Source organism: Schistocerca nitens, chromosome 2, assembly GCF_023898315.1.
Source record: "Schistocerca nitens isolate TAMUIC-IGC-003100 chromosome 2, iqSchNite1.1, whole genome shotgun sequence".
Classification (NCBI taxonomy): Eukaryota; Metazoa; Arthropoda; class Insecta; order Orthoptera; family Acrididae; genus Schistocerca; species Schistocerca nitens.
In genome coordinates, this window is record NC_064615.1 from 165,804,330 (window position 1) to 165,876,418 (window position 72,089).

Below are 72,089 nucleotides of genomic sequence, written 5' to 3' on the forward strand. Positions count from 1 at the left end.
TATCGGTAACACGGTTCCAGACTATAGCGTTTAGAACCGCTCGGCCACTCTGTCCGGCTAAGTCTAGGGGACTGATGACCTCAATGTTAAGTCCTATAGTGCTTAAAGCCACTTCAACAATTTGAAAAACATAGGCACTAAGAAGGTAACTGCAAAGAAACCATGGGCAACAGAAGAAATACTTCAGTTGATCGATGGAAGATGGAAGTACAAAAATGTTCAAGGAAATTCAGGAATACATAAATACATTTCACTGATGAATCAAATATATAGGACGTGCACGGAAGCTAGGACGAAGTGGCTGCATGAAAAATGTGAAGAACTCGAAAAAGAAATGATTGTCGAAAGGACAGATTCAGCATACAGGAAAGTCAGAACAACCTTCGGTGACATTAAAAGCAAGGCTAAGTGGAAAGAGTACAATTTTTATGATATGGTACAAGAAGAAACATGAGTAAATTTAGAGGCGATAGGAGATCCAGTATTAGAATCAGAATGTAAAGGAGCTTAGGATGCCTTAAGATCAAATAAGGCAGAAGGGATCGATAACATTCTATCAGAATTTTTAAAAACATTCGGGGCGTGGCAACGAAACAACTACACTACTGGCCATTAAAATTGCTACACCAAGAAGAAATGCAGATGATAAACGGGTATTCATTGGACAAATATATTATACTAGAACTGACATGTGATTACATTTTCACGCCATTTGGGTGCATAGATCCTGAGAAATCAGTACCGAGAACAACCACCTCTGGCCGTAATCTCGGCCTTGATACGCCTGCGCATTGAGTCAGAGCTTGGATGGCGTGTACAGGTACAGCTGCCCATGCAGTTTCAGCACGATACCACAGTTCATCAAGAGTAGTGACTGGCGTATTGTGACGAGCCAGTTGCTCGGCCACCATTGATCAGATATTTTCAGTTGGTGAGAGGTCTGGAGAATGTGCTGCCCAGGGCAGCAGTCGAACATTTTCTGTATCCAGAAAGGCCCGTACAGGACCTGCAACATGCGGTCGTGCATTATCCTGCTGAAATGTAGGGTTTCGCAGGGATCGAATGAAGGGTAGAGCCACGGGTCGTAACACATCTGAAATGTAGCGTCCACTGCTCAAAGTGTCCTCAATGCGAACAAGAGGTGACCGAGACGTGTAACCTATGGCACCCCATACCATCACGCAGGGTGATACGCCAGTATGGCGATGACGAATACATACTTCCAATGTGCGTTCACCGTGATGTCGCCAAACACGGATGCGACCATCATGATGCTGTAAATAGAACCAGGATTCATCCGAAAAAATGACGTTTCGCCATTCGTGCACCCAGGTTCGTCGTTGAGTACACCATCGCAGGCGCTCCTGTCTGTGATGCAGCGTCAAGGGTAACCGCAGCCATGGTCTCCGAGCTGATAGTCAATGCTCTTACAAACGTCGTCGAACTGTTCGTGCAGATGGTTGTTGTCTTGCAAACATCCCTATCAGTTGACTTAGGGATCGAGACGTGGCTGCACGATCCTTTCCAGCCATGTGCATAAGATGGCTGTCATCTCGACTGCTAGTGATACGAGGCCGTTGGGATCCAGCACGGCGTTCCGTAGTACCCTCATGAACCCACCGATTCCATATTCTGCTAACAGTCATTGGATCTCGACCAACGCGAGCACCAATGTCGCGAAACGATAAAGCGCAATCGTGATAGGCTATGATCCGACCTATATCAATGTCGGAAACTTGATGGTACGCGTTTCTCCTCCTTAGGCGAGCCATCACGACGTTTCATGAGGCAACGCCGGTCAACTGCTGTTTGTGTATGAGAAATCGGTTGGAAACTTTCTTCTGTCAGCACGTTGTAGGTGTCGCCACCGGTGCCAACCTTGTGTGAATGCTCTGATAAGCTAATCATTTGCATACCACAGCATCTTCTCCCTGTCAGCTAAATTTAGCGTCTGTAGCACGTCATCTTCGTGGTGTAGCAATTTTAATGACTAGTAGTGTACTCACGTTGGTGTAGGCTATATGATGTGTAAGTCTGGCGACATACCATCGGACACTGGAAAGATATCTTCAACACATATTTCGAACACTGCAAGAGCTGACAAGTGCGAGAGTTATCGCACAGTCAGCTTAACAGGTCACGCATCCAAGTTGCTGGCAAGAATAATATAAACAAGAATAGAAGATAAAAATGATGTGCTACATGACGCTCAGTTTAGCTGCAGAAAAGGTAGAGGCGCGGGAGTGCTAATTCTGACATTGAGGTTTAAAAAGGAAGCAAGACTAAAGAAAAATCAAGACACGTTCATAGGATATGACGACCTGCGAAAAGCGTTGGACAATGTAAAACGGTGCAAGATGTTCGATATTCTGAGAAAAACTTGGGAGGAGGAGGAGGAGGAGATTAGTGTTTAACGTCCCGTCGACAACGAGGTCATTAGAGACGGAGCGCAAGCTCGGGTGAGGGAAGGATGGGGAAGGAAATCGGCCGTGCCCTTTCAAAGGAACCATCCCGGCATGTGCCTGAAGCGATTTAGGGAAATCACGGAAAACCTAAATCAGGATGGCCGGAGACGGGATTGAACCGTCGTCCTCCCGAATGAAAAACTTGGGTCAGCTATAGGGAGAGACGAGTAATATACAAAATGTATAAGAGATAAGAGGGAATAAAAACAGTGGACAACCAAGAACGAAATGTTCGGACTAAAAAGGGTATAAGGCAGGGCTGTATCCTTTCGCTCCTACTGTTCAATCTGTTCATGGAAGAAGCAGTGATAGAAAAAAAAAGAAAGGTTCAGGAGTGAAATTAAAATTCAAGGTGAACGAACGTCAATGATACGATTCGCTAATGACATCGCTACCTTGAGTGAAAGTGAAGAAGAATTGTATGATCTGTAGAATGGAATGAACAACCGAATGAGTACAGAATATGGATTGGGCGTAAATCGATAAAGACGACAGTAATGAGAACTAGGAGAAATGAGAACAGCGAGAAAATTAACATTAGGATTGATGGTCATGAAGTGAATGAAGTTAACGAATTCTGATACCTAGGTAGTAAAATAACCAGTGAGGGACGGAGCAAGGAGGACCTCAAAAGCAGACTAGCACTGGCAAGAAGGGTATTCCTGGCCAAGAGAAATCTACCGGTATCAAACATATTCCTCAATTTGAGGAAGAAATTTCTGTGAATGTACGCCTGCAGTGCAGAATTATATGGTAGTGAACATGGACTATGGGAAAACCGGAACAGAAGAGAATCGAAGCATTTGAAATGTGGCGCTACTGACGAATGTTGATAATTAGGTGGACTGATAAGGTAAGGAATGAGGAGGTTCTACGCAGAATCGGAGAGGAATGGAATATGTGGAAAACACTGATAAGGAGAAGGGACAGGATGATAGGACATCTGTTAAGATATGAGGGAATGACTGCCATAGTACAAGAGGGAGCTGTAAAGGGCGAAACTGTAGAGGTAGACAGATATAGGAGTGCATCCAAAAAATAATTGAGGACGTATGTTGTAGGCGCTACTCTGAGATGAGGAGGTTGGCACAGTAGAGGAATTAATGGCAGGCTGCATCAAACCAGTCAGAAAACTGATGACCCCCCCACACACAAAAGAAACAAAAACCGTTCCACTGTTGCGCCAGAGCCGTGGGGGACGTAGGTCCGTCCTGCAATGTCATTCGGATGAGCTGTCGATCTCCTTGGGGGTGGTCTGGATGGTGTGACCAGGCCCATCTCGCCGTGTTCTATGGCCTTCAGTGAACCATTCTGCACACATCGGTTGCACTACGGAATATGTCGTTCCACTCGAGCAGTAATTACCCTGATAGATACATCACATTCTCTCATCCCAATAAGGCGCCCTCTTTCATACTCAATGATTTGACGGTAAGATTCGCTCATACGTGTGCGAGGTAACCTACACGTCTGCTCAAGTCACACTTATTCTTTACCTTCGATTTATAAGGACAGACACATTTTACTGGCAGGTTGTGTGTCTCTTCGATACCGATGTTGACCTTGAGCCCGGCGGCCGACATGCTTTAAATGCTATTCATTTGTAATTGGTTGGTTGGTTGGGGAAAATGGACCAAAAACGACGTCATCGGTGCCATTGTATTAGGGAAAGTTTCAAGTGGTTCAAATGACTCTAAGCACTATGGGACTTAACATCTGAGGTCATCAGTCCCCTAGACTTAGAACTACTTAAACCGAACTAAAATAAGGACATCACACACATCCATGCCCGAGGCAGGATTCGAACCTGCGACCGTAGCAGCAGGAAGTAAATCGGCCGTATCGTTTGAAAGAACCATCCCGGCGTTTGCCTAATGCGATTTAGGGAAATCACGAAAAACTTTGATTAGGTTGACTGGGTTTAAACCGTCGTCCTTCCGAGTGCGAGTCCAGTATGCTAACCACTGCGTCACCTCGCTCGGTAATCATTTCTGCAGAACATATTAATGTGAATGTCTTGTTACTATGAAAGTACTATCTCTAGTCGTTCAAGGAATTCTAATCTATTTTCTGAACATGAGTTTACCTTAAATGTTGAAATGAGTATGTATTTCTAAGGGACCAAATTGCTGAGGTCATCGGTACCTAGACTTACACACTAATTAAACTAACTTAAAGTAACTTATTCCAAGAATAACACACAGCCATGCCCAAGGGAGGACTCGAACCTCCGGCGGGAGTAGCCACGCAGTCCGTCACATGGCACGTCTAACCACGCGGCCACTCCGCGCGGCCCTTAAACAAAGAATGTATTTTTTCCATATATTTTAAGAAACTACTATAAAAGACGCTGGATGACGTCAATATTGAATGTCGACAATCTCGTAAAAGTGCGGTAAGGACATTATGAACACGAAGTATGCAGGTAGAGAACACTGAGGCAATCATACAGGGGATTTACTTGACGAAGGAGACAGGTATGTAGCAATATAGCACAGAACGAGAAAAAGAAATCTTGCTTACAGAGTCGCAGCATGAAGCTCAATTTCTAGTCACATGCAGCTTCTGTTATACTAGTCGTAGTATTTTGCTTGTTGTTTGTTGCAGAGTAATTTTAAACAAAATTAATGAGAAATGAGTATAGCTGAAATGCAAATTTACGGTATCACTGAATTCTTTTGGGAGCACTGCGTAACTGATCAGACAGAAGTAAGTTCCTGATGAATAGTATTCCCCCTGGCGATAGGCGGCGATACTGATCATGACATCAAATGATAATGGGTGCCGATCAGTGACAGGCTTGTTAGGTCCTATCTCGTGTAGTACATTTCCAATGAGATTTTAAGCACCAGTCTTTCCTTCCTATGAATTGTGGCTTCTAGGCAGCGGCACAGTGACACGCAGAAGTAGTCCAGTGGTCTCTCGAGAGATTGTTTTGTCATTAATCTCTTCATGTGACTGGGTACAAACGTCTGTTAGTCTCGTGGTTGACGCTACAGTCCGTCTTAATTATACAGGTTTCCTTCGCGGAAATGTCTAAAACCCGCCGACCATATAACTCAATTGTCTGTAAGTAATGCTTTTGTACTACGTTCTCTGTGTTGATACTAACCCAAAACACTTCCATGATATAGACTTTGTGCTGCTGGTGCCTTCTCCTGATAACTTTTAGTTAGAGTATCTATCCCTTCTACATACAGGGTACAAAAAGGTATGCCAAATTTTCAGGAAACATTCCTCACAGATAGAGCAGTATAACGTGCTACATGGACATAGATCCGGACACGCTTTACTTCCATGTTAGATCTAATGTTCTACTTTCCTTCATAATCACATCGACGGTGGAAAGTGCACAGAACGTGCCAGCATTACATGAAACGTTTTCTTACATGAAATGTCCAAAACACTCTCTTATTTACGTTTGGATAGAATGTAGAGTATGATGTAATTGTTAAGTTCACCACCATTCTTTGTTGATCTGTTTTAAGGAAGGTTATTATGACATGCGACTCACTTCACTGCTTGTGTTGACAAGCGGATAACTTCATTGCTCTACACCGTCGTCAAGAACGTTGTTGTTGCTGCGGTCTTCGGTCCTGAGACTGGTTTGATGTAGCTCTCCATGCTACTCTATCCTGTGCCAGCTTCTTCATTTCCAAGTACCTACTGCAGCCTACATCCTTCTGAATCTGCTTAGTGTATTCATCTCTTGGTCTCCCTCTACGACTTTTATCCTCCACGCTGCCCTCCAATACTAAATTGGTGATCCATCGATGTCTTAGAACATGTCCTACCAACCGACCCCTCCTTCTAGTCATGTTGTGCCACAAGCTCCTCTTCTCCCCAGTTCTATTCAATACCTCCTCATTAGTTATGTGGTCTACCCATCTTATCTTCAGCATTCTTCTGTAGCACCACATTTCGAAAGCTTCTATTCTCTTCTTGTCTAAACTATTTATCGTCCACGTTTCACTCCCTTACACGGCTACACTCCATACAAATACTTTCAGAAACGACTTCCTGACATTTAAATCCATACTCGATATGTCAAGCACGTAGCATTAAATATTAGTGTAGAGCACGGATCTTGTTTCTGGGTCAGTGAAGTGGAAGTGTACTCGAATGAGGCGATGACAGATGCCCATATGCTGTACGGATCAGCAGCGGTTAGTGATCGTGCCGCTCAACTCGTATAGGGAGAAATCTGTAGAACAAGTGTCCCGACAGGAGGAAATTTGACGCAAAAATTGATCGTCGTCTTAGGGGGTGTGGGAGAGGCCGAGAAGGACGAGGGCAGCTCATCTAGAAGACAAACTTGTTCGTTCAGCTAAGGACAATCATACCGTCAGTATAAGGCAACCATCTACTACAAGATATATTGACCGCATGACTCTCTGGTGAGTGCTACATGAGGATTTGCAGTATCCGTTCCATATACAACACGAGAAAGCACTATCAGCAGCTTCTTTTCTTTCTGGGGGGGGGGGGGGGCACGTACTCGAATGATTCATTCAACAACGTACTAACCCTCACTTTAGTCGATATTTATTATTCATGGTTGAGACTTAATTTCAAAGTAGGTGATTAATTTGAAAAACTGAGCTATAACATGGAAATAAAGCGTTTCAAAACCCGTGTCCAAACAACGTATTTTCTTCCTCTATGTGTGAGGAATGTTTGCTGGAATTTCGGCCTTACCTTTATCGTACACCCTGTACAGCATCGAGTGGCAGATATCGAACACCACTGATTAAAGATGATTACTGACTCAGAGCGTAAAAAAAATTACTCTAGATCTTTTGATGAATATGTAATTATCAATTTAATTTGCTTTTACTAAGGGTTAACATTTAAGCTCAAAACTATACGTGTGTCACGCTTGTGGAACTATACCAACAAGGTATTCATTCTTAAATACATGCTGAACAATATGATCTTAACAATTTCTATCACGTATGTTACAGAAAAGGGGCTTAGATATGAAGAAATAAAGATAGTTTGTGGGTAATGTTCACACATACTTAAGTCATTTTCTTTATGTTTTTTGTTGTTGTTCATTTTCAGGTTACTTATTGATGAAAATGGTCATCCCCAACAGATTGCACAGTGTGTGGAGTGGTTTACAGAGACCCGCCCTGACACCCAGGTCGAAAGGAGCTTCCGGATACGTCACAATCACGTCCGCCCAACAGACAGTGCTACATGAAGCTTAAGAAATCCGGAAGCGTCATGAACAGGACGAGTTCTGGGCTTTCTAGCACGAGAGATGCAGATATGGAACAGGTGCAACAGGAATTGATTCAGAATCCTACCAAATCAATCCGTCAAGCGTCTCGACGATTGCAACTACCACCAACTACGGCCATAGAGTGCTACACAAGGAACTAAAGTTTCATTCGTACACAGTGCAACTGCAGCATGAGTTCAACCTGATGACAAGCCAGAGTGCAAAACATTTGCCATTTAGAAAGTTCAAATGTCTCTGAGCACTATGCGACTTAACTGCTGAGGTCATCAGTCGCCTAGAACTTAGAACTAATTAAACCTAACTAACCTAAGGACATCACACACACCCATGCCCGAGGCAGGATTCGAACCTGCGACCGTAGCGGTCGCCCGGTTCCAGACTGTAGCGCGTAGAACCGCACGGCCACTCCGGCCGGCTGCCATTTAGATTCTGAGGCTCATCGATGATGACCTATACTGCCTCAAAAATACGATTTTCACTGACGAAGGCTGTTTCATGTGTTGGGGACGATAAATCGACACAATGAGTGATGTGGTGCTCCGAGGACACTGCGCGCGATAGCCCAAAGATAAGGGCGTGGTGTAGTCTGCTTCATGATCCCGTGGTGGGACTGTTTTTCTTTGCGGAGGCGCCAAAAATGTCGACTGTTTATCTGCTCATGTTTTACCAGTTTGCATTTTCACATGTAGAGCTGCTACAGGATGATCGGTCTCCCTGGGCCTCGATCGTTAGGATAGTTTTCGACCACATGCTTAGAGGTCGCTGGATTGCCAGAGAAGGACCCTCTTCCTGGCTCCCAAGGTCTCCAAACATAACCCCATTTAATTTTTCTTTTGGGCTATGTGAAGGATGTTGTGAACCACACCCTGGTGCTGGCCAGCAGTACCTGTGAATGGCTATGAGCACTATGGAACTTAACTTCTGAGCTCATCAGTACCCTATCACTTAGAACTATTTAAACCTAACTAACCTAAGGACATCACACACATCCATGCCCGAGGCAGGATTCGTACCTGCGACCGTAGCGGTCACGCGGTTCCAGACTGTAGCGCCTAGAACCGCTCGGCCACCACGGCCGGCGCAGTACCTGTGAGCTCGCATTGGAGCAGTAATTGCACACGTTAATGAGGCTGTGCTCTGTAGGACACGGGAGGAACTGGTACATCGCTTAGACATCCTGCGTGCTACGGCTGGAACAAACATTGGATTCTGTTAAACGGCAACTAAAACTTTCTATGCGTTACTCCATTAATCACGAAATTAATAGTGCGAAGTGTTCAAGATTCTTTGAGCATCATAACGACACAGCATACGGTTCCTTTCCCACTTAATAATCCCGGCCAATGGCCTTCAACTTCAATGATTGACAGTATTCTGCGAGGAAAGGAGTCTGCTAGATGGATAATACACTTTTTGCTATCTTCTCCAAGGCAGCTAGAATGACGTTCCAAATTCATCTTGGGGCAGTGTCGGGTCAGTTTTCTTCCATACTCTGTTCTGTCTCTGCCCATACATTTTCGGTACGGTGTTCGTCTGGTGCAGAAGGAGGCCTGTTGAGAAATCTCATCCTCTTCTGCAAACCACTCCTAAACCTTCTCTGATATACGTATAGGACATTGCTCCAGTTAAAAACTGAGTGCTGCCTCTAGATATAGTTGTCACAGTTATGTGACCATAATATTACTCAAGTAAGCGTATACTGGGCACAATGAAGTCGACCATCTATTATGTGAAGCATTCTATGTCCACTGAAAACCATCTGCCCATTGCGAGATGAATCATGGATTTATTGGGAGCGGAAGCGGGTATCCTGAAGCCTGTATACTGGTACTGGACCATCCTTCGCTTTCGACCATATCACATTCCGCAGTCAGGTATCACTTTCTATTCGCTAACTGCTAATCAGTAGAGTCTATGATCATCAAGGCATAATCACTGTCCTTGATGGTCACACGTTTACTAAGTAATGAGGTGTTCCGAAGCTAGCGTCAAACCGTATCCAACATGGTGGGGCGGCTTGGTTAGCTCGACGATTACCAGCACCTACCTGTGAACTCGTTGCAGCAAATCGCCGGTAGGAAAGCCGAACAGAAACCTACCGTACTGCAACTCGCACCAGGCTGCATACAACGTAACTATTCTAAGAATCGGGGAAAGGTCTTAATTTTGAAATAAAGGTGGAAATACTGCCAAAGCTACTGTCTATTCTGAACCTTGATACGATGATGATGATGATGATGATGATGTCTGGTTTGCGGGGCGCTCAACTGCGCTGTCATCAGCGCCCATACAAAGTCCCAGTTTTTACACAGTTCATTTTTTACTCACAATCCAATCCATTCACTGTCACAAATGATGATGATGAAATGATGAGGGCAACACAAACACCCAGTCCCCACGCAAAGAAAATCACCAAGCCGGCAGGGAATCGAACCTGGGACCCGTGATCCAGAGGCAGCAACGCTAGCCACTATACCGCGACCTGTAGACGGAACATTAAGACTTACACGTTCACTGCCAAGCCCGTGCTAATCTTAACACAGTCATGCACAAACCCTTTCATTCAAGTTAACAAGTTTATGAAACATATTTCCCGAAATCTGAAGAGTTACTATGCACGGATTGTTGTTGAATTAAAAAGCTCGCCATACTATTAAGTTTATCCGTGCCTAATTAACTCAAATTTTTAGTCAACGATCTGTTCAGTATGCCATGCGGAGTTACTGTCTTTCCTCATTCACAGATTTACTTAAAAGATTCGTACTTTCTTAAAAAAACACACCGGAAAAAATATACATTCACTTTAAAATACTTTTGAAACATGTAGCACAAACAAAATCGGCAAATTATAACTTCCTTCGGAGCTCATGCTACACACGACCGTAACATTGAAAGGGTGGGTTCCGATTCTCTTAGGCTGCTGTAAGCATTCTATATCTCCAAGAGAAAAGACGCGCGAAGAATACTCCGTTCAGATTGGCCAGTTTTCTTTAAGGCCAATAGCAAAACATTATTATCCCGCGTCAGTCCGCGGTTTCATGACTAACCACTCAACAAATAACACACTTCATTTGCACTCGAATTAGCTTTCCTATTACCATAAATTTATTTAACATATTATGATACAAAACTCCCCTTCGTCTGCATTCACACTGTCCTAAAACCTTCTCACACTAGTTCGTACAGCGTTTATCAGTAGAACAACGATATACATGTTTACTTTAGACCACAAAAATGGTTCAAATGGTTATGAGCACTATGGGACTTAACATCTGGGGTCATCAGTCCCCTAGAACTTAGAACTACTTAAACCTAACTAACCTAAGGACATCACACACATCCATGCCCCGAGCAGGATTCGAACCGGCGACCGGCGACCGTAGCGGTCACGCGGTTCCAGACTGAAGCGCCTAGAACCGCACGGCCACAACGGACGGCTTTAGACCACATTCACGTATCATTCACACCACTAAAAGCATGTACAGAACTGTACAAACATGAATAAATAAAAAAGCCTTCAAGAAATAAACAGAACAGTTCACAGACACATCTGTCACTGTGCACGCGTAAGTCATTCTCCCGATACACAGGCTCTACACGGGAGCCATGCAAGGCTCCACGGCTCAATGGGAAACACAGTATACGGGGTATAACAAAAAGATAAGGGCAAGTTTTCAAAAACATTACTCACATATAGATCAATATAATATATAACAAAGACATGGATCCGGAAACGTATTATTTTCATGTCAGAGCTAATTTTCTACTACACAGACATTAGACTGTTTTATTCTTTATTTAAGTACAGCCCAGGTTTCGGCTTTTCAAGTATTTGATTCTAAGTCTTCAACATGTAATGCAGGGCACTTACGTTTCAAATGCACCATATGTAATAAGAAGGCTTTTGCGATGAGGTGTTGGCAAAGTTCATCATCCTGTACAACTGTTGTTACAAGCCAAAGTCCAATTCCTACACGCCTACTGGATTTCGTAGTACGTCGATAGCGTTTTTTGCACCGCCACGCTATGCGCTCAAGAACGCCGTACAGTGCTCCAGCGTTCAACGCCGTCAAATTCCGTTCCCAGCAATGATGCGGTCACGAATAGCCGTTTGGCGATAAGGCTTGGTGCATGAATAATGTGACTCGACTGAAAGCGATGTTGTGCAGGCATTTCAGCTTCCTCGTGTATTTTCATTGGCTATTATAGTACGAATGCAGAAGTTACCGTGTCGTATCGACGAAAATATGTGAATAATTGTCTTATAGGTACTAAATCCTGTAAGAGAATTATTCACATAATTTCGTCGATACGACACGATAACAGACTGACACTCTAGCGCAGTGAGATACGTCTGCATTCGTACTATAATAGCCAATGAAAGTACACGAGGTACTAACTCTCCCCCATGAACCATGGACCTTGCCGTTGGTGGGGAGGCTTGCGTGCCCCAGCGATACAGGTAGACGTACCGTAGGTGCAACCACAACGGAGGGGTATCTGTTGAGAGGCCAGACAAACGCGTGGTTCCTGAAGAGGGGCAGCAGCCTTTGCAGTATTTGCAGGGGCAACAGTCTGGATGATTGACTGATCTGGCCTTGTAACACTAACCAAAACGGCCTTGCTGTGCTGGTACTGCGAACGGATGAAAGCAATGGGAAACTACAGCCGTAATTTTTCCCGAGAGCATGCAGCTTTACTGTATGGTTAAATGATGATGGTGTCCTCTTGGGTAAAATATTCCGGAGGTAAAATAGTCCCCCATTCGGATCTCCAGGCGGGGACTACTCAGGAGGACGTCGTTATCAGGAGAAAGAAAACTGGCGTTCTACGGATGGGAGCGTGGAATGTCAGATCCCTTAATCGGACAGGTAGGTCAGAAAATTTAAAAAGGGAAATGGATAGTTTAAAGGTAGATATAGTGGGAATTAGTGAAGTTCGGTAGCAGGAGGAACAAGACTTTTGGTCAGGCGACTACACGGTTATAATTACAAAATCAAATCGGGGAAATGCAGGAGTAGGTTTAATAATGAATAAAAAAAATAGGAGTGCGAGTAAGCTACTACAAACCGCATAGTCAACGCATTATTGTGGCCAATACAGACACGAAGCCCACGCCTACCACAGTAGTACAAGTTTATATGCCAACTAGCTCTGCAGATGACGAAGAAATTGAAGAAATGTATGATGAAATAAAAGAAATTATTCAGATAGTGAATGGAGACGAAAATTTAATAGTCATGGGTGACTGGAATTCGGTAGTAGGAAAAGGAAGAGAAGGAGACGTAGTAGGTGAATATGGATTGGGGGGAAGCAATGAAAGAGGAAGCCGTCTGGTAGAATTTTGCACAGAGCACAACTTAATGATAGCTAACACTTAGTTCAAGAATCATAAAAGAAGGGTGTATACATGGAAGGAGCCTGGAGATACTGACAGGTTTCAGATAGATTATATAATGATAAGCCAGAGATTTAGGAACCAGGTTTTAAATTGTAAGACGTTTCCAGGGGCAGATGTGGACTCTGACCACAATCTATTGGTTATGAACTGTAGATTAAAACTGAAGAAACTGCAAAAGGGTGGGAATTTAAGGAGATGGGACCTGGATAAACTGAAAGAACCAGACGTTGTACAAAGTTTCGAGGAGAGAATAAGGGAACAATTTACAGGAATGGGGGAAAGAAATACAGTAGAAGAAGAATGGGTAGCTTTGAGGGATGAAGTAGTGAAGGCAGCAGAGGATAAAGTAGGTAAAAAGACGTGGGCTAGTAGAAATCCTTGGGTAACAGAAGAAATATTGAACTTAACTGATCAAAGGAGAAAACATAAAAACGCAGCAAATGAAGCAGGCAGAAAGTAATACAAACGACTCAAAAATGAGATCGACAGGAAGTGCAAAATGGCTAAGCAGGGATGGCTAGAGGACAAATGTAAGAATGTAGAGGCTTGTCTCACTAGGGGTAAGATAGATACTGCCTACAGGAAAATTAAAGAGACCTTCAGAGAAAAGAGAACCACTTGTATGAATATCAAGAGCTAAGATGGAAACCCAGTTCTAAGCAAAGAAGGGAAAGCAGAAAGGTGGAAGGAGTATATAGAGGGTCTATACAAGGGCGATGTACTTGAGGACAATATTATGGAAATGGAAGAGGATGTAGATGAAGATGAAATGGGAGATATGATACTGCGTGAAGATTTTGACAGAGCACTGAGAGACCTGAGTCTAAATAAGGCCCCGGGAGTAGACAACATTCCATTAGAACTACTGACAGCCTTGGGAGAGCCAGTCCTGACAAAACTCTACCATCTGGTGAGCAAGATATATGAGGCAGGCGAAATACCCTCAGACTTCAAGAAGAATATTATAATTCCAATCCCAAAGAAAGCAGGTATTGACAGATGTGAAAATTACCGAACTATCAGTTTAATTAGCCACGGCTGCAAAATACTAACCCGAATTCTTTACAGACGAATGGAAAAACTAGTAGAAGCGGACCTCGGGGAAGATCAGTTTGGATTCCGTAGAAATATAGGAACACCTGATGCAATATTGACCCTACGACTTATCTTAGAAGCTTGATTAAGGAAACGCAAACCTACGTTTCTAGCATTTGTAGACTTAGAGAAAGCTCTTGACTATGTTGACTGGAATACTCTCTTTCAAATTCTGAAAGTGGCAGGGGTAAAATACAGGGAGGGAAAGGCTATTTACAACTTGTACAGAAACCAGATGGCAGTTATGAGAGTCGAGGAACATGAAAGGGAAGCAGTGATTGGTAAGGGAGTGAGACAGGGTTGTAGCCTCTCCCCGATATTATTCAATCTGTATATTGAGCAAGCAGTGAAGGAAACAAAAGAAAAATTCGGATTAGGTATTAAAATCCATGGAGAAGAAATAAAAACTTTGAGGCTTGCCGATAACATTGTAATTCTGTCAGAGACAGCAAAGGACTTGGAAGAGCAGTTGAACGGAATGGATAGTGTCTTGAAAGGAGGATATAAGATGAACATCAACAAAAGTAAAACGAAGATAATGGAATGTAGTCGAATTAAGTCGGGTGATGCTGAGGGAATTAGATTAGGAAATGAGACACTTAATGTAGTAAAGGAGTTTTGCTATTTGGGGAGCAAAATAACTGATGATGGTCGAAGTAGAGAGGATATAAAATGTAGACTGGCAATGGCAAGGAAAGCGTCTCTGAAGAAATTTGTTAACATCGAGTATAGATTTAAATGTCAGGAAGTCGTTTCTGAAAGTATTTGTATGGAGTGTAGCCACCCGTATGGAAGTGAAACGTGGACGATAAATAGTTTGGACAAGAAGAGAATAGAAGCTTTTGAAATGTGGTGCTACAGAAGCATGCTGAAGATTAGATGGGTAGATCACATAACTAATGAGGAGTTATTGAATAGGATTGGGGAGAAGTGAAATTTGTGGCACAACTTGACTAGTAGAAGGGATCGGTTGGTAGGACATGTTCTGAGGCATCAAGGGATCACCAATTTAGTATTGGAGGGCAGCGTGGAGGGTAAAAATCGTAGAGGGAGACCAAGAGATGAATACACTAAGCAGATTCAGAAGGATTTAGGTTGCAGTTGTTACTGGGAAATGAAGCAGCATGCACAGGATAGAGTAGCATGGAGAGCTGCATCAAACCAGTCTCAGGACTGAAGACCACAACAACAACTGGTACTAAATACGTATTTTCGCCTCCAGGGAGTCATTCCCTACCAGAACTGCCTCTTGATTCGCAGCCGAAATTCCGTCACATCTTCTGTGGGAAATTAGTTGCACATAATGGAAATGTGTTTCATGTAATACTATGGAGAACTTCGTAGACAACGAATTGTCCAGCCACAAGGCCGTGTCCCTTACTGAAAAAAAAAGTGTAGATTCACATCGATTCGAAATGAAATACTGTACAAAAAAAGCATGATCGTTGTTTATTCAGCTACAGTAACCATTTATTAACTTACATCTAATCAGTTAACATGAACTATGTCTATAAATCGTATTACCATATTCTGCTTGCACTAAACATATCGTGGCTTCTTCAAACAGATCGGGAATACCGAGAGACCAGTTTATTGTAATTTTTGAAATAATTTTTTCTTGTCTGTGTGTTCTGTAACGTCTCCTGGCAAGACATTTGTAAAATCGGTGTAATATATGTAAAAAAATTAACTGTGTTATTATATTTCATTTCTGTATGAACAGCTATCGATTATGTGGATGCCGTAAAAAGAAAATAATCATTTTTCATTTTTATGTTAGTGTAATATTGTGTATGACCATTTCGCAAATAACGTCTGTGGTCGGCGAGTGTGGAAACCGAAGCAGACAATGATAATTAAAAATACAACAAAAATGGTTCAAATGGCTTTGAGCACTATGGGACTTAACGTCTGAGGTCATCAGTCCCCTAGAACTTAGAACTGGTTACACCTAACTACCTAAGGACATCACACACATCCATGCCGGAGGTAGATTTCGAACCTGCGACCGTAGTGGTCGTGCGGTTCCAGACTGTAGCGCCTAGAACCACTCAGCCACCTTGGCCGGCAAAAATATAACGAAGATATGTATTAGCGTATTAAATTGCTTATAAATAGTGAGGTTTAGACATTACTCTCTCCGTCTTCTTGTAGCCGTGAATGTCGTAAGAGCCTATGACACTCTCTCGAACGCTTAGCTTTCTTTTGTTCTTTTAGCGAGGAAGACGATATTGGATACTGATGTATAAAGAAAAAGGTGTGTACTTTGAATTTTATGTGATTTTGAATATAGAAATTGTTAAAAATGCTTGCAATAATTTGTAGCTAGGTTGCCCAATATTTCATTCCACGTTTTTAGCCGTTTTCAGCGAATTTAGAATTTTCCGTGGCGCAGTGCTGCGCCACGATCGCAGAAACCGCTGTCGCGCCAAATTTAAACTATAATTGAATGAAAGCAGTTTTTCCGCAAACAGGCGGGCAGGTAATGGTCATTAAAATTATTTCTTTCACCTTACCGGAGAATCCAGAGGAGAATTGTATATTTTATAGTGTTATTTTCAGATGGACATGAGCAACTGCTAGTACAATATCGGTGACGTAAATAATGTACGTAAATCAGAATGTTAAAACTTTATTTGTGTGATATCTAAGACTGCTGTTTTGAAATCTGATGTGGCTAATAATACTAAAATTAATTTTCATTTTAAGTTTCATGCTGTCGTGTTATCCGTGGCAATCAATAGTGTTCAAATATTAAAAAATCCACTACAGCTTTTATCTTTGGCAAACACTGCATACTGTAACTTCTGTGTCTATAATAGGAGTAATTTTCAGTGCATTTCGGAGACGAAAGTACAGAAAGACATGTTTAATTTCGTAATTGGTTACTGTAATGATACAGTGTTTGTAAGAAGCCAGGACAGAATTATGAGAACATAGTCGTGCAATTTAAAGATCATACATTAACAGCAGGAATTCTTTTACTGTTGTGAGTATCCCACATAATAGATCAGAGGGCACAAAGTTAAAATCTTCAACTACAGAAACCAGTAGCGAGAACCGCATTTTATCTTTCGTGTTCGCAACAGTAATCGTCATTAGTTTACGTAAAGTGGTATGCAACATAAACTGTCTATAAAATCAAAGTGGTCGAGGATACGCGACAATTCCTAAGGGAAGTAGAAAAAACTTGGCATTTTGCATTTCTTTCACGGCAATGCTTTACCGGACATTAACTGACTGTGATTTCCGAAGTCCAATTTTGTGCTGTGAGGTTTACAACGTTACACAGATACAAATTTACACATTTCATGTAACACAGGTAATTAATTGTAGAAAAAGAAATAAAAACAAACATAAATAAACAGGCCAGGGTAATTGTCACACTGCTGTAGGATATTTGAGAACAGCGTAATGATAGACTTCCCCATCCGTCACAACAACACCACATAAGAAATACCTGTGAAACCTAACTTTTCTTACTGCAGAGAGGAAAAATACCAAATGGCTAGACACTGTAAATGTTTAAAATCTGTTACTTCAGTGAACGATCGAACTTAAGAAGAAACAGCAGTTTTCTAGCACAGTGAAATTAGTTTTTAATATTGCCCCAGATACGATTACATGCTAAGGACAACGTCAGGCTGCAGGAATAACTCCAGTGTCCCTTCAACGAACACAAACAGCGTATAGAACAGGAAACCTGCATACGCGAGAATATTCCGACTGGCGCTCGTGAACTGTGAGTACGAACATCGGCATGATTCAAGATAACAAAGAAGATAGCATCATTTTCTGACAACTGCGAACGCTCAGGCGACACTTGAAGGCTCTCTCACCAGGAATCTTCCTTTTTCCGCCTTTTAGCAGGAAAGTGAGAGCGCGCCAAGAGGGTGGGTTACTTTTCCACAGATCTGTCTCGTAACCTTTTATTAGATGATAAAGGAAGCCAGAGCTATTTGGAAGGCGCCTTCGGGCAAATTTCCTCGCTGTTCGGAAGAATTTCTCGTTATTAGCCGCCGGAGGCGGAGTGCGTAAGCGCCGACAGGCGACGCCCCTGTCTTTCGGTTCGGCCGTTAGACTCACAGGGGCAGTGCCGCTTCCCGCGCTACAATCACTGCGGTGCGCTGTACTGACACGAGATCGCATTAAAGTCTTTGAATTCGCTGAGGTAGTTAGATTAGTACATACAATGTAACAGTAGTCACAAACGAACTTTTTTGTTCACCGGTCCAGGATTTAAAGCAGTTTCGTTATGTCTTTCAGTGTCCTATTTCGCCAAGGAATAATATTATCGACCTTACATCAAGTTGGTGTCTCTGACGATAAAGCTAGATTTTAACACATTGGTGCACGTTAGATAACCACGTAAGTCAAGTATCCTCTTGTTCTGCGGACTTTACTTGTTTAAGCGATTTTTTGAAGCAATCGCGTTGCCTGCTTCTTTATACAAACGGGTAAATTATTAGAATACTGTGCAGCTTTAACAGTTGTTGTTGTTAGCCAGTCTCATGACAGATGGATAAATATCCAAACTCCATGATGGAGTCGTTGGGTACGGAGCACTGAATCGGGCTGGAGAACTGAGGTAAAGACGATTTTCGTCAAGCTATCAATACATCTCTTTTCGAAAATAAATTCACTCCTCAGCTGCATTAATGAAACATAGAATACAATTGATTTCAGCAGATTAATCTTCGGGCGTCTACAAACTTCGAAAACTGGTTAATTGCTACAAAATATTTCAATAGTGCAACTGGTCACTAATTTTGTTTTCGAAACCAATACACTCCAATTGCTGAAAATTGACCGCTATGGACAGAATCATATATCAAAAAATCGCATAGGCACCTATTCACCCATAACGTTAATTTCCAGTAAAGTATACAGAGATAATAAAGCATTAATACAATCCGTACCCAACCAAGTTAGGGAAAGTGGTAGTCTAATTATTGACGAGTTAACACGGCCAAGGGGATTGAAGAAAAAATTACTGGAATAGTTGCTCTATCTTTCTTACTCTTGACAGCGCTAGGGAGATAGATATTAATGGTAAGGACTGTAGACGAGATGGCCTTTCTGGAAGGATGTAGGGAAGACATAAAAGTTGAAAGGAGTTGACAGCTTACTTGGCACAGAATATACTTCACACTGAAACGAAGTAAATGTGGATGTGAAGTTTAGTAGAAAGGACGGTAATGAAATGTTTAACATCTATTAATTTCAGTGTACATGTCATACATTGATCTCCACAGCACTGAATCGGCGGTGTTCTGAGACAGAATTGTAATTATTGCGTTTAACTGACTACATTGTTATTAAAGGTAAAAGAGAGTTTTATTACGTTTCAGTACTAAAGGTATAACTAGTGGTTTAAGTCTTGACAGTCTTGTCCTCATTAGCCTACAGTTGAGTAGTAACGATTACTCACATAGCGCTGGTGCAGAGTTTTGGACATTATTTTTTCATTTTAGTGGCGAATTCTGCACAACAAAGCAAAACATGGAAACATATAAAAATGTATCCGACTATCCATCGCTTTCGGAGTTGTTAATGAACATCGTTAAAGGTGCATGTCTATTAACTGGTATTTATAACTGGTAACTAAGTTTTAATTTAGCAGACAAGCGAACGAAATGAGTACAAGTAAATTTTCTTATCACTAAAACTGTATTGTGATTGACGTAAGCCGGCCGGTGTGGCCGTGCGGTTCTAGGCGCTACAGTCTGGAGCCGAGCGACCGCTACGGTCGCAGGTTCGAATCGTGCCTCGGGCATGGATGTGTGTGATGTCCTTAGGTCAGTTAAGTTTAATTAATTCTAAGTTCTAGTCGACTGATGACCTCAGAAGTTAAGCCGCATAGTGCTCAGAGCCATTTGAACCATTTGATTGACGTTAAGATTGACGTTTTCACTGATAGCATATGTAAGTTTCCGATAAGTTAATAACGCCTGGGGCTTTAGTGAATCAGAAACCGATGGATAACGTTATTAATGGGGAGTGAGTTCATTGAATGAAGATAAATGAAACACACGTTAGCGTCCTCGTTACATCTGTTTTAGTGTTTTTAGAATTCCGTCGCTGGCTGCTTTTCGCAAACCACAGTGTTGTTACATCTGTTTTAGTGTTTTTAGAATTCCGTCGCTGGCTGTTTTTCGCATACCACAGTGTTGTCGCGGCTGTTCACTTCTTAAGAACTAATGTCGAGACGACAACCAAAAAACTGAAACTACAAATATATGCAGTGATATTTTTTGATCCTCCCATTATGCATTTTGGAGTACTGTACCACAAATGTTGCCAGGAATAATTTACATTAACAAGATATATATATATATATATATATATATATACGAGATGTAAACACGAGTTATCTGGGTATTCTGGGGCAGTGTGCATCAAGGAGAGGATGAGAACCTATTTCAGGAAGTGGCTCAGTACTGTGGATTCTTTGATTACATTAGTAAACAGTAAAACAAGTACTAGAAATATCTTTAGTTGATATTCATTAACCAAAATCTAAATTAAAGGCTATATCCATGAACTGAGAATTTCAACACGCTGTTCAAACATTTGTATTCAGTAAACACACTAAAAAATTTTTCACCTTAATTGGGCAGGGCCATGCTGTTTGACACCAAAGAAAGGCAATGTTCACGTACAACCCAGCTCACTTTCAGTGACGTCAGCCTATATGTTTCATGGATCAACAAGAAGTCTCCACGTCACCTGTGCAAGGGTGGTATATCAAGAAGGAAAGCCACCTACCGACTTAAAACGGAAAGGTCACAGACGTCACAGTGATATATTTTTCAGCCCTTGTCTGATAGGGCAACAGGCGGAGTTCCGTTGCGCGCTGCGTGACTGATGGTTTCCACCGGGGATACTGTAGCATGCAGAGTCGCTTTCGCACAGTACAAACATTGCCATTTATCGTGAAATGACGAAACAAGCTATATAACACGATGATCCGATACGTACATATTTCGTTATTCAGGTACAGTGAGCTGGTAAAAATTATGGATGTGTACTTTCCTAAAATTAATTTTTCACTGTTGATCGATTCACTGCTGATAGATGCAACGGATAGCTGTCGTCAGGAACCTATCATCATCCATTTCTCCAATAGCTGTAGTGGTATATATGGAGGACTATCCGGACAGTCGATCTCTGTGATGTACGAATATTCGCCCATCAGTGGAAGTGAAATTACGATACCGCTCTGGAAAAAATCAGCCATTTCCACAGGTCTGCTTTCATTACCCAAGCGCAGGGACTGTCCATGTACTTCACAGCCATTATGAGACAAAATATGCTTCACTGATGATCTAGAGACAGCTCTGGGTAATTCGTAATTCATTGAGAGACTGGAACGAAGAGCTATTGTCTGCCATCACGAACAATCGCAGATTGTGCTTATCACTCGTCCAAGTTTGCACTTAGTCAGCCGTAGTAACACAGCAGCTAATGACGCTGTTTCGTAAGTAATAACAGTATTGCACTGGACAAATTTTTCGCTTTTACGTTTGTGAGAAAAGAACACTCTAGGTCTTTCCTTTTTATCTTCTAGGCCATACGTTCATTAATAACCAGAACAACATTGCGATGTAACATGGACATGTTGTACACTTCCTCATCCATTCCGTTAGTGAATGATGTGAGAAATGCATGTTAGAGAACATACGTTTACAAGAACCTACTTTGGAGTTTCTACTCTAGAATTATTTATATTAACTCAGTTGTTCTTCGCCTCTAACCAGTCATCGCGTACTTTTTGTATCGAGCTAGTCCGACGTGGGAGAGGGCATCAAAGCCCGAATCTTATAATATTGAGTAAATAAGTGTGTAAATAAAATCATTAGGGGAAAAAATCATTGTGTATTTTCTAAAAATGTGAGAATTTTCCTTGTTTTATTTAATTTATGTTTCCCACATTAATTTATTTACACATCCTACCACGAGGTGTGTGTGATGTATCCAATGTATTGATATGGGCCTTGATGAGAGAATAATGTGAGTAGCTGCTTGATGAATCCTCCTAACAATAAATTCTTTAATTTTATGTTCATTGTGCATCCCTCATGATGCTGTATTTTGGTGACACATGATATTATAAAAGGTTATCAGAATTTTGACAACTCTTTAAACTTCGAAGCCTTACATTTCATCCAGTTTCCTTATTTCTCAACATAAGTTTCAATGGTCAGAATTCAGGAGCTCCCTTTAAATGACCGTCTCACTCATACCTTCTTAAATATTAAAGAGACGTTTCTAATGTTCGCACCCTCGAATCGAAGCTAGGGTATATGTGAAGACATTTCTAAAACATGGTTAAGATTATATGACTACCCAACGTTGCTACAACGAATTACATAACGTGGTTCACATATACAGCTGAGGATAGGTTGGTTGCCACCATCCCAAAGTTTATTACCCTAAACGAACGTCCCTGGTACACACTTCTAATACTTTTTAGCAATTGTTGTCCCATTTCCCAACGGATAGACTATTCCCTCTTCTTTATGTAATACTAACGGTAAACAATCGTAACTGGTAACCTTTCGACTGCTTAAATACACTTAACGCATTAGGCTTTTCTGTAGAATTTGCTTCACCAAATTTGAAATACCACATCTGAGAACAGTTTACACAATAAAGATGGAAATAATGATGGGTTGTGCTAAAATTACACAAACACTTAAAAACTTAAGAAAAATGACATCATAGCTTATATGTAGTTGCATGAGTATTTCCAAAAACTTCAGTCGCGTGCCTAAGCATGGAAGCTGTGGGTGGCAGGGTAATCACAGTATAACTCAATTGTTGATTAATTTCTTCTCAGTAACGTACCCATATGACAAGTATAACCTCAAAATAGTCGTCGCACATGTACTGTCATTGAAACGCAAACCAACAATGTAGAAATGCACAGGAAGAAACTGTTATTTTAATCGTAAGGCACTTCCAGGTGCAGATTCGGACTCCGAAAACAATTTATTGGCCATAAACTACAGTTTAAAGCTAAATAAATTTCAAAAATGTAGGAAATTACCAAGATGGGACATGGGTAAGTTGAAAGAACCAGAGGTTGTTGAAAGTTTCAGAGGGAGCTTTAGGCAACGAATGGCTAGAGCAGGGAAAAGAATACAGTAGATGACTAACAGGTAGCTTTAAGAGGTAAAATGGTGAAGGAAGCGGAGGATAAAACAGATACCTAGACAAGGCCTAGCATAGTTCTTGGATAACAGAGAAGATATTGAATTAAATTGATGAAATGAAAAAATACAAAAATGCAGCAAATGAAGCGGACAAAAGGGAATACGGATGTCTTAAAAACAGACGTGTAAAATATTACATTGACAGAAAATGCAAAATGACTAAATGGCTAGGGCACAAAGTGTAAGAATTGAGAAGCATATTTCACTAGGGGAAAAACAGATACAGCCTATTGGAAAATTAAAGAGACTTTGGGAGAAAAGAGAAGCAGCCCTACGAACATCAAGAACTCACACGGAAAATCGGTACTATGAAAAGAAGGGTAAGCTGAAAGGAAGGAAGGAACAATTATTTTATTTTTACCCTACTTGTCAAGTTCCGTAGTACCAAATTGATGATCTAATCTCCAAGGTCATGGAATGTGCCAGTACATGAAACTTCAATATAAACGTAATAACAGATAAAATAACAAACAATAAGTTCATGCAAACGCAGTCAACAGTATAACACAGGAATCAGCTTAATATTTCAACGAACTCCTTGAAAGAATATAAGGAGTGACCCCTGAAGAAACTCTGCAGTTTCATTTTGAAAGCACGTGGATTACTGCTAAGATTTTTTAATTCTGCTGGTTGCTTATTTAAAATGGTTGCAGCAGTACACTGCACGCCTTTCTGTGCAAAAGTCAAGGAAATGCGAACCAAATGAAAACTGGATTTCTGCCAAGCATTAACTGAGTGAAATGTGCTAATTCTTGAAAAATAAGCTGAAATTTTCCAAAAAAAAAAAAGGTGAATAATATAGAGGCCAATGTCAGAATACACACACTACTGAATAGGGGTCGACAAGAGGTTCGCGAACTTGTACCACTTATTGCCCGAACTGCCCGTTTCGAGCCAAAAATTTCCTTTGAGAACGGGAAGAGTTACGCTAAAATATAATACCATACTTCGTAAGCGAATGAAAATAAGTAAAGTAGACTACTTTTCGTATCGAACTATTATTTACTTCAGATACCGTTCGAATAGTAAAAATGGTAGCATTAAGTCTTTGAATAATATCTCTAGTGTTGGATTTCCACAACAGTTTGCTATCTATCTTAACACCAAGAAAACTGAACTGTTCAGTTTCACTACTCGTACGCCCATTCTGTGAAATTAAAACGTCGGGATTTGTTGAACTGCGTGTTAGAAAGTGTAAATTTCCCACAAGCCATAAAGTTATGTCATGAACTGCACTGGTTGAAACATTGCTACTGTTGCACACAACGTTCTTTACTACCAAGCTAGTGTCATCAGCAAACAGAAACGTTTCAGGATAACCTACAATACTAGGTGACAATGGGGCACACCCCTATTAGACCGAGCCCCACTTAGACCCCGCATCATACCCAGTCTCAATACTGTGGATAATGACCTTTTGCTATCTGCTGTTAAAGTAAGAGATGAACCAATTGTGTACTAAACAGAAAAGATTGGGTTTAACGTCCCGCCCACATCGAGGTAATTAGAGGCGGTGGAAGATTCGGATTCTGTCCAGGATGGGGAAGGAAATTGGCCGTACGCTTTCAAAGAAATCATCCTGGCATTTACCTCGAACGATTCACGAAGAAGAATTTGACAGAGCACTGAAGTATCTAAGTCGAAACAAGGCCCCGGGAATAGGGGAAATTCCTTGAGATAGCCTTGGGAGACCCAGCCACGACAAAAATGTTCCGTCGGGTATATAAAGTGTATGAGACAGGTGAAATACCCTCAGAATTCAAGATGAATGTAGTAATTTCAATTCCAAAGAAATCAATCGCGACCAACTGTGAAAATTACAGAAAATCAGATTAATAAGTCATGGTTGCAAAGTAATAACACGAGTTCTCTACCGAAGAACAGAAAAACTGATAAAAGCCGACTTCGGGGAAGATGAGTTTGGATTATGGAGAAACGCAGGAACACGCGAGGCAATACTAACCCTACGACTTATCTTAGAAGGTAGGTTAAGGAAAGGTAGACCTAAGTTTATAGCATTTTTAGACTTAGAGAAAGCTTTTGGACAGTGCTGGCTGGAATACTCTCCTTGAAATTCTGAAGGTAAGAGCGTAAAATACAGGGAGTCAAAGGCAAACTTGTACACAAACCAGTCGGCAGTTATTAGAGCTGAGGGGCATATGGGCATGAAAGGGAAGCCGAGTTTGAGCGGAGTGAGAGACGGGGTTGTAACCTATCCCCCAGGTTATTCTGTCCGTACATTGAGCAGGAGTAAAGGAAATCAAAGAAAAATTTGGCGTTAGAATTCGAGTCCTACGAGTAGAGATAAAGCATTAAGCATTGCCGATGACATTGTAATTCTGTCAGAGACACCAAAGGACTTGGTAGAACAGTTGAACCATATGGACAGTGTCTTCAAAGGACGATATAAAATGAAAATCAACAAAAGCAAAACAAGGATAATGGAATATCATCGAACTAAATCAGGTAACACTGAGGGAACTAGATTGGGAAACGGGATAGTTAAAGTAGTAGATGAGTTTTGCTATTTGGGCAGCAAAATAACAGAGGATTGCCGAAATAGAGAGGATATAAAATACAGACTGGCAATGGCAAGAAAATCGTTTCTGAAAAAGGGAGTTTGTTAACGCTGAATTTAGATTTAATTACTAGTGAAACATGGACTATAAACAGTTTACACAAGAGGAGAATAGAGGCTTTTGAAATGTGGTGCTACAGAAGGACGCTGAAGATTAGATGGGTAGATAACATAACAAATGAGGAGGTATTAACGGAACTGGGGAGACAAGAAATTTATGAAACAACTTGACTAAAACGAGAGGTAGGTTGATAGGACAAATTTTGAGACATCAAGAGACCAGTAATTTACTACTGGAGGGAAGTGTATGGAGAAAAATTAGATGAATAAAGTAAGCAGATTCAGAAGGATGTAGGTTGCAGTAATTAGAGATAAAGAGTCTTGTACAGGATGAAGCTGTACCAGACTAGTCTTTGGACTTAAGACCACAACAGCAACAAGCTGAATAAAGCAGGGAGCTCATACGACAATACGCAGTCTGAATGTAAGGTCGTTCTCAATTTTCACGAAGCTCCCTGCGCTTTAATATTCACCTACATCCGTTTCCTGATACTGATCTTTAGTGAGGTCTAACCTAATCCATGGCCGGTAAATACCACTTGCAATTTGAGGTTTTGTGTTAGACTAACATTAAAACATTGTCTACCATACCGTGAGGGCACAGCAAATATATCGACACGTGTTCCATTGCAGTTTGAATATCCTTAAGCTACACATGAATAATGCTAAATTAGAGTTATGGCAGAACTTTTAAAAAAAGCCAAAATCTCACGTACCAAATTACAGCAAATTCTTTCACTCAAAATCATTTTCTGTTTCTGGAATCCGAATTAGAATCAATGTTTCTTAAAATTTTCAGACGAATTACATCGCTTTCCAATTTGAAAAGACAATGTTGCACAATTTCGACATCAATCTCTTGCACGTACTTGTCTGCTGCTTACTCTGGGACCTCATGCCGGTCCTGACTTTTATTCTCCTTGATCTAAGCAATCCTCTATTGAAACGGTACTAACTTTCTTTATGTTTACCGTTACTAAATGTCGCACAATCTCGTCTGTCCTTGTTCCTTCTGTTTTAGATTACATTAAATACCGCTTCTAAATTGCTAAACTATTTAACATAGTAGTTATTCTCAATGTCAGCTTTTCTTATTTTATTTGTTATTTTGTCTACTTTTATAATTTGTTTAGTAATTGTAACTATTCTTGTAATAATTCCTCAGGCGCGCATAACTTTAAGAAAACTATGCTTAGGAATTCCGAATGTTTTGAACAGATATTGACATGTAATAGGGTGCCTAACGGATCTGATTCATAGAAGATACAACAATGCAGACAAATCTACTGCAAGAGAACGTTTCAAAAGTAGGCCTATGCATAAATTTTGAGAAATTTTATGTACGGCACATACGAAGGGCGTACCGAAATACCTGTGTATTATGGAAGAATAAAAAACCAACAAAATGTTAATACCTAGGTGAAATAACACAACCAAATATTCTGGACAAGGGAGCTAATCTGGAAAGGAAATTTAAGATATTTTTTCAATTAACAAAAGACCTGTGTGACAAGAAATTCTTATCCATAAATGCAAAACTGCGGCACAACACTGTCATTAAACCAGAATGCCCTTTCGCTTCAGAACGCCTTTCATTGTAAGCAGTCAAACTATTATGTGAAATAGAAACGAATGAATGGAAAATAATCAGGAAAATATTGGGACCAAATATGATAATGCGAAATGGAAATAAAGAAGATTATGAAATAATATAACGAATGTCAGACACAATGAGGAAGAGAAACTTGGTATTCTATGGACACCAAGTAACCCTAGATGAAGAAAGAATAACAAAAATAGTGTTTAACTTAATTGACAGAAACTCAAAACACTGTGGACTTACGAAATAAAGCAGACCTGAGGGAAGTGGAAGTAACTCAATAAGAAGTAGGAAAAAGAAAAGATCAGACCAAAAGTAAAAAGTTTCAATGCTTTCCAGGAAGAAACAAAGAAAGACAAGGACAATACGGGCACAAAAAAGAAGAGAAAAAAACAGTGAAAACTACTGGTAAGAGATAGAAGAGAAAAGAAAGGATGCGTAAGATAGTTCATGTGGGACACTGTAGACCAAACCATTAAAGAAAAAAGGTCGATCACTTTTTCGAGATGTGCTGCACAGTACCTCGCCCGACTGACGCATGCCGTCAAGATATATCCTTGACGTATCTATTTAACGCCACTGGGGCCGATAAAGTGACAGAGATATAACAAGATACAACTGGCACAGATTTGGTTTCGAGAATCCGCGGATGTTTTCGCCGATATCCTGGAAGTGTCGCGCGCCCCTTCGGGCGACTGTCTGGCCGGGCCGATCGATGGCCCGTGACGTGTTTGCGTGCTGCCGTACAATCACTGGCTCTGCTTCCCCATCCACCGCCCGTTAAAGCCCGAACTGCTGAGATCGACACAGCCACTGCCCGCAGCAGATAGAATTTAAATTCGTCTCACTGCAGCTACTTCGGTTCGATAGGACCCCAAGAAGAACTGCTGGTGCTTCGGTACTCCGGCAGAGAGTGACATTGCCTGCTAAATGAAGTTCTAGGTTTCAGAAGTTCTCCAAGTGGAACTAGAACCACTCTTACAGATTAGATGGACTTTTTTTCATAATTTCCACAGAACCTACATTTACAACGGTAAAAATCGGGACATTACTTTCTAATCGAAATAAAATTTAATCATTTAACAGGACTTGAATCAGAGTGGTCTAGGCTTAGCGTCTTTGACCAGTAATCAAATCGCCGCGGTTTCGGGGTTCGAACGTAGCCATTGATTACATTTAAAATAAAAATCATCAAAAACGGCAGCCGAGGACTTCTGGCATAAGAAGTAACCTTCGTTTTGTCAACGGCCTTGTCAAAGAGAACGGAGGACTGGGCAGGGCCCTCTCTTGCCCTTGGTATCGGGAACTGCCCAAACAAACGGAAAAATCTTCAGTGACCAACGGCATGAGGCCGGAACGTAGACAAAAGGGGGTTGAGGGGAGTGGTCTGGGGGGACTGGGGGGGGGGGGGAGACGTGACCCCCTTCCACCTATCATCGAAATGAAATTACACACAACCTAGAACCTAGTTCCCATGTAGTGAAATTAAAAGGTACAAGGAGGAAAAAAAATAAAACGTTTGCGTTATAGAGCGTTGCTACAGCATATGTGCAACGTAGCGCGGTTCCGATGGGGATATATAAGCACCGAAATGTGGGCAAGGGATTGGTGTGGAATTAGTATGGATGTGGGGAATGTGGAAATATGAACTACGGCGACGTCATTACCAAATGCGTCCAAACAGGGTCAATGTGCTGTTATTATTTTCTTGGCTGTCGAAGAACAAACAATGGTCGACGTCCACCGGTGAATGAAGAATTTGTATGGGGCAGCGTGTCACCCGAAAACCGCCGTCGTATAATGATGCGACATGGGGTGCTGCTGCTTCATAGTAACGCACATCCCCATACCGGAAATGACGTAACGCAGAAGTTATGCCAGCTCCAGCCGGATACACTTGAGTACGCGCCGTTTAATCCTGATCTCTATCCGTGCGATTATCACGCCTTCGGCTCCTTAAAAAGAAAGGCCTTGAAGGGTCGACGATTTGCGTCGGACAAGCAACAGGCACTTAGGACCTTTGCGCAGCAGGACACGGTGTTTCGTCAGATGGGTATTTTCAACTTGGTGCCTCGGTGGGTTGACTTCCTATGATTTTTCCTTGGTGGCGTACCAATTATGGACTGCACTGTCATCGAATTGAAAGTTTTTGACTGCCCCTTTTATGATGAATTTCAGTCACACTACGAAAAAGGGACACACACTATCGATAGTGAATTAGGTTATCGGTAGTTATAAACCACCGATATATTGAAAGTAGTATCGGCGGTTGCCTATCTTTGCTTTAGCTACGGTAAATATTTTGTTTTTTCGGCCTTACTTGAGTTCAATTGTTTTCTTAATCAATTCAATTCGTACTTGCAGTTCAGTGTAACAAAAGTGCTACGGTTTATTGTTTTTGTGCTGTATGCAGTTTCTAATGTAGTTTCTAGTGTAGTTTCTAATTGTGGATAAGTATTTAACAAGAAAGAAGAGTAAAACCGCTCTTAATTCGTCCGCTAACGTTATGATAATTTAAAAATATGTACGCATTACTATAAACGCCTAATTACCTATCTATAGCAGTTTAATGTTACCACTGGACTCGTGATTTGGAGACTGGTTGAATTTTGGGATTAGAAGATTTCAGTATGTAAGAATGCAGGGAAGCGGTAACAATTATTACATAAAACATTAAATTAAAATCAGTGCATAAAAATACACTTGGATTTTCTGCGTCACCCAGATATCGCGTTTATCAGCAAAAATATCTCCCAAACGACAATAGCTGCCTTTCTTTAAAAATTGCTCTAAAGTCTATCATTATTAGTCGAAATAACAAAACATGGCCCTACCCAGTCTCCTCAGCGGTACTCAATTACGGAAACCGTTTCTGATACGGAACGATAGAAAGGGTTTGTGGAGAGTGGAAGGGATATTTAATGACACCACATTCTATAGTTCGTTCGTTCCTAAAATATTTTTCATCCGAACCGACTGCGCCTTGCATCCCGACTGTCTAAGACCCATTTACGCTATTGTAATACTATACTAACTGAAGCAACGAATCCCCTGCCGAATTAAATTTTAAAATATGCATGAATTCATTCATTATCAAATGGTGAAACAAGTGCAATACAGGAAAAACATGCTGTATCAGAGTTTCATCTTTTGTTGTGTAGCATTTTATTTTATTTTGAAACATAGTAAAACAAACTGTTTTTCCAAATTTTACACTGAGCAAACTCAAGGAACTGAGCTAGCGATCCCCGGAATCAGGGAGGCGAGGTCGTTCCAGTCCATCCGTCGGCAACCTTGAAAATGGTTTCCTGTGACTCATTTTCAGTTTAGGCAAATTGACGGGGCTGGTCCCTTGCTTTAGGCCACAGATAATTCATTCCGAATTCCTTTCTTTCCTGCCGGATTCCAGCTCCCTTAGAGATGCAACCTCTCTTCTTAAATGAAAATAGCTACATCGAAAACTATCTGAACATCTCTTCGGAGACTCCCAGGACTAAAAGCCATATTTGTTTAGGAAGGCTGCTAGCTATCGTCAGTTTTCTGTTCATAAAGGTGGCTCACTTTTGGAACGGTGATACATCATGCCTTCAAGTTTTACTACAATACCCTACTGTGAGAAGTCTTATTTGTAATATCCTTGGAACAGTGCGTCCAAAGTCACAGTTCTAAAGTTTTAAAAAAAAGTTATATAAACGTTAACGTATATTGTACATCGTAGAGGAGTTTATAAGCATCAAAGCCTGTATAACTGTATTATCATGGATAAATACAAACTCACTTATGACATCGCATACATTAGAATTATAGCTGAAATTAATTCTTGAATCAGCGTTAAAAATCGCAAAACTGTAGCTCACAGAATTTGTGTATAATTCTTGTTGTATAAATAGATTTGGTTGCTATTGTTCAAAGGTGACTGTTGAACTAATCATTTTTAAAGAAAGTTTTGATCGCTTGAGGAAATTGAAGAACTTTAACGAAATGAAAGATACTTTAGTAAAATTTGACATCTTATTCAGAAACTAAGGATGCTTTGATTCGCTGAAGAAATTATGACTTGGTTTCAGACAAGTCACAAATGTAAATACAAGATCGTAGTAGGAAACATAGCTATTTTCAAAAGAGATTTGAGCCCGTTCAACTTTTTAAATTGTTCAAGTCAACATTAAGATTCTTCTGCTCTCCGATAATGAACCTTATTTAGAAGACTGAGGTGTGCTTTACTTGCAAGGGGCAATACATTATACTCGAAATTTAATTTGTGTGCCAGTAAAGTGAAAATATCGTAGTGACAAATAAAGAAATAATTAGTTGCGTATTTCGTCTTATACGTACAGTGGAGAATATATGTTACAGGTGTTTACGAAAAGCTTTTCTTGCTCATTGTTATGGAACATATACTACTTCCGTGAAGGACTCTCAAAAGCAAATTATCTACATAAAACTGATAAATAACTATCTGTGTTTTCAGCATAAAATTAAAAACATAAACCTTTTTAAGCTGCTCTTTAACAAACTGGACCCCTCCTTTGACAAAATCCTGGCTACGTCTTTCCATGAGGATGAAGAAGGCAATGGGAATCACTCGATTAAAGACACACGATGTGTATCGACACGACATGTGACCTGTAACTGGAAATGTATCATGATGATCTTCCCATTGACAACGGATTCTAGGTTAGTCTCCCATTCGGATTTCCGGGAGCGGCTGTCAAGGGGGAGCTGACCATGAGAAAAGGACTGGATAACCAACGAAAGGCTAACTTTCTACGAGTCGTGGGGAGGAGGGGGGGTTGGAATGTCAGGAATTGGAATGTTGTAGGCGGACTAGAAAATCTGAAACGGGAAACGATAAGGTTTAGTCTACAGATAGTGAGGGTTAGTGAAGTGAAACGGGACGAAGTTAGGGATTCCTTACCAGAGGAATATAGCGTCTATCGACAACAGCAGAAAATTGTACAATGGGAGTAGTATTCGCTACGAATAGGAATGTGGGGCAGAGAGTGAGTTATTGTGAACAGTTCAGTAATAGGGTTGTTGTATTCATAACCGACAACAAAGCAACGCCGGCAACAATAAGCAACGTCGCAAACAGGAGATGAAGAGATAGAGTAAATATATGAGGGTATCGAACGGATAATTCAGCACCTCAAGCGAAATAGAACCATAATAGTCATGGGGGACTGAATGTGTTTGTAGGAGAAGCAGACGAAGAAAACGTACGTCAGGATACGATCCGGTAACAGATGATAAATGCTTCAGTTCTGCAGTAACGATCAGCTGGTAACTGCGAATACTCTGTTAAAAAATCACAATAGGAGGACGTCTTCTTGGAAAAGGCTTGGATACACGGGAAGATTCCAGCTAGATTACATCACGGTCAGAGAGAGGCTCGTATATGAATAATGTATTGTAATGTATACCCAGGAGCAGATGCAGACTCGTTTCACTATTTAGTAATGATGAAGAAAGTGGGATGCAGAATTACTAAGGACTGATGAGTCGGTTTTGAAGTTCGCCGAAGACGTCGATACTACGATAAGGAGTACCACAGCAGGCAGTTCAATAACAGATGAGTTGACACCTCTACATCTGTCAAAAGCGCAGTCACTAGTTGGCAAGTCAAAAATAAGTAGAATAAACACAATTGCGAGGAAACCTTGATCGACAAAAGAAGCAATTACAGGACTGTTTCACCAAAATACTGGAATATAGTTACACAAATCACTTACGAAGGAAAAAGGTAGGATGTACAACAGGGAAACCGAGGTGAAATGGGAGCCGGTAGAATGTGAAAAAATCGCAAAAGAAATGAATGTTGAGACAACTAAATCAGCATATAGAAAAGTCAAGTGAAGTTCAAAGAAAAGGTGGTAACATTAAGAACGCAATGGTAATTCCACTATCAAACGTAGAGGAGATAGATGATAGGCGGACAGAATACGTTCAAGACTTTTATGTGCGATAAGGAATTGTCTGAAGACGTGATAGCACAAGAAACTGTAATCGATGTGGGACACACATAGGCTCGAGTATTAGAGTTTGAATTTAAAAGATCTGTGGAAGACTTGACATCAGATAAACAGAAGGGATAGATAATATTATAGGGCAAGTAGAAACCTACTGGCTACTGGAGTTGGTGATTCGAAACTATGGGACTGACGAAATTGCATCAAACTTTCGGAAAACTGTCTTCCGCAAAAATACGAAGATAGTAAGAGCAGAAAGGTGTGAGAACTATCACACACAGACCAAGCATCCACCTTGTTAGGAAGCATAATTTGCTGAAGAACGCAAAAGATCGGTCAGATGACGATGTGTTTGGCTTTAGGACATTTAAAGTTACGAGAGGGGTGGTCTGGGCTTTGTTCTTGATAATGGAAGCCAGGCTGGAGAAAAACAAGTCATGCCCATGCTATTTGTCGACCTGGTAAAAATGTTCGACAGTGTAAAATGGTGAAAGAAGTTCGAAATTCCGAAGAAAATAGAAGTAAGCTTTTGGGAAAGACGTGTCATACACAATATGTACAAGAACCAAGAGGGAACAGTAAGATTGGAAGACCAAGCTCTAAGTGTTCGGATTAAAAAATGTGTAAGAAAAGGATACAATCTTTCTACAATCTTTCTCTCCTGCTGTTCAATCGACTTACATCGAATAAGCAATGAAGAAAATAAAAAAAGTTACAAAAACAAAATCATTGGCTGTGAGAAAATTAGAACAGACGAGAATCGAAGCGTTTGAGATGTGGTGCCACAGAGGAATATTGTAACTTGTATGAACTGATAAGATTAGGAATGAAGATATTCTCTCCACAATCGGTGAAGAGAAGAGGATGTGGAAAACACTGACACGAAGAAGCGACAGAATTTTAACTTGTGCTAAGACATAACGTTCATGGTCCTAGAAGGAGCTGTAGAGGGTAAACACTACAGAAAAATGGTTCAAATGGCTCTGAGCACTATGGGACTTGATATCTATGGTCATCAGTCCCCTAGAACGTAGAACTACTTAAACCTAACTAACCTAAGGACAACACACACATCCATGCCCGAGGCAGGATTCGAACGTGCGACCGGAGCGGTCACGCGGTTCAGGCTGAAGCGCCTAGAACCGCACGGCCACACCGGCCGGCAAACACTACAGAGACTGGAATGTATCTCACAAATAATTGAGGGCATGGGGTAAAAGTGGTACTTGAGATGAAGAGGCATTTCACTAGAATAGTGTTTAGCGGTTAGCACTAGCCCAGTTGGCTTTATTCATTGGCCTCTCATATTTATACTGGAATACTGTTTAATGCTTTCAGTTTTTCTCAAACTTATTTTATACACTGGTTTTATATTTAGTTAGAACACTGCTCAATTATGTCTCTGTCTATTATACAGGACATATTACCCTTTAATTATTGTATTATTTGTCAGAGATCTCATTGTATGCTTTGGTCGATGTGGTGACATTCACCAGATTGTGCTGTAACGCATCTGTGGATAAGGTATATACTTTGATAAGGCAGCTGGCCAGCTGATTACTTGTCATTTGCTACTTTTAGAACTAGCAGCATGTGTGTCACTTTGCTTGTCATTGTTTATCTGCGGTTGCGGCACACCCGGCTTAGTTAATTTTGCATGCGTATTTAGTCGGCTAATACTGCTGTTTATTTTCCTGTAGCATCTGAAATTAAGCTCTAGACTTCCTTTGGCGTTTTATTTGTCACTCGTAGATGATTTATTGCAACAGATTTGTTTCTAAATCCAGTTTGAGAAAATCTAAGGGAGCGAGCTTTCATATAAGTTTAACCTCGTGTTTTGCTCAGCTGTTGAGCTGTAGAGCTCTTTGTGTTTAAGTTTCAGATATTCCAAAATAGTTACCAATTTCTGTAAATCCTGAAGCACCTTTGAAAACTGTAAAGTCATTACATGGTCCCCGGCCGCCCTTTTCTTGTTTGAACAGCTATTAAGGTTCCGTAAGTTTAAGTTTGGTATTTATTATCGGTAAACAGGTTTTAATGCCAAAAGAACGTGCTACTTCGTGAAAACTGTGTGTATAGCAGACACTTATCACTGCTCTTTAAGCCTCTTGTGCAGTTGTTAAGTAAAGTCAGCCGACGTTCTTGAATGATCTTTTACCAGCAACGCTGTAGTGTGATTAACAGTCTTATACCAACTGCTTATTACTTCTATTATTTGATAATTGCATTTTGGCCCTCCAGTGTGGGCGATCTTTAATGTTTTTAATTATCACCTTGCCCTTATGCGTTCTAAGGACTATATTTAACCGCGTATCCGGCAGCGGTGGTCGAGCGGTTCTGGGCTCTTCAGTCCGTAGTCGTGCGGCCGCTACGGTCGCAGGTTCGAATCCTGCCTCGGGCGTGGATGTGTGTGACGTCCTTAGGTTAGTTAGGTTTAAGTAGTTCTAAGATCTAGTGGACTGATGACCTCAGATGTTAAGTCCCATAGTGCTCAGAGCCATTTGAACCATTCAACCGTGTATTTCATCATTCTAGAAGTTTTAATTTTTGTATTAAGAAATTATTGTTCTAGTACACTATATTTTGTGGTCTAAATACCTTTCCACTCACCAAACAGCACTCTACTGCTTCACTATCTCGACACGGGAATATAATGAGGAATCGGCACTAAATATTAGTATAAAATGAATAGAGGGGCGGGTCCGCATGCAACTGTCGTGAGCATCTGTGGAGAGTACTTGGAGAGTGGTGAAACCACGAGTAGGCGACAAGAAGTTGGACGTCCGTACCTCACCGCAGAACATTGGGATCGGAGGATTTCAGGCCCTCTAAAGCCGGATAGGTGGTGATCTGCGGCAGATCTGAGGACAGAGGCGCAGGCACAAGTGTTCTGGAGCTTACCGTTTAGCGCACAGTGTTGAACAGGGTGTTCCGCGCAGAGGAGCCCCACAAGTTCCCATGTTGAAGCAACAACATCGTCAGTTACAATTACTGTTGGCACGGGCTCATTGAGATTGGACCGCGGATTATTGGAACCTTCCGCCTGGCTGGACGAATCCCGTTTATTGTTAAACCAGGTCGATGTTGTGTCCAGATGTGCCGTCGTCCAGCAAACGGATGCTCGAAACATTCAACGAGACACGGATGCAGTCCGGTAGGAGCAATATTATGTTATGATGAGCATTCACCTCGACTTCCATTGAACCTGCTGTAGTAATCGAAGGCATTATGACAGCCGTGAAGTATGTGAACATTATTACGGACCGCCTGTAACCCTTTATTCTTGATGTCATCCCCAAAAGCGGTTGCATCTTCCAGTAGGGTAACTGTCCGTGTCACAAGGCCAGAATCGTGCTGCAGTGGTTCGAGGAGCGTCATAGTGAAGTCGCGTTGATGTATTGGCCATCAAATTCGGCTTACACTATGTGGTCAAAAGTATCCGGACACCTGGCTGAAAATGACTTCCATTTTCGTGGCGCTCTCCATCGGTAATTCTGGAATTCAATATGGTGTTGGCCCACACTTAGCCCTGATGACAGCTTCCACTCTCGCAGGCATACATTCAGTCAGGTGCTGGAAGGTTTCTTGGGAATGGCAGCCCATTCTTCACGGAGTGTTGCACTGAGGAGAGGTATCACTGTCGGTCGCTGAGGCTTGGCACGAACTTCTGTAGAACTCTGTGCAGGTCACTCCATAACAGGCATGTTATTGTCGTGTAACCACTCCGCCACAGGCCGTGCATCATGAACACGTGCTCGATCGTGTTGAATGAGGCCGTCGCTATCCCCGAAATGCTCTTCAACAGCGGTAAGCAAGAAGGTTCTTAAAACAGCAATGTAGTCATGTGCTTTGACAGTGCCATGCAAAACAACAAGGAGTGCAAGCCCCTTCCATGAAACACACGACCACACCATAACACCACCGCCTCCGAATTTTACTGTGGGCAGATGACGTTCACCGGGTATTTGCCATATCAGCACCCGGCCATCAGATCGCAACATTGTGTACCGTGACTCGTCACTCCACACAACGTTTTTCCACTGTTCAATCTTCCAATGTTTACACTCCTTACACCAAGCGAGGCGTCGTTTGGCGTTTGTTGGCGTGATGTGTGGCTTATGAGCAGCCGCTCGACCACCAAATCCACCTTTCTCACCTCCTGCTTAACTGTCATAGTGCTTGCAGTGGATTCTGATGCAGTTTGGAATTCCTGTGTCATGTTCTGGATAGATGTCTGCCTATTGCAACATTAAGACCTTCTTCAGTGTTGGCGGTCTCTGTCAGTCATCAGACGAAGTCAGCCTGTACGCTTTTGTGCTGTACGTGTCCCTTCACGATTCCACTTCACTATCACATCGGAAACAGTGGACCCAGGGATGTTTAGGAGTGTGGAATTCTCGCGTACAGAAGTATGACACAAGTGACTCCCAGTCACCTGACAACGTTCGAAGACCGTGAGTTCCGCGGAGCGCCTCATTCTGCTCTCTCATGATGTCTAATGACTACTGAGGTTGCTGATATGGAATACCTGGAAGTAGGTGGCAGCACAATGCACCTAATATGAAAACCGTATGTTATTGGAGGTGCCCGGATACTTTTGATCAGATACTGTATCTGAATCCGATGCAATCCAACTGGGACGCAATCGGGCTCCAGCTCCACGCCTGCAAACCAGCCGCCAGTAAATTACGAAAAATGTGTGACCTGCGCGTAGGGATCTGGTGCCAAAAACCTCTCGATACATATCAAGTACTTGTTGGATCCACAGCATGCAGAATTAACCGCTGAATTGCGTTCCAGAGCCGGACCATCACGCTCTTACGTAGGTGGTTATAATGTTTTGGATCATCAGTGTAATTAGCTGTACGAGTTCTGAGGGCAGAAAAAGGGGATACATCTTCAAATAGGACCACGCCTAATAAGGAAATGTCTTTTGTAAACAAAAGTGACAGCTCTTCTTTTTATCGAGATTAATTATTTGTTTATTGATTTGAGAGTATTAGAAATGTGTTTTCAATGTATTAATTCGTTACTTTATTATAAGTGTGCACTGACACATATGACCGTCTATGAGTTACACCCTTGAAAAGAGCGTTGGGTTAATAGATACCAGAATGAGATTTTCACTCTGCAGCGGAGTGTGCGCTGGTATGAAACTTCCTGGCAGATTAAAACTGTGTGCCGGACCGAGACTGGAACTCGGGACCTTTGCCTTTCGCGGGCAAGTGCTCTACCACCTGAGCTACCCAACCATCACTCACGCACCGTCCTCACAGGTATTGGCAGACGTAGAGCTGTGAGGAGCTTCGGTAGCTCAGATGGTAGAGCACTTGCCCGCAAAAGGCAAAGGTCCCGAGTTCCAGTCTCGGTCCGGCACACAGATTTAATCTGCCAGGAAGTTTCATAACAGGTACCAGTTTTCAAAGTCTTTGACTAAGTGCTGTCGATCAATGAAGATGGCGTTAATTCATTTTTAAATTAATGAAACCAGTTGTTACATTGAATATAAAATCGTATATCGCCGAAAATGGGATGAAAATGAATAAATCTGAGCTTCCGCTCGATGAAAAATAATGTCTCTTTGGAAGAAAATTTTCTTAATTGAAGAATGCAGATGCGGACTAAGCCCATACCGACACGATATGGACGAATCCACAGTATTCCTACATGCTCTGAAATCTGATCTAATCTATGTTGATAAATAAGAAGTACTCTGTGCCTGTTTCCACTATCTACATAGTGGAGTACAGAACCAGACCCTGTGAAAGATAAATTTTGTTTTATGCACGAAAGATACAGCTTTGTTAAGTGAAAAACTCTGCTGATAAAAGGAAAGTATACGTACCGAAATTTTACTGGGTCTCTAGCGAAAACGTAACATTTGGAATCTGTGCCCTAGAGAATGGGAAAAGTAAATAAAAGTATACAATATGTGTTAAATAAAACGACAGATTCTCATATAATAATATTTCTTATACGAGATCAAACATGCGGGACGGAAGTAAGTTTCGAGAATTTCATCCATCTAATCAAGCTTTACAGAAAACGGTGTTCAACAATGACTCGCAAGAATTACAAAACTGAAACACAGGCACACGTTTTACGGAAAGTAATGTGTCACATTAAAAAGAAATGTAATTTCAACGGTCAACAGTAAGCAACAATATCAAGGGAAGGACGAGGCAGGTTTGCGTCTTTACCTACCTAAAATTTTGCTCTGCTGCTCATTTATTTATGACGTCAGCATGCGGACTGGCCGCAGGCTCATGTCCGAGTGACATCAAAGAACTTTTCAGAGGCAGAGACTTGTTTGCACATCCGTTAAAGAGGTCTGGAACTGGACGGCGTGGTGTTTATGTTGGCCGAGATACTCCTGTTTTTTCAGCGAGATGGTTCTCGGCCGCCAAGTTACGCGAGAAGTCAAAACATGTTACAGAAACTCTGCTCCTCGAATGAAAGCTAGCGTGGCAAAGAATGTTTCTACACACATGTGTAAAAATCTTGCTTTCTTATTTTCGTGAAGGAACGTTTTAGGCACTCATCTACATTACATGCCTGACAGAATAATCCACTACTATATACATGAAAGTTACGTTATGAAATAATACTTCCAACATGACTTTTGTGCGTACCCGCTCTGGCTAGGATGTTATGATTTATCATCAGATCGCGGAAAATGAAGGATTCGGCTAGTAACTATATATCTACAAAATGAAAGATGCTACGCTTTTATTATGTCGTCATCCTTCGGTTGAGAAATTAATCGTTCACCAACGAAGTGTGTCGTAGTAATATTGCCTTTAATTAGTCCGTAGCAACGAAAGAAATATCACTGAAATCAGACTTGCTTTTGGGGATAATATTAACTGGACAAATGTGAAGGTTTATTCATGGATGTACACCTACACTTTAAAATTCTCTTAAAACAGTAACAAGGATGCATATTAGAAACTACTGCCCGAAGAATATACTTTTCGTGATTTAGCGTGATTGTCGTTTCCCAGTAGCAGCCATTCTTGTAGGATGACGAATGTTATCGCAAAACTGTGTGTGAATGTGACATTAAATTTTGACTTGCATCCAAAGCTTAAGCCTCCTGTATGCTGTTGTGACACTTCATCTCCAGCTGAAGATGACTGAAAGACGATGAGCGAGAATTACTCCAACATAATCGTAGTTTAGGAATTCAACGTTTAAACACCACACGTGGATCTCACGTTGAAAGCCACTCATTAAATGTTACGTTTCTAGTTATTCATTTTTATGCGTGTTGTTAATCGTTAAACCATTGGAAAGACTTTCTTTAGCCGGGTCCTCGACTGCTCAGCATACTACAGTCTTTGTCTGATAAACTGAAGATTGTAGTAGATACTTTGGAAGTAGTAGTACTTTGGAAGAAATGAGATGCCGGCGAGATAGATTTGGGTCGAAATTTGCCTCGCAGAACGCGACGCAATGGTTTTTGTGGACGAATTTCTGTTCTCTGAATTTCGTGACTTCTCTTTTGGATTGTCACGCATGTCGGGGCGGGTTTGTGGTTGCTGTGTAGTGTGTATTTACTTGAAATTATGGTCCGATAGCCATTCTCATGTTTTCAACTGCAAGGATTATGATGAGTCGTGGCAGTGCTCATGCAGCTTGGGTTATTGATATGTTTCTAACGCTTCCATCATGTCCACAATTAACTTCTATTATTCAAAGAGAAGGATCTTGCACTGTTTCCGCGGCACGGTATCGATTTTTCTTTTCCATCTGTGAGGTTATTATACGGCATTCACTATATTCCTTCTGTTTAAATATTACTCTTAGTATTCTAGAGTGAGTGAAGCTTTCTTTCATTCAGATTCTCACGTGTTGTGGAATTGTAGGCCACGTGGTCCATCGTAGGGCAAGTGTAAATTAATTGTTTGTCTCTTTTTAGTGAATTACTGGTTAATAATCACGAATTTTGCTAACACATGTCCGATTAACTTTCATCCTACAAAATGGTTCTAAAATAACAAGCAAAATTTACGAGTACAAAGTGTTCTACACATGTAGGGTGAAAAGCAGTGCAGCATTCTGATTTTCATAGAGACTCCTAATTTAGTTTTCTTCAAGGTAGCTACTAAAATCGAATGTCGATTAGGCAGTCAGGCTTTTTGTTATGCAAAGTAAGAGGTCAACGAACACTTATCCCGTACGTATTGCTTCATCAAGATTTCGTACGGGAAGAAATGTTTATTTCCGGCCATTTCTACTCTCAAAATAACCGTTATACGATATACTAATGTGTACGTAACTTTGACTCTATACCTTTGGAACAAGTTGTACATGCTAACGGTGGCAGCCGGGACCTTTCTCTTTGGTCTGTTTCATGGTTAGTCTTACAATTTTATCTCAAAAAATATCTAAAATTTTCGTGTTCATTTGCACTTTCCATGTTTTCGCACTATAATTTTGCTTTCCTTAAATCATGTTTTTCACTTAGCAGTGCTTTGCGTGTTTATACTACTCAGTTTAGATAAGTCAAAAAAAGCATTTCGTTTCTTTCAAAACCTTGTTGAGGCCATCAGTCAATGGAAAACGTTCAAGGTGTGGAGGCACGAGGTGAAATAGTTTCGAATGCGTTCTCGTCATTCAGTTCCTTGTTTTCTGATTGGTAGGCAGTCTGTTCTGCTCTGCCTCTTACTTTGCCTGGTGTTGATGCGAGCTGGTTCGGAGTTTCTGCAGTGATGAAGATTATGGGCTAGATATTTAAAATTACTTGCCTTGGTGATTACTAGGTGAACGCAAATGTTATTTCAGACGTGTTTTTCTACATACTCACACAGTTGTGATCACTCCGCATGCAGTACGTGCAATGGTATCCTTCTGCCATGAAACGAAGGTTTTTAGTTTGCTTACTTTTCGTGAAATGGAAGCTGATTATGGGATCGAGTAATATCTATCAATTCTTATCACGCACTCCTGCATTATAAGTGATTTATTGTCTTGTTAGAAGTCAAATACTCAGAATATGTAGTTTCGTACTCTTTTTGAGAAACCTACTTCGACTTACCTTTGAAGATAGATTGAAGAAAGCAAACATGTTTTTAGACTTAGATGAAGCTTTTGACAATGTCGACTAAAATACTCTCTTTGAAATTCTGAAGGTAGTACAGATAAAATACAGGGAGCGAAAAGGTATTTGCAACTCGTGCAGAAACCAGACAACAGTTATGAGGGTCTAGGGGTTACAAGGTTCGAGGGACAGTAAAATGAAGTGGTGGTTGAGAAGGACGTAAGACAGGGTGTACATTCAATGTGTACATTGTGCAAGCAGTAAAGGAAACCAAAGAAAAAAATTTTAAGAAGTAGTTAAAGCTCAAGGGGAGTAAATAAAATCTTCCAGTTTCACCGATGACACTGAAATTGTATCAGAGGCTGCAAAGGACGTGGAAGAGCAGTTGAAAGGAATCGACAGTGGCTTGAAAGAAGGATATAAGAAGAACATAAAAAATCAAAACAAGGATACTGGAACGTAGACAAATTAAGTCAGGTGGGGCTGAGAGAATTAGATTCGGAAATGAGACCCTTGAAGAAGTAGATGATGATCTAAGTAGAGAGAGTGTAAATGTAGACCGGAAATGGCAAGAAAAACGTTTCTCAAGAAGAAAAATTTGCTAACATCGAATATAGATTTGAAAGGCAAGCCATCGGATTGTGTTCTGGAAGACTGATAGTTTCTGAATGCTCACTGTTATGGTACATTAGTGAAATGTTCTGTGAAGAACGTCACAGTGAAGGATTCTGTATTTGCAACAGTATTCGGATATATTTCCTTTAATTTACGTCTATGTCACAAAATTTTTGTTCACAGACGTTCACAGAAGTAAATTAAAGGAAAATTATGATATATACGGGTCACTGTTTTATCCACGACAATGTCACAGCTTGTGAAAGTATACGGATATTTTGTTCTTAAATCATTCCATTGATCTACATGGTTTAATGAAGTGTTGCAATGAATATTATTTTCAAGTGTAATTTCAGTGGTAAGGAATATTAGGAATCATACTCTTAGCACGCCTTTCACTACAAGCATTAGCATTATGTAACTTTTTGACAGATCTTTGATGAAATCTCTTCCACTCCAAAATTTACTACCGTTGTGCCTATATTAAGTAAGTGTGTGTGCCTGTAACTACACTGACGGAAATAATAGCAACATCAAAAAATGATTAACGAGGCGTAATGAAATTTCTGGAATATACCAGATGATCAAAAAGTCAGTATAAATTTGAAAACTGAATAAATCACGGAATAATGTAGATAGAGAGGTTCAAATTGACACACATGCTTGGAATGACATGGGGTTTTATTAGAACCAAAAAAAATACAAAAGTTCAAAAAATGTCCGACAGGTGGCGCTTCATCTGTACAGAATAGTAATAACTAGCATAACAAAGTAAGACAAAGCAAAGATGATGTTCTTTACAGGAAATGCTCAATATGTCCACCATCATTCCTCAACAATAGCTGTAGTCGAGGAATAATGTTGTGAACAGCACTGTAAAGCATGTCCGGAGTTATAGTGAGGCATTGGCGTCGGATGATGTCTTTCAGCATACCTAGAGATGTCGGTCGATCACGATACACTTGCGACTTCAGGTAACCCCAAACCCAATAATCGCACGGATTGATGGCGGCTGAGCACACGATCATCACCAAACGACGCGCGCAAGAGCTCTTTCACGCGTCTAGCAATACTTTTTTTTGGTTCTAATAAAACCCCATCTCATTCCAAGCATGTGTGTTAATTTTTACCTCTCTATCTACATTATTCCGTGGTTTATTAAGTTTCCAAATTTATACTGAATTTTTGATCTCCAGGTATTTGTCTAAGTAATATATTTAAGTGATTCACATTGCGAAATCACAGGTTAATGTAAGCGCGAGATAAGTCACTACAAATTTGAAGTGCTGGTACATAAATAACAGTAGTAAACCTCCAAAAAGTTCAAGGTGGGAATACAAAAGTACATGCATTGCGTTGTGCTGGTGCCGGATGTCGGATTGTGACATGAAGTTCATTGGCTGTTGACCATGGTCTGTAAATAATGATACGGTTAATGCTGTTTGTGAATGGCGATAGTCGACGATGATGTCCCATACATTCTCGATTGGAGACAGATCTGGTGATCGAGCAAGCCAAGATACCATGACAACATTCTGTAGAGCAAATGGATTACAACGGCACTATATGTGCGAGCATTATTTTCTTAGAAAACGCCCCTTGGAATGCTGTTCATGAAAGGCAGCACAGTAGGTCGAATGACGAAATCGACGTACAGTTTGGCAATCAGGATACTTGGAATAACCACAAGGGTGCTCCTAGTGTTATACGAAATCGCACCCTAGGTGTAGGTCAAGTGTATCTCGTACTTAGATAGGTTGACTGGTCTCAATTGGCCGCCTTCTAACTAACACCCGCTCATCACTGGCACCAAGACAGAACCAGGTTTTATCATAAAAAACTACAGATCTCCAAGCTGCCCACCACTGAGCTTCCGCTTGACACCACTGAAGTAATACATGGCAGTGGTTTGGAGTCAGTGGAATACACTCTACAAGAGCGTCTGACGCGTTGCAGTCCTTTAAGTAACCCAGTTGCAACAGTTCGTTATGTCACTGTCGTGCCAAACGCTGCTCATATTGTTGCTATAGATGCAGAACGATGCGCCTGAGCAATACGCCTATCACGATAGTTCTCCTTCTCGGCAGTGCCACGTGGAATCCGGAGGCCTGTCTTCTTATGACCGTGTATTCTAGTGACCACCATGTACAGTGGCTAGAGTGCTGCGAAGTCCTTCTGCAATATCGCAGAAGGGACATCCAGCTTCTCGTAGCCCCATTACACGACATCGTTCAAACACAATGAGGTTTTGACAATGGCGTCTGTGTTGCCATAAAGACATTCTTTTCTATCATCAACTCACCAAATCAAATGGCAAAGGTAACTAACGCCCATGACCGTTAGACCGTGAATTAGAAACAAACCTGATTTGTATTCTGATTGTGGTTCTACTAGCGCCTCTCTTGTGTCACTGGCGAGAAATATGAATAGACATAGTATTTCAGACGTAGGAACATGACTACCAACTTTCGTCTACGTCACACAACTCCTTCTTGATGATGCGATTTTTTTCCGTCAGTCTATTTCGTTAAAAATTTGTGGTCAGATCGCGTTTACAGTTTGTGTTCTGAGGCATGTATATTAATATAGCACATAATACCTTAACAGTTCAGAGTTTTATTTAACTACTCATGCACGTAGTTCCTTGCCGGCCGTTGTGGCCGAGCGGTCCTAGGCGCTTCAGTCCGGAACCGCGCCCCTGCTCCGGTCGCAAGTTCGAATTTTGCCTCGGGCATGGATGTGTGTGATGTCATTAGGCTACTTAGGTTTAAGTAGTTCTCAGTCTAGGGGACTGATGACCTCAGGTATTAAGTCCCATAGTGCTTGGAGCCATCTGAACCATCTGAATTACAACGTAAACATCAGCGTAAACATCTAGATAAATAATCTCTTTGAGAACGAAAAAGTACTGTTAATAAATAAATTTAGTAATTCTTGCTCGATGGTCAAACGTAAGTAAATATTAATGTAGAAATGAAACAGTACACAGATTTTCTTAACCCAGATTAATCCTAATAATGCAGAACATTTGATTCTATTCATAACATTGTTCATTATTTTGTTGCATTCTACTGCTTTCCCTAGCGCCTTCAGTGTGCAGATGAGTTGGGCACTGGCGGTATTATGGAATGGAGTTGGAAGTGACAAGATACTTGGTATTTATTTTAACAGGTCTAATGATGGGGATCCCTCTAAACCCTCATCTCGTTGGATGTCAAAATTATATTGGTGGTCAAGGCAAGTTTTATACCATTTAGTGCCATTACGGTTGCGGATCTACTCACAGACTTTTGTTTAACGTGATAAAACTGCTCGTTATTATTACGACTGCAGGAGTTCCTCTAGCTACACCGGCTCGACGGTAATGGTGCGGAAACAGAAGAGCCGAAAAGCCCCTGGTACGTATAACATTTACATACATTTACATACCTATCGCTGCACCAAAATTATAATCACGATTTATCGATCATTTTTACATCGACTGCAATGAATTATTAAACGAACGTTTGACTCCTGATAATTGTACTTTTGCAACTGAAAACAGGAACGATTACCTAATGCTGATAAATGAAGTGTTATGAATGTATAACAGTAAAATATGTTGAAAAATTTGTGTTGTTAATGTTCAAATATAAATCAGGTACAAGAGCTGAAATACTCTTAGCAGTCACAGTTCTAGATACAATGATCTTTTCAAGATGCGTATAAGTCAGTTGACGCACGTCGGCAGCGCTATCACATGAGCGAAAAAAATTCATGATCGAAAACATTTTCAGACTAACATGTTAGTCCGTAGTCAGCATCCACAATTATGTCAACTGTAATGTTACCGTCTACGTGCTCGATGTTTTCCCTACATGTTTTCATTACGTTTTATATTTGGCGAACCTGGCGACTAAACAATCTGGAATTTGTTGTATTTCTTGGCATACCAGGCGCATAGGTAGTCGCATGCTCTTTAGGCCACTTCTTGCACGCATGTGCTCAGCTGACGATCTTCGTGAAACTCCTGCAGCGTCGCAACAATGTAAAGCGAAACGCTTATTGAAGTATGAAGTTTATGAATTGTTATTCGGTCAAAAATAAGTAAAAACTATATATTTAACAAAAAATGCACCAAAACACATAGAAACACAAACTGTTAGCATAGGACGAGTTAGTAGATTTAAATAGCATACAAACTACACTGCCTGGCGTAGAAAGCTTAGGAATATATGAGAGAACTGATAAAATGGGAATATCATATGGTCGAACAGAACAGTCTGCTTCCAGAAATGTATGTCTGGTTATGCAAAATGTAAACACTACACTATAGTGGAAAGCCCGAAATATTTATAGCAGCGACAAAGGATTGGAAAGTGATATGTAACGAGGAGCTCTAGCAAAATGTGCTGTAACTATCCAAAATAATTCCAAACATGGGTTAAACTTTTTATACATCTCTACCGAATGAATGAGAACAGGGTTACCAAATAAATAGTCCTATATTTCTGGAGAAGTAGTATTTCTGGAAAAAGAGGAGAGTAGTAGCACGGATTACACGGATGAGTAGTGAGTACGTAATAACAGAATGGGACTATTGTAAGAATAGAGTATTAAACCGAGAGAAAGCAAGAAATCAGTATTGACAAGGCCGAAGGAAAGGAAAATTTAACACGCGGTTGTGATAAAAAAGTACTGGAAAAGTAGGAAACAACAAAGAACAAGAGAAATTGTTAGTATCAATTAAAGAACTTGTGCTGACGAATATGTACCGGTGTAGGTTCCTTCTGGTCGTCACTAAACACTCCAATACAAGTTTGGCCTTTGCAAAACAAAGCATTCGATTATAAACCCTGTTTTATTCAAAGTGTTAAAAATAACTTGTTTGATCTTTTAAAAAAAGGAAGTCCTGTTCTTTCAATAACAGCAAGGGTTATCAGCTTTACTATGAACGCGACCATATGATGCTGAGAAGTACCTATGCACACATTACGTTTATATGCATGCATTGACGTCCTATATGGCCCCACGAGCATTTATAATCTACATGAATCTCTAGCGATTTCAGTGGCGTCAGCCTATGAGAAAACACAATCAGTGTTTTAAGTAATGCGGTGTTCCGATCTTATGTTCATTTTTAGGAAAATATCTTATTTGTATATGAAGACATTTTTGTGTGAGGAAAAAGAGTTCATTTTCCTTAAGGCAGCAACAAATTCTGCATGGATTTCTCTTTGTAGAATTTCTTCTAAAATTGTGTAGTACTCGCAACTGTTAAGATATGCGTCAGACGAAACGTTGGACAACAACTTCAGTGTATTGTGATAAATGGCATAGCAGTATGACCATTACATTGGTCACAGACCGATCATCTACAGTTATCGGCTAGACATACAATGCATAATTATGTAGTAAGATTGTGTGCACAATTAACACATACGAAATTTCTGCAAGAAATGAGAAAAATGCATGCTACATTTCTTTTAATGCGTGTAAACGAAACAGCAATTAACATTTTCTAAATGATGCTAAAGTTGCGCCGAAGAAAGGAAAACTCTGGGTTAAGCGTCCCAAGTTCATACTACACCTGTGAAAAATTCAAACGAAGAGTAAATTAAAATTATTTCTACTCTCAGTAAGTAACAACAAGCATCTACGATTGCATCACAGCAAATAATATATAAAAACATGAAATTTTACACGTCTGAATTGGAAAGTCAAAATCGACACTTTGAAACATTGAAATTTTCATAGCGATTAATTTGTTCTCAAATTGGAGTATGATAAATAATGAAATGAAGTGTTTTAAAGGGATGGAAATATATCAAAAAGACAATTAGGAAAAACTTCGGATGTTTAAAGTATATGACAGCAAACATATAGATTCTACTCGTATGTGCCGCGCGAGGTCGCACAGTGACTGGCATATGGGAAATTGACGGTTGAATTCCCGTCCGGCCATCCAGACTTCGGTTTCCCGAGGTTTCTTTAAATGAGCTATTGCAAAGGGCCCTGAAAACGACGCAACCGAATTGTTTCTTCATTTACTCTCAGTCCTAACTTATGCTTCGTCTATAATGATTGAATCTCAGTGACATGTGTTTATTCGTTATTTTCCTTCTTGCCTTCAGAAGATTATAGCAAAGATTCCAGGTGTGCCTTTCAGTTTGTCTCTAATTACTACAGAGATGGAGAGCAATACTTGTGTCTAAGTCGAAGACGATGTTTCCAACGTATTTTACTGGCCATAGATTTAAAGACGTTGTTGCTTTCTATAACAGAATCATAGCAGCCACCTTGTACTGTTCATAGACAATATTTCCTCACACTTAGGTATACGAGGAGAACTATTACGAAAGAAAATAGCTCTCATCTCCCACAGCAAGAGAGCTACAGAATACTTCGTTTAAAATGGCAGTTTGGAGAACGTCTTAGTTAAAGAGTGCTAGGTTCCGTTTGGCACATAGTGGAGGAAAAATTGAAAGCATCATATTACATACACCTTTTGTAATTATGCTCCGTATCACATGGTTATTTTTAAAATGAAAGTGCTCATTGCCAGGAACTCTGCGCGTCGTAAATTGTTTTGTTAGAACTGGATAACTCATTATGAATAAAATATGCAGGAACCAACTTCTGACAATTTGACATTTCAGTACGGCACAATGTCAGAATATTTCCACATCATTTATGAGTTCCTTGGAAGGCAGTGCTAACTTTTAATTGCAGTGTTTTGCTTGGAATGACATCAATCTCTCAAGGACCTGCGTTCATCTCTGTGCTTTTAAGTGAAGACGAAATTCGTTATTAGGATACCAGTTCCATAGTAATCAGCGTTTCTTTCACCGATATGAATCATCTCTCCATTTATTAAGCCTCCAAAAAGCAAAATTTAAATACGTGGAAGAGGGAAGAAGAATTCTACTGACTCCACGAGGTAAGTTGAAACTCAAAGTCTGCTGAAATTTCCCCACGTTTCTTTTATACCTTTTCATAACCTTTATCACTATTTTCACTGCACTGTATTCACTAGAACTATACGCTATACTACAACCTATTAACTGCTTAAATGTCATTCAGTCTGACCTGATGCAGTGTTAAGAGGCAGAAATAGAAAAGAAATTAAATATACTGGAAAATGATTGTTTACAATCGTGAGTTTGGTGGCTTGATCTAGAAATTGTCGTGCTCTTTGCACGTAGGCGACATGTAAAGCCACAACAATAACATACACTGCAATTTATATCCTACTGAGAAGTACTGTTTTTAACAGAAAAATGGAAAAAATTAAGAAAGAAATGTAGCGCTATTGCGAGTTAAGTAACTACATTAATCAACATTTACTTGAATTTATTGAAGGAAATAATTTTGATTTCATGTTTAATTTATAACTTCTGTTTGAAGAACATAAAGGAGGAAATCAGACTCTATACTGTTGTTCTCTTGTACTGTGTCTAGCGAGTGCTGTTGCGAATTCGGATCTCGTACTTGTCCTTTTTTCACCCGGAGAGTGGTACACGCATTACCATTCAATGTGTTTCCGTTGGAGAACCGCTGATATTTTATACCGTAACGAGGCGAAATGCAGACTCAATGGCCCCCCTCGGTCGAATATTGATTAGGTCCATTCCTCAGAGCACCGTAACTGCTATTGCTTCATAATGGAGGGCGCGCACACCGCTGATTAATGGAACATCGCGGTGCGCAACCTACATTATCGGACCTATCGACATCTGCGGTCGTTGACTCGATTATAGGAGTTGTACAGAGACGCAGCTGGAGCGGTGACCGATTGCCTTTGCCGAAGGAAGCGGGTGAGGGGTGAGGGGACAGGTGGAGCTGTGTGTTTCACGCACACTCTCCTAACCCCACAACCGACGCAATAAACGGCAAAAATGCTCACGGCTCGTTGGTCTTTCAAGTTTTTATCGGTAAAATATCTCAAATTACCAAAATGGAGCCAGTCATCTGATTTGAAAATAAAACACTTTTTTTATTCACAAATGTGTTCATCATACTGAACTGACTTTATAGTATTTTACCGGTTTCGACTATTATGAGTCATCGTCAGCATTAGCATATTGTTGCGAAAGTAATACATCAGCCAATAATCTAGCGCCGATCTTGGTCCCTTGATACCGATTTCAAGTGATCAAGAAGTGCTTCACATAACAGTTTGACGTGTTTCGCCCTACTTTCGTAACAGAATACTGGTTCTGATGATAACTCAAAAGAGCCTGAACCGTTACTGGTTCTTAGCTGTATGAAATGCACAGCCGTGAATAAACAAGTATTTTAAAAAAATGGTTCAAATGGCTCTGAGCGTTATGGGACTTAACATCGATGGTCATCAGTCCCCTAGAACTTAGAACTACTTAAACCTAACCAACCTAAGGACATCACACAACACCCAGCCATCACGAGGCAGAGAAAATCCCTAACCCCGCCGGGAATCGAACCCGGGAACCCAGGCTTGGGAAGCGAGAACGCTACCGCACGACCACGAGCTGCGGGCTTAAAACAATGAAATAAGCTCATGATTTGACACAATCAGGAAGAAATGCAGTATTACCCCTCTCTTATTAGGAGCATTGTAAAATTGTAATTTCTAAATCTGTATTATTAAACGGTTTAAACAGTTTATGGTCCACAGAGCATGGTCACAGCTGCCGGTTCCATATCTGGACCACAAAATTTGATTTTCAGTACTTCATATAAACAATGACTGAATGTAAGAATTTAAAAACTGCCACAAACTATTAATTAAGAAGTATAATCTCATTTGAAATGTTTACCACGGCAGTGAGACAAGTATTACAGTTGGAAATTGTATGTGGGTATGTCTCGAGTCTCCATATCTCATGGCGCACAACTACCCAGACTTTATTCATTGAGTATTTGAGAATAATAGCGCTTAGCGACATGCAGCAAACTTAACACGTAATTTCAAAACTTTATGAAACCTTTTTTCACTGACACCTCCTACAAAATGATAGAAGGAAACAAATTTATTGCTAGTGCATTTTCGTTTTTCATGCAAGAAAACCATCTAATCAGGCATGATGTTTTAATTTATTACTTCTTTAGAACTATACTCACAACACGTTTTGAAGGCAGTATCCACATATACCACTGAAGGTAGCTGCAATACTATATCATTGTACGACACATAGTTCTGGAGATATAACGTCATAAACATGGAAATGGGTGCAAAAATAACTTCGCTTAAAACGGAGCTCAAATTATTCTACCTACATCCATACAGTTTTAGAAAACGAGAGCACTTCGCGACGTTCAACAAACTTTAAACATAATTTCACACCGTATTATAACCCACTTACATGCTTAACAGATATTTAACACAGGAACTCCAAGCGTAAATTAACGAGAACTTCGAAGCTATTTTACACATGGCAGTTTGCTTCTTCATAGTCGGGCTTTGCTGGTTTCTGTGTAGTCTGGCTACCGCAGAATTTGTAATCATACTATTCAGATCGGTGATAACAGCGCATTCGTCGTGCTCAGAATGAATTTTTCAGCCCGATGTGTAATGAGCACTGTTTTGAAACTACTCGACAGTTTAAGACTGTGTGCTGGTCCGAGAGTCTTAATGGAAACCTTGCCGTTTAGTGCTGTGCGTGAGGTCAACAGAAATGATTCATGAGCCCCTCCCCTCCCCCCCCCCCTCTCAACTAGAACTCTGCCAGTGTTTTGCTCCTCCGTTTCAATGACCATAAAAAAACCGGTATCGCAGTTTTCAGATTTACTGGATAGCTCAGTCCTTAAGTCCCTCACACTGTTACGTGGCGATATAACAATTTTCAGGAACTAGCGTATTTTGTATGTCGCAGCTCTTTTTGACTGTGGTAGCAAAGAGAAATCGCAAAGAAATTTCTTCATATGGAAATAATATTTTTTTGCCAATATATGTTTCAGCAGTTGATGTGTTACCTGTAGCTTCTTTGTCATACTCATTTAAATAATGCTATCAATTTTCTGTACTGGTTGTCTCATACGTTACACACTCATCAGACCATGAGCCCGCTCTCACAAAGGATAAGACTTAATTTGGAGACTGATGACCATCGCTGTTAAGTCCCATAGTGCTCAGAGCCATTTGAACTTAATTTGGAGCCAAGGAAGGTGAAGTCTCTGGCCAGGAGGTATCGCCTGACAAGCAACGTCTGCATCTTTACGTATTAATTTCTCTTTAATCCATGTTGATAGCACGATGGCGATCAAATAAGTGAAACCGGTTACTAGGGAATAAAGTTGATGATTGAGCCTTTAAGCTTTTAATTGCCCCAGTTTAGAACTTAGTCGTCTATTCTACTAAATACATGTCAAAATGTATGTGTTTGACATACATAAGACTTAGAGATATAAACACACTTATTTTGAATAGTGCTGCAGTTCCTTTAAATATTACACGCGAATTTTATTTCGTATTGATGCGGAAAAACATAGTTTCGTCAATGAGCTCAATTTATTTCTAGCAATGAACATCAAATACGTACAACAACAAATGAGTTTAGCGCAGAAACTTTTCGGTTCGTGGTAAGACTTATAAGATATACTAGGGCAGTTCAATAAGTAATGCAACACATTTTTTTTCTCGGCCAATTTTGGTTGAAAAAACCGGAAATTTCTTGTGGAATATTTTCAAACATTCCCGCTTCGTCTCGTACAGTTTCATTGACTTCCGACAGGTGGCAGCGCTGTATGGAGCTGTTAAATGGCGTCTGTAACGGATGTGCGTTGCAAACAACGGGCAGTGATTGAGTTTCTTTTGGCGGAAAACCAGGGCATCTCAGATATTCATAGGCGCCTGCAGAATGTCTACGGTGATCTGGCAGTGGACAAAAGCACGGTGAGTCGTTGGGCAAAGCGTGTGTCATCATCGCCGCAAGGTCAAGCAAGACTGTCTGATCTCCCGCGTGCGGGCCGGCCGTGCACAGCTGTGACTCCTGCAATGGCGGAGCGTGCGAACACACTCGTTCGAGATGATCGACAGATCACCATCAAACAACTCAGTGCTCAACTTGACATCTCTGTTGGTAGTGCTGTCACAATTGTTCACCAGTTGGAATATTCATAGTTTTGTTCCCGCTGGGTCCCTCGTTGTCTAACCGAACACCATAAAGAACAAAGGAGAACCATCTGTGCGGAATTGCTTGCTCGTCATGTGGCTGAGGGTGGCAATTTCTTGTCAAAGATTGTTACAGGCGATGAAACATGGGTTCATCACTTCGAACCTGAAACAAAACGGCAATCAATGGAGTGGCGCCACACCCACTCCCCTACCAAGAAAAAGTTTAAAGCCATACCCTCAGCCGGTAAAGTCATGGTTACAGTCTTCTGGGACGCTGAAGGGGTTATTCTGTTCGATGTCCTTCCCCGTGGTCAAACGATCAACTCTGAAGTGTATTGTGCTACTCTTCAGAAATTGAAGAAACGACTTCAGCGTGTTTGTAGGCACAAAAATCAGAACGAACTTCTCCTTCTTCATGACAACGCAAACCCTCACACAAGTCTTCGCACCCGAGAGGAGCTCACAAAACTTCAGTGGACTGTTCTTCCTCATGCACCCTACAGCCCCGATCTCGCACCGTCGGATTTCCATATGTTTGGCCCAATGAAGGACGCAATCCGTGGGAGGCACTACGCGGATGATGAAGAAGTTATTGATGCAGTACGACGTTGGCTCCGACATCGACCAGTGGAATGGTACCGTGCAGGCATACAGGCCCTCATTTCAAGGTGGCGTAAGGCCGTAGCATTGAATGGAGATTACGTTGAAAAATAGTGTTGTGTAGCTAAACAACCCCTGTTTCAGAAAGAAATGTGTTGCATTACTTATTGAACTGCCCTCGTATTTGATATTTCAGGCCCTCATTAGGGGACGTGTAGGTCGGAAATATGTCTATGAATGATTGCGCCGTATATATTTGTGTCACGTTTAGTGTACAAGATAACAACAATATATATGGCTACCACCACGTTCTCTTACCTTTCCGCACACCTTATACTTTCTCTAATTTCCACTGCTTTTATTTCACAGAGCAGGAAATTGTTCCTGAAACTTTATCCTTCATATCAAATATAAGCTACCTCACATCTAAAATGTTACTGGTAGTCCACAGCACCATCACACATAATTCAAGCTCTCATAAATCACTAATATCTCATCAAGTTCACATCCAATCGGTATACTTAAATCTTTTCTGTTCGAAAGCTAAACAATGGCATCATTGCCGAAGCCAACCGTCTTCATGCTGCTGGAATATAAATAACAGGCAAAAACTAAATCATCTATGTGCATTTAGTGCGTCGAGAAGGACATGAAGATTACTTATATTAATATCGATTGAACTGAACGATTCTATATACCACTTTTTGCGTAAACTACTCAGTCAGTGTATTCGCTTGGCCAGGGCTAGAGTTCCAATTAAGATAGTGCTTACCGTTTCAGTAGTTATTGTAACTAAACAACGGACATACGTGCCGATCTGTAATTACCTCAACTGGTCTATGTCAAAGTCTTTTATGTATGAAACGTAATAAATTATGAACTAATACAACGTAATACATACACCGTTTCAACAGTTAGTGTGTCCGCTATGTTGTTTGTATTTTTATGAGTTGTTAGTAACAAATCATAAATTGTAAAATCAACATGTAAAGCTTTTAAGAACAACTTCCAATGATTCGTCTTAGTACTAATTTCTGGCAGTAATGTTGTTTACAGTTACGCGAAAGATCCAAATGTTTTATTTTAGACGAATTTATACATGTACCTCTGGCATCAACTTCCCACTGTTGTCCCCAACATTAACAACTGTAATTTACAAGATACATCTGAGAGTAACAATTTAGTCCGTTTCTTTAGTAGTAGCAGATATATCAGCCTAGGATGTTATAACCAACACAGCTTAATACTGTTTATCAGGCGAAGGAGTATTGAGAGAAATTAGATTTCTCTTGAATATGGTGGAAAGGAGAATGCCATTAGCAGAAGTAAATGAGAAAGTTGCACTTGACGTTCTTACTGTTCACGCCGCACTGCTAACAATACACGTTCCGAGGCAGTATTACCTGAAACAAAAGAAAACAAAACGTCAGTAGTATTCATTTAATGACCATTTGAACAGCTATGGAACCACACAATGACATTGAGAGTAAGTACTACCATAATAAAGGTCAATGGATATGTTAGTGTTAGCTAATGAAAATATTTATAAATAATACAATAATTATCATTCCAAACTTTTATCAGATGCATAGGTAACTACGCCACACAAATATAAAAGTAAAAAAAGTATATCATTAATTAATACGTTGTAAACCGTTTTTAATTTGGGATTCTCAGGGTCGGAGTATGAAACATCTATGTGTGTTTTGCGGAAATCTTGATGATATAGAACAGTTAAACACAGTGCATATCTGTAATGTAAGTAATTAAGTGGTAGCTACAATGGATTTATGTTTCTATGCAGTTACATAATTATGTCTACCGTTGACAAGTCACCATGATGGGTTCCGTAACTCACGAGTCACTAGTAACAAGGTAAAAAAGGGAATAAGGGGCATAATGTGATCTTTGTGGTTGTAGGAAGATGATTAAGTTCGGTGTACGATACGCCATGGTGGTCAGGACCCTCACTGAGAAGCGGAGTTGTCCACTAGATGTTCCAAACGGACACACATGGAAATGTTTGGAAACTCTATCCACTTAATGCACTGCATCTACTATCGTCATGCTGACGAGGAAACGTGCATTACGTCAAATAAAGCTTTCAGTGATGGAAATGAGATAGGGCCCAGTCCCCAATCAGGCAGGTGCTAAGGTAGAAGAACATAAAACCTTAAAATAGTGAGCTCTTCAATTCAGTCGGATTACATGTACATACATCATATAATAAGCTATGAAGCAGACGGAAGGGATTCTATCAACTTCATTGATCTTACATAATACGTACCAATAAGGCTTCACGGAAACCTCCAAGTGGCACCATCATTCATTGATTCTACTTTAATATCGATTCTAACGACTAGTTTCGGAATGTATACGTTTAAGGTTTCAGCGAAGGACAATTCCATGAAATACGACCTTTTAACGTGATAAAACCTTGCAACCCATTTGAGACCAGTAATACGTGGGGGAGTTGGAAAATAAGTTTCCCCTGTCGACTGTGGTCAGAGTTGTATGTGAAAGGAAAGAAAAGAGAATGAGACATTAAAGATAAGACATATCTTTATGTTTCTACATTATTTCCAAGTACGTTGAGACATTTGTCATACCGCTTTATATGCTTCAAAAAGCCTTCTAGGAAAAAAATCAGGGCGTTGCATTCGGAAGAAACGTTGAATGGCTTGTTTGAGGTCAGCATTGCTTCCAAAGCGCCTTTCGCCGAGGGTCTTCTTCAAAGCAGGAAACAGATGGAAGTCACTTGGTGCGAGATCCGGACTGTAAGGCGGATGGTGTGGGCGTTCCCGACTAGGAGTCGCCATATGGTTTTGCGTTGCCGTAGCCGTGTGTGGTCTCGTATTGTCATCCAACAGCAGAACGCCAGATCTGAGAAGGCCAGGCCGCTTTTTCCGAATCATCTCTTTCAACTTCGACCGATTGTCACAGTACCGCTCAGCATTGATGGTTGCAACCTCCAGAAAGTGCAGCAGCAAAACTGCTTTGGCGTCCCAGTAAACGGTGAGTAGCTCTTTACCGGCAGACGGAGTGCTTTTGAACTTCTTTCGGACAGGTGATGACGGATGTTTCCGCTCCATGGATGCGGCCTTCGATTCGGGCATGTAATGGTGGACCCACATTTCATCGCCCGTCACAATCCGAAACAGAAGGTCATTGCCAGATTCATGGTAACGTACGAGCTGTTCCAGGCTGAACGCTATGCGTTATTCCATGTGTGTCGGGGTCAGTTGGCGGGGCACCCATCGTGCTGAAACCTCCCTGTATCGAAGAATGTCGTGGATGATCTTGTGAGCTCGCTAATGTCAGATTCCAAGTTCTGCAGCTACTCCATCGATGGTGATATGCCTGTCATCCACCCTCCTGGCATTTGCATCTGTAGTGGCCGTGCGCGTCCGTCCAGGTCTCGTTATGTCCTGCACTTGCTGACGTCCATCATTGAGTTGCTGGCACCATCTCCGCACCATTTGCCTCGACATCACACGTGACACATATTCCTCAACAAGGCGGTTATGAATTTCTGTGCCTTATACTCCACGTGGCCATTCATAGCGGAATAACAGCTCTCACTTTCGCCTTTGATCACGACTGCAAAACGTGCCTTCTCTCCATAGCTCCGGGGAAAGACTGAGCGGCCGGCCTCCGTTTTGCGCAGGCACTGCGTTAGCCCCATCTGCTTGATCGCGGTCGACCTCTAACCAATGGTGTATTGGTGTCTTGCACCTGCGCGATCACCTGCCTTGTCGTCTTCCGCCCATATCACACAACTCTGCTCACAGTCGACAGGGAAACTTATTTTCCACCTTTCCCTCGTACGGTAATTTATAAGCGGAGACAGACGAGATGTGTGGTTCAGGTATACAGACAGTGTTAACTGAAGGTCATTCAAAGAAGTGTAACGTTTTAAACGTAAACGTAAAGCCTCGTTTTCCGCCAAAAGAAACTCGATCACTGCCCGTTGTTTGCAACGCACATCCGTTACAGACGCCATTTTAACAGCAACGTACAGCGCTGCCACCTGTCGGAAGTCAATGAAACTATACGAGACGAAGCGGGAATGTTTGAAAATATTCCACAAGAAATTTCCCGTTTTTTCAACCAAATTGGCCGAGAAAAAAAATGTGTTGCATTACTTATTGAACTGCCCTCGTATTACCTAATTTGCGTGCTTATGAGTGTGCGTTTATTTGTAGTTTAGCGGTGTTCAGTAACGAGATTATAAGCGCCCTTACGAAAATTAGTAGATACGAATGTGGCTAAAACGTAGAAAATGCGATAAAAGAAGTCAGAAGTAATCTGAGGTAAAAGTGAACTCGCTGTCGCCCAGTCTTTTAAGACGACGTTAAAATTGTCAGATGTCCTAAAATTGTCAATTACAGCACAAGTAAGGCAAAAGAAACTACACTGTCCAGTCACATTAACGTGGCCACCCACTGAAAGTCTGAATAACCACCTTTTGCAGGGTCGAACGCTGCGAGACTTGAAAGAACAGTCAACGAGGTTCTGGAAGGTACCGACAAATATGGAGTCATGGCGACTCCTGTGCCGTGGCCAGCACCGCTAGGTTGCTAGGTTGAGGATCCCTGGTGTGCACAGCCCGATAGAAGTGGTCCCACAGATTCATGACTGGGCTTCAGTCGGGGACTTTGATGGCCAGGAAAGTAGAGTAAACTAATCCTGGTGCTCTCCGAACCACGCATGTGAACTGATAGTTGTGTGACACTTCGCATTGTCCTGCTGCTGGATGTCACCGTGCCGAGGAACGAACAGCATTTAGAGGTGAACGTGGTCCCCAAAGATAGACGCATACTTTTGGTGAAAACTGTGCCTTCCAGAATGAGGAATTTATCCACGGAATGCCACGAAAACATGCTCCAGACCAAAACGCTCCCCCTTCCAGCCTGCACCCTTCCGACGATTGTTGCAAGGTATTGGCTTTGAGATATTTCATACTTTTCATCTGAAAATGTCACCTGCCGTCTCTCCGCGGATGTCCAGTTGGGGTAATGTCGAGCAATTTCCAGCCTTTGTTGACGATAAACTGTAATCGGCACTGGTGCATGATCTAGATGCCTGCTGCAGAGGCCAATATGCAGCAACCTCCACTGAACTACCGTTGAGGAGACACTGTAGGTAGCCCCTTCCTTCGTATGAACGGTGAACTACCCATCAGTTGCACAACTATTCGCCCGGACACCCCTCTACAGCCGTTGTGCACCCTACTATCTATGGCCAGTGATACACAACAGTTGCCTTGGTGCCGGGTTTGGAGAACATCATTCGGGTATACTTTAACCACGGTAGGAAGCGAAAATTTTACAAACTAACCGTTTCGGAAATGATTCAGCTATTGACAGAAAGCCAATGATCATGCCATTTTGGACGGCAGATAAATATCTCCGCTTCCACATTACAATAACATTCTTCGCCTCACTCCACTGTCAGTACTGCCATCAACCGTCTGTGAGTGATTATTGCAAGCTGATGTCAAACCTAGCCGACGGTCGCATTAATGCGACTGGATCGTGTATTACGAGAACCAGTCATAAAGTCAATTCTCTGTGGGTCGAAATTTGCCTTGTATGATATCCGTAATACGTTCATTTGTGGAACATAAGTTTGTCTAACATCCATTTGCCTAGACTTCCCACGTAAAAGCAATTCCAGTAAAGTGAAAAATAATTGAGTTTTGTAGTAATGACAAAGTATTTTGCTGCTAATATAAACCCACCATTTACATTCTTTGTGCATAAATACACTTCGCCACTTGAGACAGTGCATTTGTTTTGGCACAGTGTACCACCTGGGTAAGGTACTATTAACCTACACAGTCAGGTGACTGTCGAGAAGTACACATGTGAATTGCCGAAACAGATTTCATATACACGTAAAAATATACTAAGTGTGAATGAGATATCCCAGGGGATAACAGTGAGGCCAACCGTAACCCCATTCGTTGGTTGACAGAAACTAAGACACTTAAATTCAGTAATACTGATTTTGATTGTGAAAGGAACTGTGTATTACAGTATTAATAGACGGAGCATGTACTCATTTTTTTTTTCTGGTAGAGGTCCTGGGTACCTCTGTGCTTCATGATTTCTTTAAATTCTTAGAACACTGTAATTTATGTTAATTTTAATACTACTGTGAACGCCGTAGTCTTCTTGATGCCTGGCGCACATCTTTGTAATTAACACTTTAACTTTGGTCAGTAAGAGCGTAAAAAGTTTAGCGAAAAAGCGAGAGAAATGCTTCACTCTGATAAAAAAATATCCTGCAGTGAAGTAAACGCGTCACAACTGCTGGGCGACTGCTCTGCGTGGCATGGTTCGCTTCCTCTGACGGGCAGTGTTTCGGCAGAAACTTTTGAAGCGGAGTCTGTAACACATCCGGCAGATCCGATGGAAAAAAAATATTATAAAGGGAACTTTCGTAGGGAGTAAAACAAAACAATACAAAATCTCCAAAAATGGTGGACGAACTTTGTCGAAAAGGCGTAAAAAAAATGTGGCGCCACTAGCACTTTGAGAACACGCTGTTCACAGACACGAAGGTGGAAAAAACAAATGACAAGTGTCTCCCACTTCGCAACAGAACAGCCAGTGGAGGGCAGTCGGGCGCTAGTCAAAGGCTCGTGAAAAATAACGACCACGCGCGACAGTATTGAACCGATATGACACAAATATTTATCTGTGCAGTTTTGCAAACACAGGGAAGCCCATTCACCGTAAAAGAATAAAATTGCCTTACAGCGCTTTTGGAACGGCGAACAGAGCGCAATTAGCGAGTTTTCAATATCGTATAATTTAGTGCCAAGTGGAGCGCCGTTATGCGCCTCGTCTGGCGCCATTGTTTCCGTCGTAGTGGCGGCCATTGTACGCCCCTCGCCGCACAAAAGCCGTACGTACGGACAGACATAAAGCCCGGCGTGGCGCGGCGCGACGCGCTAGCTTCCACGCCGTGGCGTGCATCGATGCCCGCGCACAGTGCAGTCGCAGCGCCGCCCCGCGGGCAGAGAGAGCTGCGAGCCGGCGGCTGCTGAGCTCGTGTGTAGCCCGCTCCTGATGAGGTGTCAGTCCGGGTAATCCGGAACGCAAGCCTTTGTTGTGCAGGTCTGATTCCCATCACAGTTACACATCAATTACAAAGCGTACAGCTGTGCACAATCGATGCTATATACACTCTGGTCCCCAAGTTTTCGTCTCTCCACCGTTGTATAACAGAGACGTGCGTAGTCTGCGGCCGCCCGATGAAATTTTGTGTGGTACCGTGGACGCGGATCTTGTCTTGCCCGTCTGCTGATCACGGATGGCAGCCTGCAACGATCCCGGAAAAGTATTTCATAACATCGAGCAATTGTATATTTCATGGTGTATCTGAATATGGAACTGGCAGTCCCGAAATCGACTAAGCATCAAAGAAATGCAGAACCATCCTAGCAGCCATAGGCTAATTTAGTTTCACTTGTAATATAACCACAGTTCTTGCATGTCTCAGAACGTGTAACATTGGAAACATTACAAATTCGCTCAAATTCATACAGGCCGAAGTGGACATACCTGCCGTAACACCATAGATGTTGACCGTTTAAGAACATATACACTGCGGTGACAAGTCATTGAACAACGACATGCACGTACACAGATGTAGTTCAACGCACACAAGGTGTAGACGGTCAGTGCAACGGCGAAGGTGTCAATTATACTCAGGCGACTCATTTAAAAATGTGCCCGACGTGATTATGGCCGCACGACGGAAATTAATAGACTCTGAACGCGGAATGGCAGTTGGAGCTAGACTTATGAAACATTACATTTCAGAAATTTTAAGGTAATTCAATGATTATTGACGTTACCACCAGTGAAAATACGCTTAGCACTTACAAAAACTCACTTCTACGAATAGGAGCAGGCATGCTTCTTCATGATGCCCTTACACATGCAAACTATCTTCATATAGATCGATGTAACACAGAGCACACAAAATGCCATTGAGTAAAGATACTCTTCAAAATGGAACTGGAGAGATTAAACAAATAGAAGCTGCAAATGGTTTCCAACCTGCACTCACAGGCTACCTCTAAGAAAGTAAGGACATGTATAGAGAGAAACAATAGTAAAAACAAGAATTAGGTAGACGCCTCGACAGTATGCATTCCCTTCTTTTAGGTAACAGTTACTTTTCCTAAAAGCAGTAAATAACTTAAATCCAACAAAGACAAATTTTCCAAGTCAGACGTTTACACGCAAAAGCGCAATGAATGAACAGTACAGTATTTGGGTCAGATGGGACGAAGCTTCTGAACTACATTTAAAAAGATATAAATACTTCTAATTACAACACCGCCAATAATTCTGACATAGCTACTCACATTAACTACACAGGCCACACTTTTTACAACATAGATAATCAAAAGACGTTTTGATGTGTGGAAAACTTCAAAGCGTCATTTAACAGACACAGAGCTGTGGTACCCTACAAAAAATGGTTCAAATGGGTCTGAGCACTATGCGACTTAAATTGTGAGGTCATCAATCGCCTAGAACTTAGAACTAATTAAACCTAACTAACCTAAGGACATCACACACATCCATGCCCGAGGCAGGATTCGAACCTGCGACCGGAGCGGTCGCTCGGCTCCAGACTGTAGCTCCTAGAACCGCACGACCACACCGGCCGGCGGTACCCAACATGAAGAAAATAAACATACATGATAATCTAGTAACCACACACTAAATAAAGGATATGAACTGAACCTACATGTAGAACTTCAAATTTTTATTCACAGTAGTAAACATGACAGAATACGTTCAATGGCAGGGGTAAAGAACTTTTTTATAAGCTTCTCAGGCACACAATGATGCACAGTAAATATTGCTACTATATAGTTTTGAGTGGACTGATTCATAAACAATTCCGAAATCACCAACCCGAAACAATAACAAACAAATAAAAAAATATGATATATATATATATATATATATATATATATATATATATATATATATATATATATATATATATATATATATAACTATTTAGGCTGAAATGTAGGTTTATAATCTTCCTTAAATTTCATGTTTTTTTATTCTTCGCAATAACTGACTTCATAAGAGAAAAAATTTAAAACTTACATGTTATCTGTATCCTGTATAGACACAGAGTAAATAATTAGCAGTGGTGTTTTTAGATATGTTCCTTATCGGAAAATATATTGTGCATCGATTTATATCTCCTTCTTTTCTGCACGCGAAGAAAACAAAAATATTCACAGATTGAACTACTAGTCACATTTAATCGCGTACTATGACATACAGATACGTATCTAGTGATTACTTGGGGTGGGAGTATTGAATATGTTTTCGTAGGTATCGGTGGGACACTGTAATATAGGCTTTGTATCTCGTTTCTCCCTACTGTAGTAGTTCCGCATAAATGATTGTAGTGTTGGATGTCATTTGGGATTCCGTTGGTTTCGAAAATTACTATCGTGGTCGTCAGTCCGAAGACTAGTTTGTTGCAACTACCTGTGGTACTCTCTTCATCCCAGAATAACTGATGCCACCGATGTCCATTGTCCATTTGAATCTGCTTTTTGCATCCATCTCTTGATCTTCCTCTATAATATTTACCCCATGCGTCCTCTAACACTAAACTGCCTCGTTGATGTCTCCTATCAACGTATCCATTCTTTTAGTCAAATTATGTCGGACATTTCTTTTCTGCCCCATTCTCTTCAGTATCTCCTTATTAGTTAGGTGACCTATCCATCTAAACTTCAAAGCTGTTCCGTTTAATTTCATTTCAAAAGCTTCTATTCTCTTCTCGTCTAAACTGTGTTTCGTCCACGTTTCACTTCCACACTAGGATAAACTCTGGACAAATATATTCGGAAAAAACTTCCTTACACTTAAATTTACATTCAAGGTTAACAAATTTCTCTTTTTCAAGCACGCTTTACTCGCTAAATGTTACCTTCTTTCCACTCCGAGACTGTTTTTAATGTCTCATTTTCTAATTCCCTCAGTGTCATCTCATTCAATTCATCGTCATTCAGTTACCATTGTTTTGTTTGTGTCGATGTTCATCTTATATCCGCCTTTCAAGATGTTATCCATTACGTTCATCTGATTTTTCAAATTGTATACTGTATTTTCCTCTTTTCCCAATTCCTCCTTCGTTTCCTTTACTGCTTGCAGAACGTACCTGTTGAACAACATCGAGGGTAGGCTACAACGGAAATCTGTATTTTCCATAATTCACGTTATGCACTGTGCTTGTCACCTGGTTGGTTAGGCTGTAGGACAGCGCGTCGACTGCTAAGCGGTGGTACGTAAGCGTCTTTGATAGTCTGACTGTGCGGTGGTCTCTTCCAAGACTAAAGTATTGCCACCTGGTTAGCCAACCAGATCGCGAGACGTTAATGTCGACTGGGCCCCGGTCACGCTGCGTGGTAAACAAAGCATTCGATTCGATACAATTAGTTCGGTCGAGCCCACCTTTGCTAACTTGGAACACGCGATTAACCAAGCAGTTTTTAGACCGTTTCTCTAGGGCACGAGCCTGAAACTTTGAGCATTTCAACCGGACGTAACATTGTAAGAATTCCTTTTGTAGTGTGCCTTGCGTTTTAGTTTCGTTTCAAATTAGCTCTTGTTTTCCGGATTATCGGGGTGTGATTGTGTTTGCTAAAGGTCCGCTTTTATTCAACTTAGTACTTCTCTATCACTTGAGATTCGAAATCTGTTTCCGTGATAGGCATTCTATACTACAAGTGAATTTCACACAGCTTATCTCTCATTAAACGATGCACAGGGCGCCCATAAATTATCTTCACAACTCTATTAGATATTAACAAATGGTTTTCAACATGAGACAGAATAACCCAGAAAGCTTTTTTCCTCATTCATACACATCAATGTGTGCTTCCTGTTTTGCGTAGAAAATATCTAGCTGGAATTCCATTTCCCTCCACGTACGATTCACTATCTCTATGGCGACGTATTGAAAAGAACTGCGAATGCGTACATTCAAGTACTGTAGGTCTTTAGCCTTGATTCGGTACAATAGATCCTTTACAAAACCTTACAGAAGGAATCTAATAATGTGTGTTCAGGGGATCGCTGCGGCCATCGAATTGGACTATCTCGCCACCTATTCGGAAACTTTTCATCTAGAAACTGACGGACGTTTAGGGAGCAGCTAGGTGGTGCTGCATCCTGCTGGAATATTACATCAGGCTGCATGTGTTCCAACTGTGTCACAGGAAACTCTTGTAACACCAACGTTTACGGCAGACTCGACGAAAAAGAATGGATCGATGATGTAATTGTACATGAGTCCGCACCAAGCATTTTCTCTTTCCGTATCACGTGTAATGTGAGAATGCCGTGAACACCATATACGAACGTTCTGTCCGCTCGATTTGACGGATACAATTCTTTGCACTTTAACGCCTGAAGCAGCTGCCCATGGTAAGGATATAGCAGTAAATTCATATGTAAGTCGTTTTGCAATCTTGATGTCGCATTTAAAACTCTCTGGCCGCCATAAACACCGATTTTGTCAGACGCCTTGCAAACGCCTGCCATACCACGTCCACATTGGAGTCTGAAACAGATAGGTCGTAGTCCGTACGAAACAGGCAACACGCTGTTGTTTCTCCTGAGGCGGTAAAGTTGATTTTTCCTTAAAAAAAAAGAAAAAAAGTAAATCAAAGATCTTTGAATTAAATTATCATCTGCTGAAAATAATTTGTTAATATCAGGCACAGTTTTTAAGTTACTGAAGTTTTAGTTCTAAAGTTAATTTATCGACAACCTGCTTTTATGCCATGTGCCATGTTATTTACTCTGACATGTTTTTAATATTCTGATCATAAAATACGTTAAGTTAGAACATTGCTATGTATCAGCACAGTTGAACATTATACTTGGTTTTAGCTTTCGATTATAACTTAAGGCAAGTTAACTGAATTAAGGCAAGAATTAGTTTTAATTTTCCCCATTCCCGAATCTTAAACTCATACTGCGTTTCGGCACCCATGCTCAAGTCGTGAACAAAACGCTCAACAAGCTCTAACTATCTTTAAATGTAGCATTTCAGTGACACGTAGGGCACTAGTGTGCTCCTTTTAAGCCTATCGCTTGTAAATGATCTTCAAACAATAAGATAAATCTGCCCCGTATCCTGTTTTCCCCAAAATATTGCGCCGGGACACGGCAACTTGCAGATTACTGCTATCAATCAAAAGATAGGTTTTGGATCACTGAACAGTGGTGGAATTGGTTTTGATGTTTCCAGCTGCGATTTGAAGAAATAAATCTAAGAAATCGCCGTTCACAATTCGTACTCACGATCCAGCTAGGCAATCACTACTGAAGGATTTTTCCACCTGCTCATTGTGATCATCTGTAAGATTACTCTCCTTATTACTTTTCATCTTTTAATCTGATCTCGTTATCCCACAGTTTTTTTAGGGGGTGGATGTGGGAAGTTCGGTTAGGACTTTAGACTCTAAAAATTTCTCAGAACTTCCACAAAAAGGTGACGTGGTACTTCTCAAGACAGGGGGCAGCATAAAACACGCTCTGTAACTTTTTTTAAAGAAACGTTAGAGGGGAACGCGGGCTCTTCACTTCCCTTCCTATCACAAACTGTGACATACGTGCTCAGCTCGAAACACTCTGTAATTTTGGTCTTAACGGCGGAATATGCGACGCTTTCAGATGAATGACGACTGTATATTACCACCACTTCTCCCGTTAGTTACTACTGACAGTATATGTGGAATACATAGACAAGTTCGATAAAACAAAAGAACTTAATGAATTCAGGAAAATGGGAAGATGTAGGAACAGACAGTGTGTGAAGTAATGTACAACAGAGATGATTATATAATGTTTAGGAGAGGGGAAATATTGAGCTGTGTCTAGTCATTTAGGATTATATCTGAACTGTGAGCAAGACGTTTGTTAATTTCCAGGGATTCCAGCAGGTTGAGTTTATGGCCTTTGTTTGCTAAGTGAAGTACACGGGACACTGGCTGGTAGTTGCGACCCTCACTCAGTACATGCTCAGCAAATGCGGAGTCTGAATTCTGCAACCTCCAGCTGCGTTCATGTTCAGCCAGCCTAGTTGCTATGTCTCTGCCTGACTGACCGACGTAAAATTTGTCACAATCACAACAGGTGATTTCGTATACCCCACTGCTGGCTGAAAACTGGATCTTATCTTTGCTATTAAAAGCACAATGGGCCGTCGTGTTCTTAAAATAGTAGGAAAGCCTATTCTTGCAGGCTTTCAGCACTTTGGCAACAATCTGTGATACATCACCTAGATGTGCAGACAGTGGATGGGGAAGCAGGTGGGGCACAGAGGAGGGGTACAATTTTACGTTTTTGTTTCCTATGGAAGATGTGGTCAATAAGAACTGGACTGTAGCCATTGGCTGTGTCAAATTATTTTATTGTTTCTAACTCTGCTTTAAAATCATCTTTGGACATGGGGATAGATGTTTAATTGCTTTGTGTATCACTCTCCAAGTTTTATACCTCCTGATGTAGCCTTGTCAGTTACTAATTTTAGTATATTTTATTAGTTTTGTTTATTAACAGAAACTGTTTGCAGGCATGCTGTTCCTATTTTGTGTTAAAGTTTTTCCTGTCTACTCCATTTTTATTTATTTACTGTTAATTTTTTTTTTTTTTTACTTTTTCATTGGATTGCCACCACACTGTCAAAGATGTTACCTACTGTATGTTTCGGCTTCAGTCTAGACGTGTTACTTCTCTTCCAATGTTGTTTGCAAACATTGTAATTTCTTTGCTAACAATACTCAGTAAATGTCTGAAGATGGTCTTGTAAGCTGAAAACCGTTATACACGATAAAAATAATATTGTAGAACAAAAGTAAACTGGTGCTTTTCATTTATTATAATCTTGTTCTAACAAGACCCGACGGAATAATCTGTTAACCAGTCATTTCCCTTTCAACTAGCCATTTTCCTTCCAGTTCCACTCGAAATCAGAGCGAAGGAGAAACAAGTGTCTATATGCTTCCGTATGAGCCCTAATTTATCGTCTCTTATCTTCGTGGCCCTTACGCGCAATGTTCGTTGGCGGCAGTAGAATCGTTTGGCAGTCAGCTTCAAATTCCGGTTCCCTGCAATTTACTCAAAAATGTTTCTCGAAAAGAATGTCGCCTCCCTTCCAGGGATTTCCATTTGAGTTCCCGAAGCATCGTCGTTACACTTACATGTTGTTCAAACGTATTCGTAACAAATCTAGCAGCCCACCTCTGAATTACTTCGATGTCTTCCTTCAATCTGTTACGGGTTCCAAACATGCGAGCAGTCCTAAAGTACTAGTGTCATACATGCCGTCTCCTTTACATGTAAAACACATTTTCCAAAAAGTCTGTCAATAAATCGAAATCAACCATTCGCCTTCCTTACGACAATTCTCACACACTCGTTCTATTTCATATCGCTTTGCAATGTTATGATCAGATATTTAAACGACACTATTAACACCGTATCAGAACATTACAGGTTTGTTGTTCCTACTTATCCGAATTAACTTACATTTCTCCACATTTAAAGCTACCTGCCATTTATCACATCGACCGCAAATTTTGTCTACGTTGTCCTGTATCTTCCTACAGTCATTCAGCTTCGAAACGTTACTGTACACCACAGCACCGTCATCAGACAACCATAAATAGTTGTCTACCCCGTCCGCCAAATCATTTATGGATATAGATAACAGTAGAGGTCCTGTCACACTTCCCTGGGCCATTCCTGACGGCAACCTTGTTGATGATGAAAACTCGCCGTCGAGGACAACATACTTGGTTCTATTGCTTAAGAAGTCTTCGAGACACTCACGTACCTGTGAACTTATTCCATATGCTCGTACCTCCGTTAACAGCTTGCAATGGGCCATCGCATCAAATGCCTGTTGCCCTTCATCGATAGTTCGCAGTAGCAATGTAAGTAAATTGCAAGTTGAATTTCACACGAGCGAAGCTTCTAAAACCATGCTGATTCCTTGCAATATGCTTCTCAGTCTCAAGAAAATCATTTCAGACAGCAACAGATTCTCAGATTAACCTTATCCAATACGGATATTTTAGAACCTGTGACTGTTAATTGAATGTAAACACACAAAACTGCAACCAGTCTCTTTTTTCATTAGTTAGCCTATTTATTATACCATGAATCGGTTTTTGAATATTTTCAGGTTCATCTTCAGATGGTTTTCTGGAAGCTACATCACTATATCTAGCATACTACAGGATACTCTCTCTGTGACAAGTGCGTTCCATCTTCCTGTCACTGAGCCACCACCCGGTATTATGCTAGAAATATGATGTAAGTTCCAGAAAACCATCTGAAGATGAACCTGAAAAGGTTCGAAAAACAATACACTATTGGCCACTAAAATTGCTACACCACGAAGATGACGTGCTACAGACGCGAATTTTAACTGACAGGAAGAAGATGCTGTGGTATGCAAATGATTAGCTTTCCAGAGCATTCACACAAGGTTGGTGCCGGTGACGTCACCTATAACGTGCTGACATGAGGAATGTTTCCAACCGATTTCTCATACACAAACAGCAGTTGACCGGCGTTGCCTGGTGAAACGTTGTTGTGATGCCTCGTGTAAGGAGGAGAAATGCGTACCATAACGTTTCCTACTTTGATAAAGGACGGATTGTAGCCTATCGCGATTGCGGTTTTTCGTATCGCGACATTGCTGCTAGCGTTGGTCGAGATCCAATGACTGTTAGCAGAATATGGAATCAGTGGGTTCCGGTGGGTAATACGGAACGCCGTGCTGGATCCCAACGGCCTCGTATCACTAGCAGTCGAGATGACAGGCATCTTATCCCCATGGCTGTAACGGGTCGTGCAGCCACGTCTCGATCCCTGACTCAACAGATGGGGCGTTTGCAAGACAACAACCATCTGCACGAACAGTTCGACGATGTTTGCAGCAGCATGGACTATCAGCTCGGAGACCATGTTTGCGGTTACTCTTGACGCTGCATCACAGACAGGAGCGCCTGCGATGGTGTACTCAACGACGAACCTGGGTGCACGACTGGCAAAACGTCATTTTTTCGGATGAATCCAGGTCCTGTTTACAGCATCATTATGGTCGCATCCGCGTTTGACGCTATCGCGGAGAACGCACATTGGAAGTGTGTATTCGTCATCGCCATACTGGCGTATCACCCGGCGTGATGGTATGGGGTGCCATCGATTACACGTGTCGGTCCACTCTTGTTCGCTTTGAGGGCACTTTGAACAGTGAACGTTACATTTCAGCTGTGTTACGACCCGTGGCTCTACCCTTCAATCGATCCCTGCGAAACCCTACATTTCAGAAGGATAATACACGACCGCATGTTGCAGGTCCTGTACGGGCCTTTCTGGATACAGAAAATGTTCGACTACCGCCCTGGGCAGCACATTCTCCAGATCTCTCACTAATTGAAAACGTCTGGTCAATGGTGGCCGAGCAACTGACTCGTCACAATACGCCAGTCACTACTCTTGCTGAACTGTGGTATCGTGTTGAAGCTGCATGAGCAGCTGTACCTGTACACGCCATCAAAGCTCTGTTTGACTCAATGCCCAGGCGTATCAAGGCCGTTATTACGGCCAGAGGTGGGTACTGATTTCTCCGGATCTATGCACCCAAATTTCGTGAAAATATAATCACATGTCAGTTGTAGTATAATATATTTGTCCAATGAATACCCGTTAATCATCTGCATTTCTTCGTGGTGTAGCAATGTTAATGGCCAGTAGTGTAAATAACTACTCAAAAAAGTGAGTATTTGCAGTGTTATGTATTATTTACATTAAAATCTCAATTCAATTGTCTCAAGCTGACAGGAAGTGTGTGTGAACGCTAAGCTATCTGCTGAAACAAATAATATTCAGGTGTAGGCTGTTGAAAGCGACAGTAGCAGAGTGGTGTCAGCATCGGAAAAACGTCAGGTGGCAGGTGGCAGGGAAGAACGACATATTGGGTAGGAAGTGTTGGCATTGTCTTCGTTCTTTCCCTTCCCTCCTTTTAGTTTGTGTTTCAGC